General features: G+C 45.5%; 7 protein-coding genes across 12 annotated transcripts in view; 4 read left to right on the plus strand and 3 right to left on the minus strand.

Annotated features, from left to right (window-relative positions):
- LOC125540716 (transcription factor WRKY45-2-like) overlaps positions 1-754 on the minus strand; it is a 1,065-nt gene extending 311 nt beyond the window's left edge. Inside the window, exons 1-2 of the mRNA XM_048704297.1 lie at positions 458-754; positions 1-353 (exon numbers count right to left, since the gene is read on the minus strand). The exon at positions 1-353 is cut by the window's left edge and continues 311 nt beyond it. Coding sequence (XP_048560254.1) covers positions 1-353; positions 458-711 — 607 coding nt within the window. The 5' untranslated portion in view covers positions 712-754. The remainder of the gene's footprint in view (positions 354-457) is intronic.
- Positions 755-2,643: 1,889 nt separating this feature from the next.
- On the plus strand, positions 2,644-6,229 carry LOC125534776. Its single transcript, XM_048697884.1, has 3 exons — positions 2,644-2,771; positions 5,344-5,805; positions 5,975-6,229. The coding sequence occupies exons 1-3, from the start codon at positions 2,751-2,753 to the stop codon at positions 6,227-6,229; spliced, it is 738 nt and encodes a 245-aa protein (XP_048553841.1). The 5' UTR covers positions 2,644-2,750.
- Positions 6,230-19,082: 12,853 nt separating this feature from the next.
- LOC125534778 (ethylene-responsive transcription factor RAP2-3-like) lies at positions 19,083-19,673 on the minus strand. Its single transcript, XM_048697885.1, has one exon. It carries the CDS (start codon positions 19,671-19,673, stop codon positions 19,083-19,085), a length of 591 nt encoding a protein of 196 aa, XP_048553842.1.
- Positions 19,674-22,088: 2,415 nt separating this feature from the next.
- LOC125535222 lies at positions 22,089-27,829 on the minus strand. 3 transcript variants are annotated; one of them, XM_048698270.1, is made up of 7 exons: positions 27,321-27,829; positions 26,991-27,078; positions 26,628-26,710; positions 26,481-26,553; positions 26,232-26,345; positions 22,764-25,870; positions 22,089-22,602 (listed from the first exon to the last, which is right to left on the minus strand). In XM_048698270.1, the coding sequence occupies exons 5-7, from the start codon at positions 26,244-26,246 to the stop codon at positions 22,599-22,601; spliced, it is 3,126 nt and encodes a 1,041-aa protein (XP_048554227.1). In that variant the 5' UTR covers positions 26,247-26,345; positions 26,481-26,553; positions 26,628-26,710; positions 26,991-27,078; positions 27,321-27,829; the 3' UTR covers positions 22,089-22,598. The 3 variants fall into 3 exon arrangements, with proteins under 3 accessions (XP_048554227.1, XP_048554228.1, XP_048554226.1); XM_048698271.1 differs by lacking the exon at positions 26,991-27,078; XM_048698269.1 differs by having other exon boundaries at positions 26,991-27,829.
- A 10,758-nt stretch (positions 27,830-38,587) lies between these two features.
- On the plus strand, positions 38,588-39,588 carry LOC125540717 (protein GOS9-like). The gene is made up of 2 exons (XM_048704298.1): positions 38,588-38,884; positions 39,042-39,588. The coding sequence occupies exons 1-2, from the start codon at positions 38,654-38,656 to the stop codon at positions 39,282-39,284; spliced, it is 474 nt and encodes a 157-aa protein (XP_048560255.1). The 5' UTR covers positions 38,588-38,653; the 3' UTR covers positions 39,285-39,588.
- Positions 39,589-41,556: 1,968 nt separating this feature from the next.
- LOC125534779 (formin-like protein 18) lies at positions 41,557-47,621 on the plus strand. Its single transcript, XM_048697886.1, has 9 exons — positions 41,557-41,673; positions 42,039-42,346; positions 42,542-42,707; positions 43,865-44,423; positions 44,506-44,874; positions 45,211-45,517; positions 45,640-45,833; positions 46,111-46,346; positions 46,426-47,621. The coding sequence occupies exons 1-9, from the start codon at positions 41,557-41,559 to the stop codon at positions 47,314-47,316; spliced, it is 3,147 nt and encodes a 1,048-aa protein (XP_048553843.1). The 3' UTR covers positions 47,317-47,621.
- A 3,248-nt stretch (positions 47,622-50,869) lies between these two features.
- Positions 50,870-59,445, plus strand: LOC125535224 (protein MRG1). Of its 4 annotated transcripts, none has more exons than XM_048698274.1 (11): positions 50,870-51,119; positions 51,839-51,892; positions 52,079-52,092; positions 53,815-53,960; positions 54,395-54,433; positions 54,661-54,698; positions 55,424-55,528; positions 57,027-57,106; positions 58,107-58,276; positions 58,916-59,000; positions 59,089-59,445. In XM_048698274.1, exons 1-11 carry the CDS (start codon positions 50,970-50,972, stop codon positions 59,171-59,173), a joined length of 966 nt encoding a protein of 321 aa, XP_048554231.1. In that variant the 5' UTR covers positions 50,870-50,969; the 3' UTR covers positions 59,174-59,445. The 4 variants fall into 4 exon arrangements, with proteins under 4 accessions (XP_048554231.1, XP_048554229.1, XP_048554230.1 ...); XM_048698272.1 differs by having other exon boundaries at positions 50,871-51,119; positions 54,661-54,719; XM_048698273.1 differs by having other exon boundaries at positions 50,871-51,119; positions 54,398-54,433; positions 54,661-54,719.
- The last annotated feature ends 10,163 nt before the right edge of the window (positions 59,446-69,608 follow it).

Consider the following 69,608-nt stretch of genomic DNA (forward strand, 5'->3'; position numbering starts at 1 on the left):
GCTCCGGTAGAGGCGAGCGGCTGCCCGCCGAGCCAAAGTCGAGGATAAGCGGCGGCTGTATCGTCTTGACGTCCTCCAAGACGGCGGCCATATCACCGTGGTGACGGCAGGTGTGGTCGCCGAAGTAGGTGAGCACGTAGAGGGGAGGGTCGTCCCCCTCGGACCGCTGGACTTGCCTCCTGGCAGGGCAGCCGCCGGCGTCGAGCGCGTAGGCGCACCTGAAGTAGTGCCTCGGGTGGTCTCTGCCCCGGATGTCCTTCTGGCCGTACTTGGTCCACATGAAGCCGTCGTCCCAGTTCCTCTTCCTCTCCACCCTCGCCGCAGTCGTCGCCTCTCCGCTGCTCGCGCCCGTCCTGAAATAAAACTCAGTGGGTTGGCTTGGCTGGTTGCTCAACGCGTACATACAACGTCATGTGCTGGTGGTACTGGTAGTAGTATTCTCAGCTGGCCGGACTACCTTCTTTTGGACTTTGTCTGAGTGGCTGCGCCGCCGTGGGAGGGCGACTTGCGCTTATTCCGGCCTTGTTTGCCGTGGAGGGCGGCGAGAGCGCGATCGCAGCAGCGGAGGATCTCAGCGGTGAGATCCCGGATCCCAGCATGGTCCTGGACCTGGAGCAGGGCCTCGAGGGCGGCGGCGGACTTGCGGCCCTGAGCCATCATCTCGGACACCAGCGCAGCAGAAGCGGCTGCCGGGGTTACTAGTGCCGCCATGTCTTCTCTCGTCGGTCTCCAACTGAACTGCTTTATGTGTGGGTGTGTTTTGTCTGAAGCTAGCTGATAGTATCTGGGATGGAGAAGGTCCCCTTTTATACGGTACATGAGATCTAAGCATAGATTGGGTCCATAGTTAAGCTAGACAGGTAAGTTGCCACTTGCCAGGTAGCTATCGATCGAGGGTCGACGAGTGCACATCACACCACATGACAAGGGGATCAAGCTATTAACTATGATTAACAAATGTAAGCGGTTAGTTGACGCACGTGCCATTTTGTTTCATAGATTCACCCATGCAACTGCAACTTGGAGTTGGATCGATGATGCTGATGCTGATGCTGATGCTGATGCATGCATGTTGCCGCGTTCCACGGCGCGTCATTTAGCTAGCTGGTGAATTATTAGCCAAAGTCCTTGGGGGTCGATCACGCTCTGCATGCATGCACTATGACTATGGTGCAGGTTGTATGCAGGGGACTTTTGTCATTAATAGGCAAATAATGTACTATATGTTCGCACTGGCCGATTGAACACATACCGAGTGTAATGTGGTTAAGTAAAATGAACGAATTCTATCTTTTGTAAATGAGTGTGATGTGTCTTCTGAAATAAGCGAAATTTCTTTTTTAATGAGTGTAATGTGGTTTTTGAAATGAGTGTAATGTGTTTTCTGAAATAAGTAAAATAATCCAAAATTGACAAACGATTGAAACAGTAAAATTTCAAAAATGTCAAAATACATTCGAGTTCCTTATTGTTTTAAAGATCTTGTTGCTCTGAACTCAAATATATAAAAGGTTTTAGAAATGAAAATTTGGTTCAAAAGTTCTCAACGATTCCAAATATCACACGGACATAAAATGCAAGACTTTTTTTTGTAGAAGAGAGAATGCATGCAGCTGTACTTTTCTCGCTCTCTCTCATACTGTACTTAAAAGCAGATAAAAACCTGACATGCATGGCATGTATTCCCATCTTCACTCGCTGTATTGCACAAAAAGTGATTGAGTTTGTTTATTCATACGTGAACAGTGCTCATGAATCTCAATGCAAGGCACCAACGGTTGATTCCTTGGCCGCTAAGAAAAGCATTTTGGCTTACACTATGACTATGGTGCAAGTTGCATACAGGGGACTTTTGTTAATTTATAGTATCAGGTAATAATGTACTGTATGTAGTACGTACTGACCGATCCAACGTTAGTCCATCAGCAGTTGGCGCGTTCCATTCAGCCGCCATGCTTTTGGCCATTGCTTGCACATGCATGCAGCCCAAGATATTAGCTAGTGGTGGTGGTATTAAATGCTTAAGCTTGTCCATCCATCCATCATCCAGAGCAGGAGTTTACCAAAGCCCCACTAGGCGCTAATTAAACACGGCCAGTTAGCAGCTTGACATTAGAGAAACATCTGATGGTGCTAATACCATGGGCGGATCTACCAGTCCCAAGAGTGGTCTCGACTAAAATTAATAGTCTCAATTTGGTTTTTGGTTCGGTTGGTTTCGATCTGATTGGTTTAATTGGACGGGGGCTGACACGATAGAATACTAGTTTTGTTTCTTACGTCGACAATGGAGTACGAGTATATTTCTTTCAGGTTTGCTATTTCACATCTAGATGTGAAATAACTATTTTACATCTAACTTCCTAGCCATTAGATATACAGAATGACTAATTCATATCTAGATGTAAACTAAGGATGTCACATCTAAGTGTTTCCACCGTACGATCTGTTGATGCTTTATTATTCGCGCGCGAGGTGATGCGCTCGCATCGTCGCGTTGTCTTGTTTTGTCGGGCCGAGTGGGATACAGCGGAGCGGGCCTCCGATTTTTTGTTTGGGCCGGCTTTCAATTTTGTTTGTTTGTTGGGCTTTCTTTAGAAATCCGAACAGTCTAACCTGATCTGGAGTCCAGTCGTCACTCTCCTCGCCTCTGTTTCCCCTCCTCATCCCTTGTTCCGCCCCACTGTATTCCTTTTTGACTCGAATCCAAGGGAGAGACGACCTGATCTGGTGGGCTTGTGGCGACAGAGATGGCAGGAGAAGTCAGCGGAGTGAGTATGTTTGTCCCCTCTTTCTTTTCCTCGCATTTTTTTCCTGTTTTCCCATGGCATCTAGGGATGTTTTGTTTGTTTTTAGGGATGAACATCAAGAACCTGGAAGAACCTGGGGGTGGGGTGGGGGTGTTTATATGAGTGGCATACACGCCTATAATATGCAGCTGATGAATAGTAACTAGCAAGACAACCCGGTCATGTTCATGCCCATGGCTGTAGATTTTGTTTATTGTGTGTGAATCTGATTGTAGCAGCGAGCACTCCCAGTTTTTCTAACTTGAGTCTGTACATATATGGTTTTTCCAGTTTTTTTTTTTTTTGTGTGCGTGAATCTGAATGTAGCAGCTAGCACCCCATTTTCATAATCTTGAGTCTGTACATCTAGGGATTTTCTAGTTTGTAGCACATACTACATATAGATAGCAGACAGAGTTGCCAACCATTTTTTGTCTGAAATTTAATAGCATAATGCGAGAGAATAAACTTTTTCAGTGGCATACATTGCAATCCTTTCTTTTTTCAGACAGGAATGTCTGAATTTTTGTGTGTGTCTGTTTGTAGGGAGCATGTATAGTCTTTTTCTGAATACTTCAAACTTAAGCGAGGTATTTTTGATTTCTTAAAAGTTGTGGCATATGGTACAACTCCAGAAATTGAAAGTATAATAGTAGCAGGTCTGAATGTATAGCTTTTGTTTTTTAGATTTTTACAGATTTTCTGTTAAAATGTTTTTTTGTTTGAAGATATGTGATTTCAAAATCTAACCAGAGTATTTTTCTGATTTATGAGAACTAGAGAAAATTTATGTGATGTGGTAAGTGAAACAAATGGTAACTAGGTGGATAAACTCACTGGTCCTGAACCTTTTTTGAAATGAACTCTGTTTTAGTTATTTCATAGCAACCTGAACACACCTCCTAGTTTTAGTTGTTGGTTTAGTTGTCTATTAGATTCGTCTTTGAATGTGAGATGCACACATTTTTTCTAGAGAATGAAACGAAATGTTTTGATTGTGGAATGTCTGAACACACGCTCGTATACGGAGCTGATGAATAGCAACTAGGTACAGATGCTCCCCTGTTATGTTCATGCACATGCCCATAGTTGTGCATCTATATATAGCTGATGAATAGTAACAAGTTATAGATCCTCCCTTGTTATGGTGAATAGTATCTATATGTTCATCTTTTTGATCCCTGTTTGTTGAACTGTATGTAGCAGATAGCACCCAGTTTGCAATCTAGTCTGTTTTTTGTGTGTGTAAATCTGAATGTAGCAGCTAGCACTCAGTTTTGTAATTTAGAGTCTGTACATACATGTACTTCTAGCTCATATTTCCATATAGACAGGAGATAAAGATGCCTTCCATTTTTTACCTCTGAAATTTAAGAAGGCATAATGCGAGTGGATCAATATTTTTCAGTGGCATACATTTGCCATGCTTCTTTTTTCATACATAGGTGTCCGAATTTTTTGTGTGTGTTTGTAGGGGCATGTGTAGTTCTTTTTAAGGGAATAGGGGTTTTTTTCCGGTAGTGAGGAGACGCTGATGGTGTTTTCACATGTTTTTATTTATTTTATTTTATTTTTTGTTTGAAAACCTTTTTTTGCTAGGTGGGAATGTCTGCAACTTTTTTTTGTTCGATGAGGAGCCACATTTTTCTTTTTCTTTTTTGTTTTACGAGATACCTAGTGAATGAATACTTCAAACTTTTCACACTAAGCTAGGTTTTTCATTTCTTGAAGTTGTGGCATATGGTACAACTCTGGAAATTTATAGATAGATATGCATTTTTACAGATACATGTCTGAATTTTACAGATTTTTCTTTGTTTTGAGTATACATGGTTGAAAATCTGACAGAATATTCTGTTTTTTGATATATAAATACTAGAGAGAATTTAATACGATGTGGCAAGTGAAAATGGTATTGAGTTTGTTCAGTTAGTACCGGTAGGTAAACTCACTAGTGCTGAACTTTTTTCTTTGAAGTGAGCTCTGTTTCAGTTACATTATCCCAACCTCAACCTTCTTTTTTTAAAATATAGTCTGTTTTCAGTATACTAAACTCACTTGTTTTTTCTCATGAAAAATTCTTTGTATGTATAAGTGCAGATAGCATGTGAAATGATAGAGCTTTTGCATTTTTGTTTGACTAAAATAATCAGCAGTTAACTGTTGTTTTTTTCTTTTTTCTTCTCATCATCTTGTGAGCTTTGTGGGAACTTTTGCGATGACGGTGCTGACAACAACTTCAAGATTGACATTACGGATGAGTTCCTGTCTAAAGCGGTAATCCGGCGAAGTTTTTTTACATGTGCATTTTTTTTCTTTTTTTTGTTTGATGTGTGCTTTTGTTTAATAAATTATGTCATTTTTTCATGAAATTGATCCGGTTTAAAATAAAAATCTTTTTTATATGTCTTTTTATCCTGATTGTTCAAGTCACGGTCAAAATGCGCGTGGATTTTGCATTTTGGATGGTCGGGCTCTTGTACTCAGACATGTCTTCTTTATCATATGTCCATTTTTCCTAATTATTTTTTCTTTCCTTTTTTTACATTTATAGACTGTCCCATGCAATGCAAGAGTCTACGTCAATGGCGTTACCGGTTACTACATGCGGTTTCAAGCACATGGACGCAAGTACTCTGTTGACATTGTGAAGGGGGCACACGGGACCAGGATCAAGGGGAGTGGCTGGAAGAAATTCACTTCTGACTTTTCACTTCGGAAGGGTGCTGTCGTCATTTTTGACTTGGACATGCATCCGCGCCAGGCATATGTTGTTGTTCAGCCAGTTGAAGGAAGCATTTCAGACGTGGATGGTGATGTAGAGATGATAGATGGAGACAACTCAGATGTGGATGAAGACGGTGGCAGCATACCGATCGAGTATACAAGGGGCATAACTCTGAATGATGCACAACAGGACATTCTCAATGCATTGGTGCTCAGCTTCAAGACCGAGTTTTTAGGAGTATCTTTTGTACACTGTCTTACTACAACCGACACTCAAGCTGGACAAATGGTATGTTTTGTTTATTTCTTTTTCATTTTTTAAGTTTGCTTTTTTGTGTTTAGTTTATTTGTTTATATGCATCATTTTTTTTCTTAAATGCATGCAGTTTTTCTTGCTTTGCTTCAAGCTTTTTTATTTTTCATGTTTTTTGTTTTTCTGTTCTTTGTTGTGGATACAGAAAGTGCCAGAGAGGGTTGCTTCAAGCTTGAACATCCCTAAAGAAGGGTTGGCTGGGGTTTGTCTAAGCAGTGGGGAGGCAAAGACTCGTGTTGAATACAGCACGTCTACTGATGGTCGTATAGCTTTCAACAAAAAGCAATGGAGGTGTTTCCTCTCAAAGACTACCCTGGTGATCAATGACTACATCTTCATGTTATTCAAGGCTAGCAGCAAGTCTTACATGAATGTTACCGTCGTCGTCAGCAAGCTTTAAGTTTCACTTTCTTTTCGAGAAGCTATGTTCCCAGTTACGTAGTATGCTGATGCAAAACATCGCTGCCATCTTTTGTTTATGCGCTTGACAAGAACCAAGTAACCCCCCCTCGTATTGCGATGTTTCTTATCTATGTGTGCTTAAGAACTATGTGGAATATGCGTTTCTCGTAATGATAAGTGTTGTTATATTTTTCATCAATATCTTTTTTAGGAGTAAATGTCTTTTTACGTTCTTTTGTTATGTTTTGTAATGATAAACACCATTACCCATCTGCACTATACACACAATTTGTTTGCTCATTTCCTTTTTAGTAACAAAAATATAGTGTTTTTCATAGACGCCTTATTTTTTGTGTGTTTTGTATGAGATTGTTCTTGAAGCTTGTTCTTGAACATCCCGAGTTTGCAACTCAGCCATCAAGTAGTGGAGTGCGTGTTTTGTTGAAGGTCCCCTATTGTATGCAACCCATCAACTCACAACAAGGAGGGACTAGCGGAGTGTGTGTGTTTGTTGACAATTGAGGTGCAACTAGGGTGTGTGTGTGTGTGTGTGTGTGTGTTGCTCTTCCCAGTTGCATGTTGACCATCGACTCGCAACTAGGGGAGTGTGTGTGTTTGTTGAGGACCCCTAGTTGCAAGTTGACCATCGACTCGCAACCAGGGGGTGTGTGTATATGTGTGTGTGTGTGTGTGTGTGTGGTTTGTCGAGGGTCCCCAGTTGCAAGCCCACCATCGACTCGGAACTAGGGGGAGTGTGTGTTTATTGAGGGGTCCCCATTTTTGCTTTGTCGATAACCAGGATGCAACTAGGATGTGTGTGTGTGTGTTGAGGGCCCCCAATTGCATGTCGATAACCGACTTGCCAATAGAGGTGTGTGTGTGTGTGTGTGTTTATGAACGGGTCCCAATTGCATGTCAAGCATCGACTCGCAACTAGGGGGCATGTGTGTTTTGTTGAGGACCCCTAGTTGCAAGTTGACCCTAGTTGCAACCCGCTCATCGACTCGCAACTAAGGATGTGTGTGTGTCTATTCGTGGCCCCAGTTGCAAGTTGACCATCAACTCGCAACTAGGGAATGTGTGCGCCTATGTCGGGGGGTCCCCAATTGCATGTTGATAACCGACTTGCAAGTAGGGTTGTGTGTGTCTTTTTTGTCAAGGGGTCCCCAGTTGAATGTCAAGCATCGACTTGCAACTAGGGGGTGTGTGTTTATTGACGAGCCCCAGTTGCAAGTTGCCCATCGACTCGCAACTAGGGGTGATGTGTGTGTGTATGTGTGTGTTTATTCGTGGCTCCCAGTTGCAAGTTGACCATCAACTCGCAACTAGGGGATGTGTGTGCATGTGTCGAGGGTCCCCAATTGCATGTTGATAACCGACTTGCAAGTAGGGTGTGTGTGTGTCCTTTTGTCAAGGGGTCCCCAGTTGAATGTCAAGCATCGACTTGCAACTAGGGTGTCTGTGTGTGTGTTTGTTGACGAGCCCCAGTTGCAAGTTGCCCATCGACCTGCAACTAGGGAGATGTGTGTGTGTGTTTATTCGTGGCTCCCAGTTGCAAGTTGACCATCAACTCGCAACTAGGGGATGTGTGTGCCTGTGTCGAGGGTCCCCAATTGCATGTTTGATAACCGACTTGCAAGTAGGGTGGGTGTGTGTGCCCTTTTGTCAAGGGGTCCCCAATTGAATGTCAAGCGTCGACTTGCAACTAGGGTGTGTGTGTGTGTGTTTGCTGATGAGCCCCAGTTGCAAGTTGCCCATCGACCCGCAACTAGGGTGTGTGTGTGTTTGTTGACGAGCCCAGTTGCAAGTTGACCATCAACTCGTAACTAGGGGGGTGTGTGGGTGTGTGTGTCAAGGGTCCCCAATTGCATGTCGATAATCGACTTGCAACTAGAGATAGTGTGTGTGTGCGTGTGCGTGCGTGTGTGTTTTATTTGTAGCCCCCTGTTTTGCCAGATGACCACCAACTCGCACCTAGGGGGGTGTGGGTGTGTGTACCGAGGGTCCCAATTCCATGTCGATAAATGACTTGTAACTAGGGGTGTGTGTGTGTGTGTCTTTTTTTGTCAAGGGGTCCCTAGCTGAATGTCAAGGAACGCTTACAACTAGGGGGTGTGTGTTTGTTAATGAGCCCCAGTTGCAAGTTGCCCATCGACTCGCAACTAGGGGGGTGTGTGTGTTTATTCATGGCCGCAGTTGCAAGTTGACCATCAACTCGCAACTAGGGAATGTGTGTGCCTATGTCGGGGGTCCCCAATTGCATGTTGATAACCGACTTGCAAGTAGGGTTGTGTGTGTCTTTTTTGTCAAGGGGTCCCCAGTTGAATGTCAAGCATCGACTTGCAACTATGGGGTGTGTGTTTGTTGACGAGCCCCAGTTGCAAGTTCCCATCGACTCGCAACTAGGGGTGATGTGTGTGTGTGTGTTTATTCGTGGCTCCCAGTTGCAAGTTGACCATCAACTCGCAACTAGGGGATGTGTGTGCATGTGTCGAGGGTCCCCAATTGCATGTTGATAACCGACTTGCAAGTAGGGTGTGTGTGTGTCCTTTTGTCAAGGGGTCCCCAGTTGAATGTCAAGCATCGACCTGCAACTAGGGTGTGTGTGTGTGTTTGTTGACGAGCCCAAGTTGCAAGTTGCCCATCGACCCGCAACTAGGGAGATGTGTGTGTGTGTGTTTATTCGTGGCTCCCAGTTGCAAGTTGACCATCAACTCGCAACTAGGGGATGTGTGTGCCTGTGTCGGGGGTCCCCAATTGCATGTTTGATAACCGACTTGCAAGTAGGGTGTGTGTGTGTGTGCCCTTTTGTCAAGGGGTCCCCAGTTGAATGTCAAGCATCGACTTGCAACTAGGGTGTGTGTGTGTGTGTGTTTGCTGACGAGCCCTAGTTGCAAGTTGCCCATCGACCCGCAACTAGGGTGTGTGTGTGTGTGTTTGTTGACGAGCCCCAGTTGCAAGTTGACCATCAACTCGCAACTAGGGGGGGTGTCAAGGGTCCCCAATTGCATGTCGATAATCGACTTGCAACTAGAGATAGTGTGCGTGTGCGTGTGTGTGTGTGTTTTATTTGTAGCCCCCTGTTTTGCCAGATGACCACCAACTCACAACTAGGGGGGTGTGGGTGTGTGTATCGAGGGTCCCAATTCCATGTCGATAAACGACTTGTAACTAGGGGGTGTGTGCGTGTGTGTGTCTTTTTTTGTCAAGGGGTCCCTAGTTGAATGTCAAGGAACGACTTACAACTAGGGGGTGTGTGTTTGTTAATGAGCCCCAGTTGCAAGTTGCCCATCGACTCGCAACTAGGGGGGTGTGTGTGTGTTTATTCATGGCCGCAGTTGCAAGTTGACCATCAACTCGCAACTAGGGAATGTGTGTGCCTATGTCGGGGGGTCCCAATTGCATGTTGATAACCGACTTGCAAGTAGGGTTGTGTGTGTCTTTTTTGTCAAGGGGTCCCCAGTTGAATGTCCAGCATCGACTTGCAACTAGGGGGTGTGTGTTTGTTGACGAGCCCCAGTTGCAAGTTGCCCATCAACTCGCAACTAGGGGTGATGTGTGTGTGTTTATTCGTGGCTCCCAGTTGCAAGTTGACCATCAACTCGCAACTAGGGGATGTGTGTGCCTGTGTCGAGGGTCCCCAATTGCATGTTGATAACCAACTTGCAAGTAGGGGGTGTGTGTGTGTGTGTCCTTTTGTCAAGGGGCCCCCAGTTGAATGTCAAGCATCGAGTTGCAACTAGGATGTGTGTGTGTGTGTGTGTGTTTGTTGACTAGCCCAAGTTGCAAGTTTCCCATCGACCCGCAACTAGGGAGATGTGTGTGTGTGTGTGTGTGTGTGTGTGTTTATTCGTGGCTCCCAGTTGCAAGTTGAGCATCAACTCGCAACTAGGGGATGTGTGTGCCTGTGTCGGGGGTCCCCAATTGCATGTTGATAACCGACTTGCAAGTAGGGTGTGTGTGTGTGCCCTTTTGTCAAGGGGTCCCCAATTGAATGTCAACCATCGACTTGCAACTAGGGTGTGTGTGTGTGTGTTTGTTGACGAGCCCCAGTTGCAAGTTGCCCATTGGCCCGCAACTAGGGTGTGTGTTTTTGTTGACGAGCCCCAGTTGCAAGTTGACCATCAACTCGCAACTAGGGGGTGTGCGTGGGTGTGTGTGTCAAGGGTCCCCAATTGCATGTTGATAATTGACTTGCAGCTAGAGATAGTGTGTGTGTGTGTGTGTGCGTGCGTGTGTGTGTGTGTTTTATTTGTAGCCCCCTGTTTTGCCAGTTGACCACCAACTCGCAACTAGGGGGGTGTGGGTGTGTGTATCGAGGGTCCCAATTCCATGTCGATAAACGACTTGTAACTAGGGTGTGTGTGTGTGTGTTTTGTCAAGGGGTCCCTAGTTGAATGTCAAGCATCGACTTACAACTAAGGGGTGTGTGTTTGTTAACGAGCCCCAGTTGCAAGTTGCCCATCGACTCGCAACTAGGGGTGTGTGCGTGTTTATTCATGGCCACAGTTGCAAGTTGACCATCAACTCGCAAATAGGGAATGTGTGTGCCTATGTCGGGGGGTCCTTAATTGCATGTTGATAACCGACTTGCAAGTAGGGTTGTGTGTGTCTTTTTGTCAAGGAATACCCAGTTGAATGTCAAGCATCGACTTGTAACTAGGGGGTGTGTGTTTGTTGACGAGCCCCAGTTGCAAGTTTGCCATCGACTCGCAACTAGGGGTGTGTGTGTTCATTCGTGCCCCCAGTTGCAAGTTGACCATCAACTCGCAACTAGGGGATGTGTGTGCTTGTGTCGAGGGTTCCCAATTGCATGTTGATAACCGAGTTGCAAGTAGGGTGTGTGTGTGTGTGTGTGTTTTTTGTAAAACGTGTCCCCAGTTGAATGTCAAGCATCGACTTGCAACTAGGGCGGTGTGTGTTTGTTGACGAGCCCCAGTTGCAAGTTGACCATCGACTCGCAACTAGGGAGATGTGTGTGTGTGTGTGTGTGTGTGTCTATTCGTGGCCCCAGTTGCAAGTTGACCATCAACTCGCAACTAGGGGTGTGTGCATGTGTGTGTCAAGTGTCCCCAATTGCATGTCGATAATCGACTTTTGCAACTAGAGATAGTAGTGTGTATGTGTGTGTGTTTTATTCGTAGCCCCCTGTTGCAAATTGACCACCAACTCACAACTAGGTGTGTGTGTGTGTATCAAGGGTCCCAATTCCATGTCGATAAACGACTTGTAATTAGGGGTAGGCCTGGGCATTCGGTTAAAACCAAAAATTCGGTTAATGCCAATCGGTTTATTTGTAATTTCGGTTATAAAAAATGCTAACTGAAAATGGTAGTATAAAACAATAAACCGAATTTTCGGTTAACCGACAAATTCGGTTCGGTTCACGGTTTACACGTTGCATGTCCTATCCCAGTCCAACGCACAGCCCACCTTCTTTATAGCCAAACTATTTGTCCTCTTTCCATTAACCAAGCGAGGTGGGACTAAATCAACTAGACTTGTGCTACTCTCTGGCGCTGTACGGTCAATCAAGAAGACTATAAAAACAAGTACGTGTATATCTTGGGCTTTGGACTTTGCATGCAGCCGAGGAGGCCTACAAAAATCACGCGAAGTCTCCTTTTGCACCTGGGCTGCTAGCTTGGTCCTTGGCGACGCGAGGCCTACTTAGTAAAAAAATCGATGAGTCAGAGGCCTTTTTAGCATCGGGGACGTGGGGATTCCGGAATCGTGCGTGACGTGACGTGCGTGTGCGGCCGTCGTTCGGCTGTAATCCACGAGTATGGCGTATATTTCGATTTCATTCAGTTTAACCGAGGTAAACACCGAACTGACCGAGTTCTATTCGGTTATTAGAACTAAAAACCGAATTTGCATGTATCAATGGTAAAAACCGAAAATTCGGTTTTTTCAGTTTCGGCATCGGTTCGGTGTTCGGTTCATCGGTTTTTATGCCCACCCCTAATTAGGGGGTGTGTGTGTCTTTTTGTCAGAGGGGTCCCCAGTTGAATGTCAAGCATCGACTCACAACTAGGGTGTGTGTGTTTTGTTGATGAGCCCCAGTTGCAAGTTTCCCATCGACTCGCAACTAGGGGGGTATGTGTGTGTGTGTGTTTATTCGTGGCTCCCAATTGCAAGTTGACCATCAACTCGCAACTAGGGGATGTGTGTGCCTGTGTCGAGGGTCCCCAATTGCATGCTGATAACCGACTTGCAAGTAGGGTGTGTGTGTGTGTGTCTTTTTGTCAAGGGGTCCCCAGTTGAATGTCAAGCATCGACTTTTGCAACTAGGGTGTGTGTGTTCGTTGACGAGCCCCAGTTGCAAGTTGCCCATCGACCCGCAACTAGGGTGTGTGTGTTTGTTGACTAGCCCAGTTGCAATTGACCATCAACTCACAACTAGGGGGGGTGTGGGTGTGTGTGTCAAGGGTCCCCAATTGCATGTCGATAATCGACTTGCAACTAGAGATAGTGTGTGTGCGTGTGCGTGTGCGTGTGTTTTATTCGTAGCCCCCTGTTTTTTGCCAGTTGACCACCAACTCGCAACTAGGGGTGTGTGTGTGTGTGTGTATCGAGGGCCCCAATTCCATGTCGATAAACGACTTGTAACTAGGGGGGGGTGTGGCTTTTTGTCAAGGGGTCCCTAGTTCAATGTCAAGCATCGACTTACAACTAGGGTGTGTGTGTTTGTTGCGAGCCCCAGTTGCAAGTTGCCCATCGACTCGCAACTAGATGTGTGTGTGTGTGTGTGTGTGTGTGTTTGTCGTGCCCCTCTTGTTTTTGCAAGTCTACCATCGAGCCCTAACCGAGGAGGAGAGGGAGGAGTTTGTGTTTTTTGTACAAGCCCAAGTTGCTAGCCGGGCATCGACTTGCAGCTTGGGGGCAGGGGGAGGGGAAAATTTGTTTATGTAAGAACCCTTTTTTTGAAGTCAAACATTGAATCCACGATTGAGAGGTGCCGATGTCTGTGTGTGTTTGTTGAGGACCAATTCAACCAGTTGCAATTTGATGCTCAGCTCACATTTTCTTTGCAACTATTCCATTTTTTTAAAGATTTTTTTCCCTTTTTGATGTAATGAGTTTTTACAAGGTACTTTTTCATGAAATCTGTAACAAAAAAAGGATTTCTACTTTTGTTTTTTATATAATTGCATTTTTATATAAAAGAATTCTAACCCCTAGATTTTCTTGTGATCAATATTGTATAATAATTTTTTTATTAAAATCATTATTATACAATATTATGCGTGAACGGGTCATGCGATTAATATTGTATAATAATTATTTTTTATTAAAATAACAACAATTTTTTTACATGGTACGATCTCGTGTATGTTTTTACACAAAGAACCTTTTTGTAGGAGCATAATTGCATTTTTACACAAAGAACTCAACTGTACTTTTTCAGAGGGTTTTCCTGCAAGATGTCCAAAGCTTGCAACGGATAACACCAACTTGTGCGGTTGTGCTTGTGTCTCTTTTGGCTGGCACTGTTTGAATCGGTGGAAGAGAGTTGGGCAGCGACGGGGACGACTACATCAAAGACAATGGCCTGCGATGTCGTACAAGGCCTACAAACAAACAACTAAGTCCACAAACAAACAAACAACCAGGCCCAGAAAAGCGGAGGGGGTGGGGGAGGGGCTGCGGGAGGGTCACGGGTGCGGCCCAGCCTTTGGAAGCGAGAAACAAGATAACCAGGCCCAAAGCAAGGGAAGCGCACGGGACAAACAATTGTTGAGAGACAAACTGATCGATCAGGAGGGATACAAACAGGCTGACATCATCTTAGATGTGACATAATTATGTTACATCTAGATGCGTCCTAAATAGACCCTTAGATATATAGCATATTAAGATTCGTGATTTTTGCCTTCGCTTCTTTGTGTCTTGTTTTTTTAGGAGCTTCGTGTCTTTCTGTTTGTCAAGACGCGTGCGTAACAACTTTTTGTTGCCTGGGCCGCTTCGCGTTATAGCTGCCAGCTTTGCTTTGCCTAGGCCGCTCCTATTGTGGAATTTTTTTCCATCGATTGTTTGTGTGTGCCGGTCTCCTGTAGTCTTTAGAGCTGGTTGTCTTTTTTTTTGAGCCATTCGCGTGCTTGTGCTGTGGAAACAAGGCGTCATGTCTTTCCATTTATTTTTGCCTCGTCGTTTTACTTTTTTATTTTTATTTTTTTGTTTCATTATTTGTTTTAAATTATGAAGTGTTTTATACTCATGATCTTTTGTCTTTTATTTATATTTATTTTTTTTTCTTTTTTCTTTTTTTAATTTATGAATTTTCACTCAGCCATCTTTACGCTTTAACTGTCATGCAAATCTTGATCAAGAGTTGTTTTCTCACACGGGTATCGTGTCACGTCGTGGGTCTGGTGACTACTTGTCGGCCTTGCTCATCCAACTCGGTCGCCCTAGTTTCTAATCGCCCCAGTTGCAAGGCAACCATGTACTCGCAACTCGGGGGATGTAGTTTTGCAGTTGTCCCAGTTGCAAGTCCACCCTCGACTCGCAACTCGGGCGGTGTTGTTTTTTGTTCTTATTTCATAGTAGTTGCAATTAGACCCTCCACCCGCAACTAGGGGTTTATGTCGGCCCAGTTGCAAGTCTACCCTCGACTCGCAACTCGGGAGGGTGTTGTTTTGTTTCAGCCCATTTGCAAGTCCACCCCTCACTTGCAACTCGAGGGATGTAGTTTCTAATCGCCCCAGTTGCAAGACAACCATGTACTCACAACTCGGGAGGGTGTAGTTTTGTAGTTGCCCTAGTTGCAAGTCGACCCTCAACTGGCAACTTGGGGGTGTTGTTTATTGTTCTTGTTTCATAGTAGTTGCAATTAGACCCTCGACCAGCAACTAGGGGTTTCTGTCGGCCTAGTTGCAAGTCCACGCTCGTCTCGCAACTCGGGAGGGTGTTGTTTTGTTTTCACCACAGTTGCAAGTCCACCCCCGACTTGCAACTCGAGGGATGTAGTTTGCAATCGCCCCATTTGCAAGACAACCATGTACTCACAACTCGGGAGGGTGTAGTTTTGTAGTTGCCCTAGTTGCAAGTCGACCCTCAACTCGCAACTCGGGGGGTGTTGTTTTTTGTTCTTGTTTCATAGTAGTTGCAATTAGACCCTCGAGCAGCAACTAGGGGTTTCTGTCGGCCTAGTTGCAAGTTCACCCTCGTCTCGCAACTCGGGAGGGTGTTGTTTTATTTTCACCACAGTTGCAAGTCCACCCCCGACTTGCAACTCGAGGGATGTAGTTTGCAATCGCCCCAGTTGCAAGTCCACCCCCGACTTGCAACTCGAGGGATGTAGTTTGCAATCGCCCCAGTTGCAAGTCCACCGCCGTCTCGCAACTCGGGGAGGGTGTCTTTTGTTGTTTGTTTTCACCCCAATTGCAAGTCTACACCCGACTTGCAACTCGAGGGATGTAGTTTGTAATCACCCCAGTTGCAAGTCAATCGTGTACTCGCAACTTGGGAGGGTGTAGTTTTGTAGCCCTAGTTGCAAGTCCACCCTCCACTCGCGGGTGTTGTTTTTTGTTCTTGTTTCATAGTAGTTGCAATTAGACCTTCGACCTGCAACTAGGGGTTTCTGTTGGCCCAATTGCAAGTCCACCCTCGACTCGCAACTCAGGAGGGTGTTGTTTTGTTTTCACCCCAGTTGCAAGTCCACCCCCGACTTGCAACTGGATATGTATTTTGTTTTTCATCACAGTTGCAAATCCACGCTCGACACGCAACTGGGCTTGTAGTTTATTATTCTCCCAATTGCAAGCCCATCCTCGAATCGCAAATGATATTTTAGTTTTGTGTAGTTGTCCGAGTTGCAAGTCCTACCTCAACTTGCAAGTAGGCTTGTAGTTTGTTTCGTCCCGATTGCACTTCCATCCTCTATTGGTTTTCTGGTTATTCTTTTGGTTTTTTCTATTTCTTTTTTTCTTCTTCTTTTGCTTCGCATTTTGTTTTAATTTTTTTTGAACATTTTCAAATATATGAACAATTTTCAATTCATGAAATTTTTGGAGCTTTGTGATTTATTTATTTTGAATCGGCGAACATTTTCTGAATCCACGAACAATTTTTAACACTTTTGGATGCACGATCAATTGTTTAGTATGTGTATAAAAATTTATTTAGTTTATATTATAAAAATGTTTTACCGTATATTTAAAAGGGTTCTACGTATATTAAAAAGGTTAAGTTTGTATTTAAAAAATATTTAGTGTGTATTAAAAAAGCTTAGTGAATATAATTTAAAAGGCTCATTGTATATAAAAAAGTTCACTGTATATTAAAAATGCATATTACCACAAATTCGTGAACATATTTCTGATTTTTTAATCAAACTTTGTCTTTTACTGAAAATTAATGCATAAAATATAAAGAGTGGAACGGGAAAGCAAAAACCAAAGGGCAAAAAAAAATCATTTATAGCCTATTAGAAGCTAGCGATCAGAGACACGCCGCTAAAAAGTGGGCAATAAAACGCAAAAACTAACTAATCGATGGTAGAGCTAATTTATTTTCACTGATATACATCTGATCACTTGCTTTTCCTGGAAAAAAAATCTGATCCTTAGCTTCGAGTAGTGACACAACACAACTTATCAAGGTGCTTGCTGCTTCTCCCTACGTCGCCATCCGATCTAATACGATCTATTGATCTACCATGCACGCACAGGGAGAGACACATGTAGCAAGAAGGAATCTTCGGCTCGCTGATGCACAACGTAAAAAGCTAGCCTCACTACGAGCTGTCAGACGTATAGGCCGGCCCATCGAGGCGGACGTGAGCGCGAAACAAATCAAAATCGTAGACAAATCAAAATCGAACAAATAAGATAAACAATAAAAAGGTGGCGATGACATCATACTTAGATGTGAGATATTATCTCACATCTAGATGTAATATAGACGGACCCTATTTCTTTTAGTATACGTAAATTCAGCGTCTCGTGGTGTAGAGAGATAAGATGAAGTCGGCTAGCATTGTTTTCCTCTCGTCCTTGGCGGCTGCAACCCTAGTCGCGGCCAGGAAAGGACGATTTTCTAACGCCGTTCTCCGGCGTCTTCCCTCCGCCGGCGACCTCAGTCATCAGTGGTCAGTGATGAGGGAGGTCGCTGGATTCACGTGTGTGGATCGATTTTACTTTCTCGTAGTTTAGGTTTTTAGGTTGTTCATCATCTTTACTTCGGCAGCAACGATGACGGCGCTGAATAAAGATTTTTCGAATCCTTCCCTGACGAGGCCATCGGTCCTATGGTTGGGCATGGATTTGGAAACCAGTCTGTTCAAGCAAGGATGGCGTGGCGGCGGCGACATCCTCGTTGTGGAAATGTGTCCTTGGGCTTCGCCGTTGCGACGGCGTTTGCTCCAGTGTCGGCGTGGAGCTTGGGAGGTAGTCCATGAGCGGATGCAGATTGTGATCTGCATCGACGGCATCTGAAAGACGGAACATCTATTGGACTCGTGGTTCGTGGATGGTAAGTATATTTTCCTCCTTCAGTGTCTTAGTCATGGTGGGGTGCCAGATCTGGAGTTCGATGGCGTGTCTAGGGTGTTGCTCCGAACTGATTCGTTCAAAGGCAAGGGCTTCACTTCTGGTGAGCCACCTTGGAGGTCTGCAAAGTTGCATATCAGCAATGGATCCGCGTCGAGCTCGGGTGAGGTGGTGATTCGTCATTCTTTTCTTCGGTGGCTGCTATGGTGGTGCCGGAGGCAGATGCGGGCGATCGTGTCAAGCTCAGAGATGTTCTGCTATCTTTTCAGTTTTGTCATGTCAGTCTTTACGTGACTTATACTTTGTTCTTTATGATATGAATGAGATACGTATTAATCATGTAAAAAAATAAGATGAAGTCAGCTCAAATCCTATCCCGTTGTTAGAGTGTGGAGCAAAATGAAGGCCTCTCAGGGCATTTGCTCTCTGAGCCGTCGGATTAGCTATCCAGGCCAAGGTTGTCAGAATCGCGATTTTGAATCGGATCGGAGCTTTGATGGTAGGATCGCAAATCGTAGAATCTCCACTATCAGGATCGTAGAAACATAGATTCTAAGAACTAAAATCGTAGAATCATAGGGGTTAGTTTGGATCGTAAAGTCATATAATCGTATAATAGAATCGCGATTCTGACAACCTTGGTCCAGGCGAATCCCGACTGTTGGATCTTCGGATGAAACGATCCGGACCGCTGGATCGAAGCGAACGCTGCTACAATGAACAGTGTCCATATTTGCACTTCCGCGCTACCACGCCGGCTCTCCATGACACGCGGGTCCCAGGCATGGTGGGTCGTACCCGTCAGCGACTGCGGGGGTGGACCTTTCCAGTGTTGTCTACTTGTGGTGGAGAAATCGTGCCACCGTGTGTAAATCTGGCTACCCGCTGAGGGCATTTACAGGATTTCATATGTTGGCCCTTGTATGGCGTGCTCTGCGTTGCGGCTAAGAGCTATAAAGTAGTTTGCGGCGCGCCCATCGTCAGGTTTGGCGCGGCGCACAGCGCTGGTTCCAGCAGCCGCGCTAAAATACATCGCGCGCGTGTAGCTCCAGCAGCGCGCTAAAATGCAGCGCGCACGAGCAACCCATATTTGTTGGGCCGAGCGCATGTCCATATTTTTTGCATTTTGGACACACAAAGAATTTCACATAGATATAAAAAACCATACAAAAATATTTTACATAGTTCATAGCATAATAGATAAACAAGTCCGTAGCATAGATAGATAAAACCGGACTACGATGCAACTACATTAAATTATTAAACTATGGTGCAACTTGATAAAACTACGGTGTAGAACTACTCCGAATCCTCATCATCATCCTCATCCTCAGAGGTGTTGTCCGAGGTATCGATTCATATATCCTCCCAACGTTCGTCGTCTGACGTGAAGATCAACCTCCCACCTGCTTCAACGATATCACACTGTGATATCGCCAAAGCCTTCCGTTGACGCCGATCCGCCCGCTCCGCACGGCGCCTTGCCGTCCTCTCCGCCCAGTAGGCGCGCTCGTTGGCGACGTCCTCTGGGTGGCGCCGGCGCCACTCCGCCATGGCTTGCTCGTCCTCCTCGGCGACGAGGAGGCGGCGCTGCAGCCGAATGTGGTCCGCATAGTCCTGGTCCGTGATCAGACGAGGCGGAGGGGCGACGGCCTGTGCCTGTTCGCTCGTGTGGACATACCGAAAGTTCATCTGCGACGGAGGCCTCTCTAGGCGCCACGCCGCCGCGTCGTACGTGCGGGTCGCTGCGTGCGCGGTCCGGAACGTGCCGAGGCCGAGCCGGACGTCGCCGGACCGGATCTCGGCGGAGTACCAGCCGTTGGGGCGTGCGCGGACGCCGCGGTAGCCTGAAGATCCCCAGCGGCGCGGCGGCATGATGGCGCGGTGGTGGTGGGGCGCTGGAAGTGGCGAGGTGGCGAGGGGATGGGCGCGTGGCGAGCGCCGCATTTTATAGGCGCGCGTGAAGCGGCGCGTCAAATCTACCGCGCGAGCTGCCACTATTTCCCGCACGCGGTAGTTTCCCGCCCCCGCTGGAGCGCGTGAAAACTTGTCGTGCGCGCTAAAATGCCAGTTTATCGCGCGCGCGTCTTTTGGCGCGTTCGTTGGAGATGCTCTAAGGGCGAGGAGATTGCTCGATTAGGTGAGAGACGGGGGAACCCTAGCCGCCACTCGTCCTCGCTTCACCCTCTCCCTCTCTTTCATCGCCGTTGTTGCCCTCGCCCTTGCCGATCCTCTCCACCACGACCCGACCCTTCTCTTCTCCGCTTGTCGAGCGAATGCTGCACCTCGTGCCACTGCTCTATCGGAGGAGCGCGTCGATTGCGTCGCTCGGCTCTGCTCCCCGGCAGTCACCTGCCGCACAAGAGGTGAAGCGCGAGCTGGTGGCAAACCACAACAGGGGGTGTTGCCTGCGACACCGTTGACACTTACCGGCGCGAGCTTGTCTTGGTCTTGGTCCCCATCTCCTCCACGCATGGCACAAGCGTGGGTCGCCGTCGAACAGCACAAGGCGGGGCTGCAGCCCCCGCCCCCGCTATCTCCTTGGCCCAGACGACCAAGCCCTTTGCCACCGAGCTCCTCTACGCCGCCACCGCCGCCCGTCCTACTCCCTTCTTATTCTTCCCCTACCCAACCCAAGAAACGGACGAGGAGTCCGATCCATCGCCAGCCACCAGCCATCAGATCCTCCCACCTTACCACATTGAGGGAGGGTCGTCGGTCGTCGACCCTCCTGGTAGAACCGGCGAGGTCGCGAAACGCCCGGAATCCCTCGTCCCATCTTGCGACCCGGCACCAAATGACTACGAGGTTCTTTCTTGATTCTTTGGTTATCTTCTATTTCTACTAGATTTGTGATGTTTTTCTGCTCAGCTAAGTCTCGTGTTACTATTTTGGCCTTATCTAGAATTATCATCCTTTTGCTCATCTAGGTTTAATTCTTTGTGCTGTGCAGGATGTGGTTAGACCTGGTGGTTGTTCGCTAGTTTTGTCGTTGCTCGTTGCCCTCTGTTGAGCTCTTGTAGGATCTACTGTTCCAATTATTGGAAGAAGATTGGTTGGTTCTCCTTTAACTTTGGAACCAGAACAACAAACGGTTCTTCTTTTCTCTCACCAAGGAATATTGCTCCTCTCTCTATGACTCGTGACTCGTGAGATCGCACCAGTTTAGGCTGAAATTTTGCTGCCACAGATGCTGGTTCTATCATGGAAACAATTAAAGCGAAAACATCAGTTCCGCGCCAGGGCATCGCCAGTATGCACTGCGATACATATGTCTCATGAGACAAGGGGAATTTCATGTTATACCCTGGAGGCGATCCCAGCGGCGCAGCAGTCCCTGGCCCCACTGGTACATCCGCAACGGGTGCCGAGGAGACGGCGGCAAGGTGTACAGTGCTGTGAGGTGGACGAGGCAGCAGGTGTTGGCAGAGCCTTGGCCTGAGCAGGCACAGGCTGAACCGGGCGTCCAGTGGAAGTAGCAGGGGACGTGCCCAGTTTAGCAGCAGCGGAGGCAGCTACCACAGTTCAAACTTCACCAAAGAAAAAAGACGTATTGAAAGACCTCCTAGCCTAGCCTGAGATATCATCTTCTTCAAAGAATTACAGGGAGTAATTAAGGTGAATCAAGATTAAAGGATGCTCCCCGGTCCCTACTTACAAAGAGCAATTCCTCCAAACATGATCCCTAGTAATCACCAGAGGCGCACAGAGAGCAGACGGGACTATTATCGATCTCTGAAGAAATTTCATCTTTAATTATAGCTAGCTCTGCTCATCTGTGATGTTTAGCCTATCATGGCAGAAGAAGAGAAGCCAGGCAAATAAAGCCTTGAGTTTTGCTAGGCATTTGGTCTTGAACATGGTCGAAGCTGCCACTTTAGATTATAGAAGCACCCTGGCCCCATATGGAGAGCTGAAGCTGATCAGCGCCACTTATCTGAATCTGTTGCGGAAATCGTCTGAATTCGTCGAAATGTCACGAAGACACACGTCGGTGGTTGCCCATCGAGGTGCTGCGGGCAAGCTAGTTGAGCAACTTTGTCTGTCATTTCGGTGACTTGGATAAGAAGATGGATTTCATACTGCTACTACTTTCCTGCCATGTGTGTGCTGGTTCTAGTTGTCAACACCTCCAGTCTTGCTAAGTTCAGAGTTGGCTAAGCCACATCTGGTACAGCCAATAGGACCTAGGATTAATCAGTTAACCGCTTGTGGATTATTATCTACTCTAATCCAAGTCTAAATCTAGTTAGTAAAAACTAAGGGTTTCCAGCAATAGCCAGTCAAGAAAAAATTGATCCAAATTCTACAAGCTTATACGATCAGCGCAGAACAAAATAAAAAGGTACAGTTTATATATGATGACACGCACGAACCACCATTTGTATACAAGTTGGAGGAATTGCTTATAGCATTACAATAATTAGTCTGTACCTGACAGATCACACACCACAACAAACAAATGGAGAGCAGCAGCATAGCAACAGCATGAGCAGGCAGGTCGCTCATGCAGCACAGGCTGAATGCCCTCTCTTATTTATTCTCTCAAAGCTTGTACCATGTATGCATCATCTATCCAACAAGATGATGCATACTTACTTTGACGCTTATATGGCTTTCATCGAGCAAAGCTGAGCAAACAAAACAAGATCAAGACAAACCAAACCAAATCAAATCAAACTGAACTGGAAGATGCACCACCACACTATGGCAATGCAGATGCAGATTTCACACCACCACACAGACCAATAAGCAGCATGAAGTAAGGCAACAACACACACAAGTGCACTCCAGAGAAAGCTTCTGCTAATTAAGCACCGTAGCACCATAGGGTCTACGTGGCTGTAGCGCTCGAATCATGGAAGGAATTGTTTACCTACAATGAAGCATAACAAATCGTTGATGAGAAGATTGATTCCTTAAACATACATAGTATCAAGATCCAGAAAAAGACTAGTACAGATAGAATGGTAAAAGTAAGTTGGCTAGCACACTAAAGTTATTAATGAAAGGAGACATGGACCAAACATATCTTACCTGAGTACGGTGCTTCTTGGCAGGTGGGCTTTCTTGTAGTATCGTGAGTGGCGTGGTTCATAGAGCGAAGGGTCGTGTTTCGCCTCGGGACCGTCCCACTTCAGGTTGTCCCACCAGTCCTTCTCACAGTCCACCTTGGGCCGCTTGCTGGTGCTGCCACTGACGGCCGGCAGGCGGCTAAGGCCCCAGCAGCCCCTGACCTTGACGGTCTCAAGATTGGGCGCGAACATCCTGCTCCTACAGACGCCCTGTAGAGCGGAGAGCTGGTACAGGTGGATGTGCCTTAGCTTGGGAAATCTTATAATTTCCCGCTTCTGTTGGCGCTTAGGGTCCAAAGGAAAGACTTCCTTCAGATCACCGCAACACACGATCTCTAGTGTCTCCAGACTAGGCAAGGTGTCCATATGCTCAGACAAGGGAAGCACATGTATGAGCCTGGGGCAATAGTCCAGGTGCAATAATACTAGGTCTTCGAAGGATCTTCCACTTGGTTGGTATGTTGTACTCCAGTTCCAGATGCAGCGTGCCTTCAGGAGCTGGGATGCCCAGAATGTGCACAAGCGCCGAAAGACCGTCTGGCCACTACTTAGTTGGGGAGTGGCAAAGACAGAGAATAGCTTGGGGCACCTCTCTACTCTGCACCATTTGAGCCAGCGCCAATCTGCAGCTTGTGGGCATGGAATGCAAGTGGTGGACAAGCTATCATGCACATACAACAACTTTGCATTATCACACATCAAAACAGGGGCTAAAGCAACGCTAGTACTAATCCTCCGAGTGTTGTGTTGTTGCTGTAACGATCCACTCTCCATCTTCTCTTCATCTTGCATGTGGAAGTACCAGTCTTGAGGACTTGGAGTAGGAATAGGTGGGCAAGCCCACATCCAGCTGGTCACACCTTCGATAGCAGTGACAGCTTGCGGGTGCTCTTGAAAGACATCTCTTGCATATAAGTATTGAGCAAACTGCTGCTGGCTCCCGATGCCTTGAGCAACTTCACGGCGACCAACAACAGCTCCACATGCAGGAGATGAATCGATCTCCATGTATACAAAGTTTCCCTTAATTTCTTGCTGAAAGGGCAGAAGCGACCACATGAGCCTTGCATCCACAACAGATATGTACCAATTGAAGTCAAAAGATACAATTCGCCCGGTGCCTAATGGTGAAGCCCCAAATGTAAGGATAGATAATGATCCTGCAGTAGGACTAGCCTCCTTGGTCTTCTCTTCCCAATTATTCTGGCTAGGTGATGCAGATTGGACGGTGCTGATCTGCAACTTCTCCAAAACCCATGTCCTTTTATCTTCTGGTGGCCATAATATTGCACGGAGCTTCTCGCAGTCCAGCAGCATGAGACGCTTGAGGTATGGAGCTTCCACTTCTCTGAGGTCAAGGGTTTTCACTGCTGTGCCCGAGAGGTCCAGCTCCTCCAGGTTCCCCAGATTTCCCCTGAGAAGTACACTCTTCAACCGAGAACAACCCCGGAAGGAGATGCTAGATATCTTGGCAGCAGTTGCAGCTTTGTTGATGAAGCTAAATGACTCGAGCCATGGGGGTAACATGAAAGGGGCGACTTGTTCCAATTCAGCACAACTCTCAAGGCTGACTGTCTTCAGGAGACTTGCCTTGGACAAGTTGAGGAGTGATGCACCATTATTTTTTATGATGTCTTGTGAATGAATTGTGACTGTGTTGGCTGTTACTCGAAGTATGACAAGGCTAGGAATATCACCACACAAATCGCTTATGCTCCAATGCTTGACTCCCGCCACATTCAACTCCTTGAGGTCAGTCATTAAACTCATCATCTTTTCCGACAGAGGCCAGTACCAATCTGTATACCTCAGAACCAGCACCCATAGCTTCTGGAAACATGGCATGTCTTCATTCTGGCTTGGATGCTCATCATCATCTGTGGTATTTGTGCAATGGTCCAGATGGAGCAATCTCAGTTGGGCACAATGGACGAAGGGAGGAGATGTAAAACTGAAGGTGCAGCGAGAGAGATGTAATACACGCAGCTTGCTGTTTTCTAGATGTTGGAACATGTTAACTGGCAACATTGGTATTGTATTTGTTGGTGATTCATCTGCATACAAGAAGAAGGATGTCACCACAGGATCCAGCACAGTATCACTCCATCCAGGTTCTTTGTGTGTGACGTAAACCCAGCGATCATCATCAACATCATTGTTTCTCGTAAGCAAATCGTCCAAATAAATTGCATCGTCCGGGTTCCTCCCCACCCAACCTAAGTGCATGTTCCTCTGCAGAGAATTGCCAATTTCCCATGCTGATGTATTGCCTTGGCCGTGTATAATCCCATCACAGACCCAATAATTCGATCCAAGGGTGTAAAAGTCCAGACCTGTAGCAGAGGTGATTCTTCTTAGTAACCATGCATACGTGGCACACTGCTGGACTACCTTGTGGTTCAGGTAGCCAGGCTCCGCAATCCTCGTGCGGTTGACGACCTCCTCGGCCTCTTCACGCAATACTAGATCCCTCAATTCTTCCTCATGTCCAGGAGAGAAATAGACAAAAACATTAGTCTGCATCCTCATTTTTTCTTGTTCCCCGTGATCTAACACGAGACCAAGCCGAAACCTCCCGCGCCAGGCCCACAACACCTTGTTCCTCAAGAATGGGATAGCTGGGACACCACACTCGTAGAAATCAATGTATCTGCTACTCCCGTTGTGAAAAATCACCACAAATCTACTGCTAGCAAGCTTTTCAAATATCTCCCTTCTGATATCTGCTATCACCCCTCTAGAGCCTTTGTCTATCCCGTTGAAATCGTCATCCTCGTCGCACTGATCGAAGATGTCCATCACAGGCTGCGGAAGCTCCAGCTCCTCTGCTACTGCCTTTTGCAGGGCCCTCATGCTTTTCCACACCGAGCAATCCACATGGATAACCACATCAAACTTGTTCGATCTTGTTGATGATTTCAGGCGTTGGGCTACCAGATTGAGAACGGCAGATGCTCCCAATCCTTCCCAGCCCTTGAAGTAGATCATATTCCCTTTGCTTGTATCCTCCAAAACACCAATTATCTTTCCTGCTGCAGCATCGATGTTTTTTGCCTCGATCTGAATGTACTGAACGTTCAACAATAATAACACGATCTTAGGTTTGCCCCTTTCAGCTTAATTTCTTGAACTCTTACATTTCAAACCATAAGGTGCATCATAACTAAACGTTCTCCTTAGAATTACTAAGACATCACTGACTAAAACAAATAAATAGGGAAGCGTGCTAGCTACAGATTTTTAAAACTTCAAATGCTAGCAGACAATAGGTGAAAAATAAAAAAGGAAAATAGTTCAAATGAAGGAATGGCCTATTTAATTCTTGTCTGTACAATAACTGAAGGTGGGTTGAGCAACTAGCTAAAGAAATCAAGCAAGTCATAGATCTACAGCATTAACCACCTTTAGATTGAGGTGTGTGATGGATTACCTCCAGTCCAGACATAGTGAATCAAATCAATCCTTCAAGTGCCAGCAACTACGTTTGGAATATCTAGCCCATGGTCAATCTGCAGAAATCTCTGGATCTAATTCTCTTCCTTTCCTGACATGTACAAGACCGACACAAGAAGTTGGACAGGTTACAACCTGATGCCTTGTTAAAAGAAGACTTTCTATAAATTTGCAGAAGCAATTAATAGATCTGCATATATGTATATAGAAGCATCGGTATAGTTACCTTGATTAACTGCTGCACTGTAACAAGCCTAGGTACACCACACGAGCAGTAAACTAGAGCGTGGGCGAGGAAACTGAAAGTTGCATTCAGAGAGCAGAGTTATGCTTCAGATAGCAAGGTATGGGAAACGGCCATGCAGAAGCATACCCATTAGCAACATTCCTTGCGTTTGCTTTGCTTTTCTCTTTGCTTTTTCCCTCTCTAAATCAAAGCTGTGAATTCTTTGCTTCCTGCACACCACATCCATCATCAGATTCTTTGCTTGCTGGGTTTAAAGATGCAAAGGGATATAAAGGTAAATATAAATCTGGTTGTTGTCTGACACCCCATTAATCGACAAACTTTTGTATGCGGCTAATATTCTCTTGAGGAACTGACAGCGCCATTGTGGGCATTGACACTGCCGTTAACCAAAATTGTAAATAGTTTCTATTTTCACATACTTGTAAAGTTAATGAGGTAAGAAATAGAATTAAAGCAGTTCGAGCCGGTGTAGTGACGCGGACCCACATGTCAGCTGCCGTGTGGAGGTTGCCTCATTCCTTTGCCGCGTCAATGCAACCTCACGCACACAAGTCAGAGCCAAATGTTTGCTGACCTGAAGTTCTTTCAAGTGTCATACTGAATGTTGGTCAGTCAATATAACATTGATGAATTGCAAAGGGCAAAGCAATAACATGGTCTCTACTCTCTAGTTTTGGCAAATACATGTTCTTTAAATCACTCTGTGAAGGAAGCAAACAAATTACAGTAATTCTTAGCAAAAGAGTGAAGCATAGGAATCAACTTTGCAGTCTGCCCCTGCGACATTTCTGAAACTGAAGTGCGGAGCAACTTCACCTGCCCGACCAGAGACCAGGGTCAACAGCAACTCTCACGCGGCGCGACTCCGCGGCCGCCGGCCGCTGCGTTCGGCCCGACCACCGCAGCACCTCGCCAGGCCCGGAGCAGCTCTCGCACCGCGTCGCCAACGAGCTCGTCGGACAGGATCCGCGCCGCACCGGCCACGCCACCGCTTGCCCGCATCGCGCGCTGCCCACCAGCCGCCTCGAGCGCGTGTCGAGGAGGTCGCCCGCCATGTCCCTCCCTGTCGCTCAGCCGCCGCCAAAGGCCGGTGGATTTTGGAGCTCGTGGAGGAGCGCAGTGACGACGGGGTGGTGGGAGGCAGGCGTCAAGCTAGGCTTGATTTTGAGTCGGCGACGCGTGCTCGCGGGTCGCCCCGCCCTGAGTCGGCGACCCACCGATAACCCGCCGGAGTTGAGGTAGTCACCGGAGACGGCGCGGTGAATTCACGGCCGGGCATGTGTGCGAGAAAGATTGGGGAATTGTAAAATTGCCAAAGGGGTACCCAGTTTTTTTGTTTTTACTACACTAGCCAATTATGCACCCTTTTAAATCCCAAAACAAAATACTACTCCCTCTGCGGCGGAGGGAGTAGTACACAAATTCAGAATAATACTGATGGAATGACAAATTTTGATGCGTTTTACACATGCATATAAATTTTTGTGATAAAATGACATTCATGGAGGCCTAGGCAAAAAAATACAAATTAATGCTTCAAAAAGTGTTTTTGGAGCTTTTTTGTCTGACTCGTTCACGAAGGTCGTTTCAACGCAAAAATTTCTGTACATGTCAAACACACATTAATGTTTTTTACCGAAGTAATTTCAATTTCTTAAAAATCTTTAGTATTTTCTGAATTTTAATATAGCAAAGACTGACATATGAGCATGAGCTCACAAACTCCAATTCCGTGTAAGGCAACTACTTCTTTCGTCTCAAAATAAATGTCCTTGATTTAGTACAAAGTTAGCTAATTAATAAGTTTTCTCAAAGACGTACTCTCTCCATCCGGTGATATAAGAGCGTTTTTAACATTAGTGCACTGTAAAAGAACCTCTTATATTATGAGACGGAGGAATACCCTCCGTTCCGAAATATAAGTCTTTTTAAAGATTTTAATATAGACTACATACGGAGTCAAATTAGTGAATCTACACTCTAAAGCATGTCTATATACATCCATATGTAGTTTATATTGAAATCTCTAAAAAAAGCTTATATTAAGAATGAATGATAATGCTGTAATAAATTTGATAAAGTTGATGAATTTGAAAACGTTCATGTGGCATTTCTGATATAAGAGCTTAATAAATTTGATCAACTTTATCATTCATTCTTAATATAAGAGCTTAATAAATTTGATAAATTCATCAACTTTGCAGTCTGCTCCTGCGGCATTTCTGAAACTGAAGTGCAGAGCAACTTCACCTGTCCGACTAGAGACCAGGGTCCACCGCAGCTCTCCGGCGGCGCGACGCCGTGTCCGCCGGCCGTTGCGTTCGGCCCGACCACCGCAGCACTTCGCCAGGCCCGGAGCAGCTCCCGCACCGCGTCGCCGACGAGCTCGTCGGACAGGATCCGCGCCGCACCGGCCACGCCACCGCTTGTCCGCATCGCGCGCTGCCCACCAGCCGCCTCGAGCGCGCGTCGAGGAGGTCACCCGCCATGTGCCTCCCTGTCGCTCAGCAGCCGCCCAAGGCCATGGGGATGCCAGTTGATTTTGGAGTTCGCGGAGGAGGTCGCCCGCCATGTGCCTCCCTGTCGCTCAGCAGCCACCCAAGGCCATGGGGATGCTAGGCTTGAGTTTTGTCGGCACCAAGCTCACGGGACAGCCCGCCCTGAGTCGGCGACCCGCCGATCCCGCCGGAGTTGAGGTGCTCCCCTCCCCCTACCACAGGCGCTCCCGTCCGACGCCAGCTGCCCGCATTCATGCTGTTGTAGAGTGCGTCGCTCGACATTGAAGACGGTTTAGGGCATACACGACGTCTCACGCGTCTCTGTCATTGAAGCGGCGCGCCGACCGAGGGTGCCATCCGCCACGTGTCTCCGGTGTCCGCCCCTGTTTAATGCCAGAGACGCGTGACTGAACGGGACAGATATCTACCGCACCTGTTCAATGTCGTTGTTCGTCAATCAGTCGTCATTAAGCAGGCTCACCGAGTGAGAAACCCACTCCGGCGCCGCGCATTGGCGCACCCGGGCACCTGGCCTCACCGGAATCCGCTATATAAAGGCGGCCACACCCGGCTAACTCCACACCACAACACCAGCCCCTCCACATCTTCCTCCCTTGCACTGCATCCGGCATGACCGCCAGCAGAAAAGCACTATGGGATAGTCTGTGCCAGAGATAAAGCACGTGGTGGCCGCCCTTGCCGCCGCCTGGCATAGCCGCCATGCCAGGTGGGTCGAGGTCGGCTTGCCAGCAGCTCGCCCGAGGTCTCCGATGACGAGGACGGCACCACGATGGAGACGAGCTCCGACGACTCCGCCCTGGCTCCCGCAGCTCCTGTGCACGCCGACTTCACCATCGAGCAAGCGTAGGGCGCAATTCAACGCCGCCATGACGGAGGTGCAGCCTACGCTCGCGCCTTTGTCAGCGTTCCAGTAGGCACAGGAGGAATAGCAGTACAACTTGTTCCTCATGGAGCATCACTGGCTAGCTGAGGGCCAGATCTACGGGGAGCGCGCGAGCGAGGAGGCCGTGGCTGCCATGGCCGCGGCGAATCCAAATTTCATCGTGGAGCAGCGTGCCATCTATGATGTCGTCCATGCTCAAGCCGCCTCTCAACAGGAAGCGGCAGCCACGGAGGCGTAACTGCAGGCGATTGCGGAGGAGAAGCCTCCTACGCGTCACCGACGAACCATCAGCCGGCCGGTGGGACAACGATAGCCAAGGCGCCACCATTTCCCTCGTGGACATCACGTCCACCGGCGATGGAGAAGGCGTGGACTCCTCTGAGGATGAGTAGGCCATGGGAGGCGGCGGGGCCTGGTATCCCATGTGGGCCGGTCTGTTTCTCGTGTTCTACTTTTCCTCACCGAAGACCGCACCTTCACTTCATCGGTCTTATCATCGGTGCTCATGGAGATGGTGAAAGAAGGACGACACGGACTTGGACGCCAGCCACCGCCGTCGTAGGATAGGTTTAGGGGTGGGCATTTTTTTCTTTTCAAATGTTCTAAATGTAGTTAAATCCGCCGTGTTTGTATGAAATCCATTATGTTTGTACGATATCCGCCCGTATTTGTATGAATTTTATCCGATTTGTTAAAAATAGTTTGAAATGTATGCGGCTAGCATTGGATGGCCGCCTACCGCATCCATGTCTGCGGACTGATCTCATCCTGTCCGCGAACGGATGTGGAAGGTTTTTTATGGGTTGCCGTTGAAGATGCCTTAAATCCAAAGCAAAATACTAGTCCCTTCGTGATGAAGAAGGGACCGAGGAGGTAGTAAACAAATTCAAAATAATGCTGATTGGCTGACAAATTTTGATATGCGTTACACATGCATACAAATTTTCATGATAAAATAACATGAAGACGGTGACGAAGGCAGGATATTGCAACGCCCCGGGTCACCACAAGCAGCTTTTGTTCAGTACAGCACTTTAGCAACAGTGAACAAAGAGAATTGGGCTCACAACCCAGGCAGCTGCCCGGGCTGCCTGGGGCTTGACTCCGCCTCTGTTCATGGAGGTCTTGACAAAAAAGAAAACAAATTAATGCTTTAAAAAGTTTTTTTTGAGTATTTTTTACCTAAGGTCTTCAGGAATGTCATTTCATCGTCAAAATTAGGTGCATGTCAAATGCACTTTAATGTTTGTTGCTGAAATAGTTCCATTTCTTAAAAATTTCTTTAGTATTTTTGAATTTTACTATAGCAAAGACTGCATATGAGCTTGAGCTCGCAAACTCCATGTCCATGCAAGGCAACTACTCCCTCCGTCTCAAAATAAGTATCGCTGATTTAGTACAAAGTTTATCAACTATTAATAAGTTTTGTCAAAGACGTGCTCCCTCCATGGACATGGAATTTGTGAGCAATGAAAACGCTCTTATACTATGAGACGAGGGAATACTAAGAATGAATGATAATGTTGTAATAAATTCCGCGTAAGAAATTACTACTAATTGCGCATTGATTAACGGTGAAAAGTTGGTACACACAGACCCGCGTTGGTCTTGTCCGTTCACACCGTCTCAACAATCGTTTGTAGCGTGGCGCAATTGATTGATTATTAACTGCGGCAACTTGATCCTCATGCATGCACCATAGGTCACTGAGTGACGTCACTGATTGTGCCATCATCAAGTACTGTAACAAACTGCTACCGGTAGGGAGTAAATCGTGCATATGGGTCGGTCCATCACACTAGCCGTTGGGAAACCAAATCCCACCGATGGTTCACAAATTAAGCGGGCTGAAAGGTATACCGCTCGGTTCATAACTAGTAAAACCTTTGTGGAATGATGCAAGAATTTCTGCCTGATCAATTTATGAACCGACCTGGATATTTTTCTAGTCGGCTAGAATTTTTCGACTGAAACTTTCTCGGTCGATATTTTATATGGGCCATGCCCTTTTTGTAAGGCTCCAATGGAGCGTTTACAAGTCGGTTTTGCACTAACTGATTACGGTGGCTGGTGTGGAAAAGTCCTTTCTACCGTGGTAATTAATGTAGCCAAAAAGGGACAGTGAGATGCAGAACACAAGAGTTAGGCCTAGAAATTGCAGTAAAATAGGAGCATTTAGTGGATTAGTGAAAAAGAGGTCCCTAGCTAGTATCCTAAAAGGAACCTCTGAAAAGAATCAATGACATGCAGCTACCAATTGCATATGGGGAGTACGTAGGTGCTCCATGGACCATGGTATTGCATTGACTTGACTAACTCTTCCTACTAAATCATGTCTATAAATATCGTCCGACATCTTTGTTCATGGAGGAGAAAACAAGAAAGCAGGCATAGCCTTCCTTGCAGAGATCTACTACGCAGAGATATCTCCCAAGCCCTGGCTAGCTACGGGCCAAGCCCTTCGAAAACAAGCGATGTCGAGACGTGGGGTGAAGGTTGGTCTGTTTGGTCGGTCAAACGGTGAGTTCTACGACATCACCGGAGAGATGACGTTTGTGCTGTCAAAACTTAGGAGCCTGGAGGTTTGGAGCATGTCACGTCATGACGGGATCATCGATGCCATAGCCTTCATCTTCGTCAAATGTTTGATTTTCATCAATGCCATAGTTGTTTAATGTTATGGTGTGATGTTTGTTGTATTGGTCAAGCTTGTAATTTAAGTTTCGGAAACTAAGTAGTTTCCGGACAACATGAAATTCTACCATTGCATATGCAGCTTGCATCACACCGTCTAGCATGCATGGGGATCCGGCCACGCGCTTAGAAGTTGGGTCACCAATGTATACATTCTCCTTCTCCTCCACAACTTCATCTTCATGTATATGAGACTCCGAGGTGTGTAACCAAATGAGCTATGATCTCAGGCTCAACACAAAATACCTGCTTTCAACTATTCCTTAGTATGTATTAAATTCTACAAGTTGTGATCAATAGCTAACAAAATAGAAATTTGCATGTTTCTACCGATAAGGGGCCTTCGTTACGCAATGGATTTGCATATATGCTACATAAGGGACCTTAATTAAGCAACGGATTAACATTTCTCAGAAACACAAATCATCATCGATAGTTATATGAAATTTGGAGTAAAGTTAGTTTAATATTACTATTGTCCTATTGTCCAGAGCCGGGAAAGAATAGCCTTTTATTTCCGGGCAACTGTGTCAAGATTTGCCCGCCATTGCGGTCAAAAGCTGAATGACTTTCCCCCAGGTTCAGTCGGTGATACGTCCCCCAACGGATACCCCTTGATGAGGTTATAGAGTCCCTCGTAACTTCGTCAAGCTGTGTTTCCCGAGGTCGAGAGACTACTTCTAGGGACCCCTTGATTGTAATCATGTCTCATGGTCCCCATGTCCCCAGGCATAAGCAGTCATGAAAAAGTGTTGCTCTCAGAGAGAGCTGTGTCAGTCTTCTCACAATGAAAGTGAACGTAGCGCGAGCCTTGAAGACGACGAAGAGGATGGGAGCAATTAGATAGTTCCATTCCTCCCTACGCATATAGAAAGGAGATTTTTTTCCCGCGCACATGGTATGGTGTCCCGACGAATACCTCGTGCAATGGTTAGTCCATAGGGCGGAGTTCACTTCCTGTACATGGAGAGTCTCTAGGTTGCTAGCGAAAGAACATTGAAAGGAAGGTCATCCTGGAGAAGGCTTATAAGAGGATTGGATCAGTAGAGCCTTCTGAAATGACTTCTGAAGTGCCAACCACATAACGAATGGATAACTGGAGGGTTGAACAAAGTCTTATAGAAGGTCCCTGACCCATTGAGAGTGGCGGTTCCTAACCACCGAGAGGGCCCTCAGTGGAAAAGGGGGCGGCCTAATTTGGGGCACACGACACGAGTTCACGATTTGCTTGAACCAAATCTCACGACAATCCTAATGTGTGATGAAACGATTCCACGGCGATGATCTGATCAATGACACATTGTGGGTTGATCGGTGTGGTCCTTTAGTGAGGGGATCTGGCATGTAGCCTTATCCTCTGTCAGGGTCTCTAGCCCAGCGGTAACCAAATAGGTCGAACCGATGCGTGTACCCCAACACCAGAAGATCCCCCTCCCTGGTCAAGATGACCTCGGGTTGTGTGCCCGAAGCCCATATTTTGGACCATGGAATCATCCCACGTTGTCGAGGCGATCTGGGAGGATCCAAGCCGGCACTGAAAGACTTTCGCACCAAGGAGTAAGATTGATGTAGGCCCTCCTTGGGGTTATGGTGGGGGATAGACCCTTGCCCCCCCTTTCCCCAACATTTATGTGGTCCATTAGCAGGATTGTTGTTGAGGCTAGGACCCCAAGTTGGGCCCCAAATGTCAACGAATAACGGTATGCCAATCTTATGGTCTGAAGTTTTTTATCAAAGGATGTAGAGAGATGGGTGAGGCCCGAGTAGATCTCGTTGGCAATGGTGACACAGTGATTTTACCCAGGTTCAGGCCCCGGATGGTTAGTAATCATATCTCCCTCCTACCTATCTTTATTGATGAACTTACGATTACAATTGTGTTTCTATCCACTGAACGGGTACGGGAATGAGCTCCCGAGTATCTTTTGCCTTTGACAATAGGAGGTATTACCCTTATAGTCAGTCCGAGGTTGGTAGTTTGGTACCGATCTTCAAAGGATACAATACAATCAGGAGATCTTGCAGTTATGAAGAACCAATCTCTTGCTACCACGGAGCCCCTAAAGTAACACAGTGGAGCATAGGACTCAAGAGTTTTAAGGCACTTACTCCGGTGATGAGGTTTAGGTGTCTTGTACCGTATCTCTCTCGGAGTGGGTAGCCTTACTAAATGACATGTGTCACCACTCTCACCCTTCCCGTGTGTGGTGGTGGGTGTGGCCATGCACAACCCTCCTCCCCATGTTTGAAGGGGAAAGGTTTGATGCCACCGCCATTGCCTTCTCGTGCACGGTGGTGGTGATGATTTTTAGACGTGAATCGCCTCATTTAAGTATGCACTGGGCTCCTCTTAGGCAAGCGGCTGCAAACAAAACACTTATCCGAGCAAATTTCATAGTTACAACTTACAACCGACTCAATGACAGGTGTCGACCGAAATCATTTTTGGTGATGGACTCCATGAACCAATTTGAAAGCTAACATGTGCGCTAGTCTTTAGAGTAGGACCATGTATATCTTCCATGATTTTTAAAATTCTTTAGCTGTGAAAAGGAAAATGGTGCCTTGCGGACACAGGAGGTGGAGCTGGCTAGGGTGACGATGGATTAATGGTGGTCTTCGACCGACAAACGTTGTAGTACTCGTCTAATAAACTCCTACTTTGTCATGCATACTCATTGCACATTGATAACGGTGGAAAGTTGGTTCACTACCGATCAATAGAATCCACGTCCGTCTATGCCGTTCACACCGTCTTCGATATCATTTGCAGCCAGGCAGATTAATTGATTAACCGTGGCAACTTGATCTCATGAATGCATATTCAATTGCCGACTAAAACGCTGGTCATAGTGGGAGTAACTTAGACAAATAACATGTATATGCTACTAGTCTATATTATTGAAGACATAATTGGTAGTAGCAAATGTACGGTATCATGCAAGTTTCATTTATTTAGATGTACGTTCATTTTGGCTCGTGTGCGTTATGTTACAATAGACATCTTTTTCCTCATTAACTACTTGCCACATAAACAAATTTGTTGTGGGGTGCGTTATGTTGCTAGCCAAATTACTCTCACTATGGTCATAGGCATTTCCAACACGGATCACCAAAACACCCTCAAATGTTTGGATTGGACCATCCGAACAATTTTAGCCATTAAACACAGATCATCAAATCGAGCCCGACCGGTCCAGATGTTTGAAATCCCGCAGACCGCCAAAAATCTAGGGAGCTCTAGGGAGTCTGGCCGTCCGTCACGTCGCCCTCCGACACCCCAAACCCACCCAAAAATCCAGTCGCGGTACCTACGCATTTGGACATTCCCTTCACTATTCGGATGCAAAACCCTGCCTTCTTTGACCCGATCGCTCGCTTGTTTTGACTCCTTCCGCAGCCGCCGCAATTGATCCTTTGGAGCCCATGAAGACATTCAGATCGTCCTTCCAGAAGCCTCGCCGGAGAATCTGAACATTGTCAAGTGGCAAGCTCGACACGTGACGGAGAGTCCCACCAACAAAGCAGCGACAGCTGCGGGCATAGTAGCTCAGGCCTGAGCTCCCCCTCCACAGCTGCTCATCATGCCAGTGCCGCTCAGGCAATCGCCTGGCCCGCCCAGTACAAGGCACCATATTACTTTGTTGCCCAATGGTACGGTCAGTCCGGCTTGCAATCGCCGCAACACTCCACATCATCCTTCACCCACGCCTCCTGCCACTCTCCATCGTACATTGTCGACCTCAATAACGACTACGTGTTCACTGACTCACCGACGTTCATCCGGTCACGGTTTCTATATAAGGAGGCCTCAGCGGTTCCCGGACACTGTTCAACGGAATGCCTCCCCAAGCTCGAAGGCGGTGGCATGAAGATGGTCAAGTCGATGGCCACTATGAGATGCAGACGGAGCAAGAGATGGCCGTGATGGACACCCAGCGGAAGGTCGTGCCTGATGCGCATGCAAAAAGTAGAGGGGTTTGTCATACTCGAACAAAGATGATGAATTGTTGTGTTCGGCATGGTTGGCCTCAAGCCTTCACGCGTTCAGAGGCACAGAGCAAAAGTGATCGTCTGTTTGGCAAAGTGTTCATAATTTTTTTTCGATGAGAAAAACGACTATGAGCCCTACTTCAAGGAGGCGATCCATGATGGCAATCCAAAGTTTCTAAGTCATGGAAGATACATCATCCAAGAGGTCGTCAACAAACATTGCGGTGTGTATGCACAAATAGAAAACCGGTGGCCTAGTGGTGTGTCACTCCTCGAGCTCGTAAGTTGTTTTTCTCTATGTTGCTTCCTGTTACCCTATGTGTTGTCCATTTTTTTGATTTGCACTATGTTGCTTCATGTTGCTAGCACAGCCACGCCACCACCTTGTACAACAAGACCGAGGACAAGGCATTCATCATGATGCATTGTTGGTTCAAGTTGAATGCACAAAGCAAGTGGAGCACCATTGCCCATGCCCGTCAAAGACCGCCACGCCAAAGCAAGTGGTGAAGGGGGCGATCCGTCGATTGGAGCACTTGCACAGGCCACCCGTGTGGCTAGGTCAAGGAGGGGGGATGGGAAACAAAGAACTAGAAGCGAGAAGGAGTGGCGGCCAATATGACAGAGAAGTTCGAGGACATCGTGTCGAAGAAGGAGGAGGCATATGCCAAGCGCAATGGCATCATGGGAATGTAAAAGTGGAGAAGTTTGACGTCTTCATGGGAATGTAAAATAAGAAGACTAAGCTCGAGGAGAGGAAGCTGGCAATCAAGGAAACTTCTAAGCAACAAAAGATATTATATGTCAAGCCGGACGACTTGGATCCCGATGTGGTGAACTTTTTTATGACTTCCATGCTAGCATGTCGCTTTGTGCAAAAGGAGGGAGGGGTGAAAATGAGGTCAAAGACTGAAGCATCAGGCACGAACAGTTGTGCTTTCGCTTTTGCAGTCGATGGATGTAAAAAACTTGTAGAACATCTGTTGCTTTTGCCAGTAGTTGCATTTGTTTGCAACTATTTTAATGTAAAAATCAAATTCTACTGATCTAGATAAAATTGTCAAAGAGGAGGTTGAACAAGTAAGGAAATTTTGGGGGACACGGTTGAATGGCGCCCGCCCAACCGGCTGCTTGCGAACAAATTTGAATCGTGTCCACGGATATTTGATAGTTTCGGTTTGATTATCCATGTTGGAGATGCCCTAACTTACTGTAACAAGTTGCTACTGATAGTAAACTATGCATATTTATGCTTATCAGAAATATTAGTTCGTTACACTAAGGGAATGGGAGGCCAAATCCCAGGGGCGGTTCACAAATTAAACCAACCGACTCCTTCATAATTAAAAACTTAGTGGGACAATGTGACAGTTTTCAGCCGGCTCAATGTATGAACCGCTCGCGATATTTTCCTAGTTGGTTGAAATTTTTAACTGACTAAAATTTTCAGTCTATTTCTTTTGGTCACGCTCTTTTGTAACCTGCTCGGATGGAGTATCCGGGAGTCGGCTTCGCGATAACTGGTTACAACGGGTGGTCCAAATGTCATCTTCGGAGCATTGCTTAGATGGTTAGGTTTCTTGCTTGAAACCGACCCGGCTTCAAGTTTTAGATTTGACAAGAATGCTTGCATATGTTGAATTTGTTTCAGGTTCTCCGACGCTATTCTTTCAGCGATATAGCATACCATTAACTATGAGGTTTCTGTCAACTTCGTCAATTTTAAGATCTGCTGGTTCAGTGTCTCGGAAGAGTTAAGCCTAGAAATTGCAGTGAAAATGGGGGCATTAGCGGATTAATGCAAAAAGGGGCCCCTAGTAGCAAGTGGAGTAGGAAATTTCGTGTATGAATCAATGACATGCGGCTAGTGGTTGCATATGGGTACAGTACGTAGGTACGCCATGATAAGGCATTGACTTGACTTGACTTGAACAACCCGGCCTAATGAATTCTATCTATAAATAACGTCCGGCATCTTGGTTCCGGAGCAGAAAACAAGCAAGCAACCATAGCCTTTCTATCAAAGACTAGCGACCGTTCTCTCTCAAAACAAGCTGCCGATGTCGACATATGGGGTGAAGGTTGGGATGTTTGGTGGGTCAAATGGTGATGTCTACGACATCGCCGAATTGACGAGCTCTGCGCCGTCAAGCCTGAGGAGCTTGGAGATTTGGAGCACGTCGGGCCACGAAGGGATCATCAACGCCATATCCTTCACCTTCGTGGACAGCAAAAACCACATGAACAAAGCAGGTCCATGGGGCACCCCGCTTCCTGGCCAGAAGAGCAAGGTACTCCCTCCACGTCAAAACAAAATATATACTGTGCATATTAGCAGGTTGGATTATTACATACCTCTTCTCGGTGATAACTAACTCTTGGTAAATGGACAATCTCTTGATCCATGTTTAACCGTTAGTTATTTCTCGTGATTATGTGTACGTGCAGACTATCCACTTGACAAATGTGCGTATCACCGAGCTCTCCGGGTACACTTACAACGGATACATCACCTCGCTCACCTTCCGCACCACCGACGCCCAGAAGCACCATGGCCCGTTCGGAAAAGTGAGGCCGAAAGCTGGAGCCGACACCCATTTCCGCATCCCTCTCATGAACGGCTCTATCGTCGCCTTCTGCGCCCAGGCTGATGACTACCTCAGCGCCATTGGTGCTTATCTCAAGATTTGATTGCTCCATCATATGTATGATGATCTACATATGACTGCGTTCGCTAGCTAACCAGACTAGCTAGAAGGTTACTATGTCCGTGTGTGTGCATGTATGTCGTTGTTGTTCAATAAGGCGGGCGGCAGCACGCTAGCTACCCAGCCTAGCTGGTTGCTCCCCGTGCGTGCATGTGATTGGTCGCGTGATGTTTAAAATGTTGGTGATGTTTGTTGTTGTATTGGTTAAGCTTGCAATAGTAAGTTTAATTCCGAAAGTAAGTAATTTCCAGACAATATGAAATGCTACTTGCAAGAGGCAGATTTAATCTTGCACAAACGTATTTATTCTCCTTCTCCTCTGTGATTTTTAATATTTTAGAGAAAAGGAATTTCTATTCACAAAAATGAAGAGAAAATGCATTTCTGCCCCGCCTTTAATAGAAAGCCAACTATTCCCTTTGTCTCATAATGTAAGATGTTATTTGACACTAGTGGCGAAGGAAATAGTGACCAGTGGCAACACGAGCGTGCATCAAGACCAACGCACAGCCAGCTCTACGAACTCCGCCAACATAGTAACCAATTTATAATTACTGAAAGTTCTTCAGTTTTCATTAACTAAGATCGGACAACTTGTTAGAAAGTTATGTGATGTGAAGCCAACAAAGTTCTTTGAATCTTTCAATAAAGTCCGGATACAAATGATTGGAAATTCCGATGTAGTGCATCCCGGCATCAAATGTTGTAAAAATTCCTTGGGTCCAATTTTGTTGAGTTTACCAACTGATCCACCAAAAATCGGAGGACGTGCAAGAACAAGAATGGAGGACATGCTAGAACAAGAGAAGATATATGCAATGCAACACGACAAGTTGTTATATTCCATTTGAGAATATATAAGAACAGGGGACGGGGAGTATGTGATCCCGAGCTCCAGTGGTCCAGGATGAACAGTAAAATCCAAAAAAATAAAAAAAATAGAAACAAATTTGATGTTTCAAAATACAATCTTGCTAAGTCTCAGTCGACTGAGACTTCGTTAAGTCAGTCGACTGAGACTTCGTTAAGTTTTAGTTGGTACTATATCCGTGGATCTTACGTTGAGATATGTGCAAAAAAATCAGTTTTTCTTTTTCTCTCTAGCATGTTATGTCACTTAGCTGAGACTTGTTTAAATCTCAGTCGACTAAGACCTAGCCACATCCTTCAAAATATTTAGGTGAAACTGCTTGAGCTGGTTGAGTTGTGCAGAATCTCCAACTGATTAGCTTGCCGTGAGCGACAACACAAAATTACGTGACCTGCTTGCGGTAGGAAAGAGCAGATTGGCGAGACGAAACAGGCGGCCCGCCCGTCCCTAGTGCGCAAAACTCGCCGTCTACGTGCAGACGAGCGAGGCGCCCGGGCACATGGAGAACAGCCGCTCTCACGGAATTTCAGTTTTTGTTTTTTGTTTTTCGTGAATACACGAAATTACAGGTTAGCTTTTTTTTAACATTAGTACAGATACAAGCGTTCATATACACATGCATATACTCACTTCTATGAATGCACACACGCATATTCTACCCCTATGAGCACCTCTAAAAGACTGAGCCGACATATCATCTTAAGATTTACGAGTCACCGTAGGCGTCTCGTCATCGACGGAAATGTCTCCTCTCACTAAATGCGCATCGCCGGAAATCCTGAAATAAATTCAGGAATAAATGCGAGCACCAGGATTTGAATTTCTGATGAGTCGGGATACCACAGTCTCTCTAACCATCGTTGGTTCGCAAATTACAAGTTAGCTATTACAGGCAGCAACATGCACATCGTTGTCGTCGGTGAGCGACTCACGTTGTGGGAAAGTACCGAGTAACTTTAGCAGATCCTACAAAACTCTATATCATAAATTTCGTTTAACAGATCCTATAAAACGAATGCACGGTATTTGCGGACGGCACGACTGAATAGACCTGCTAAAAACCATATTGCGTATTTAAAACTTAGTTCGTGCCACGATAGTTCACCACCAGAATTCATACATTCAAACATACAAACATAAACACATAGTAAATCAAACTAAATCTAGAACTAGTTCATGGTTTGACGCTGAGGTAGTACTCGGCCGCCGACCGGTAGAGAATGTTGGCGAGCCGGTACTCCTCCTTCGTCGCCTCGAGGCGTTCAGCAACACCCTCTTCATCGGCCGCCGTCACATTCTTTGCGTCGCCGAGCTCGAGCTTCACGTTGCGGAGCCTCTTAGTAGTTGGCAAAGTTGGTCGCCGAGCTCGAGGAAGCGCCCCCACATGCCCCGGGCACCGCTGCTGGAGAGGGCGCCGCGCTCGCAGGCATGCTACGAGCGCCACGGCTCAACGGCGGGCCGACTGGAGCTGTCGGGCCTCCATGTCGTGCCAAGGGGGCTTGTGCGGCAGTGAGCCGGTGACCAGCCGCGACCCCACGCCCCCGACCTCCGCTGACCATTAATCTGCGAGAAATGGGTGCGTGCGCACATAATCATTCATCGGAGAAGTGGGATTGGACGCCGGAGTAGTGGAGATTGCGGCAGAGGCGGGTGGGGAAAATGAAGAATACAAACCGTAAATCGGCCGATGTCGAGTAAATATAGCAGCGGGGAGGAATATACGAGCCGCCTGTATAATTTTTACGAGTCGGACCTTTTTTACCGATTTATTTGGACAAAGAAAGAGCAGTAAAACATCTGAAATTATAAATTATAATGTCCGGCGAGGTTTTAGAGTTGCTCTTAGAGAAAATATACTAGTACTAGTACAATTTTCATGTAACCTTTGGGAAACATATTGCAGAGCAAACGCACGAGAATCAGAGTGTGGTTGGGAGCAATGGCTGCTCTCCTCCTAGCCTCAAGGGCAGCCTCTCTTCTTCCACCCCCATCTCACACCAAAGCATTCCCCCAAAAATAGATCGCTATGAGGCAACAAGGGACGGGAGATTGCTCCCCTTTCATCTTTTTTTCGTTTCCCGTCCGCCGTATCATGCGGTGCCCAGGCTGGTGGATTGGTGGCGGCTCATCGTTTTCCTCCGGCGAGATTCGGTCCGGGCCGCCGACAACCGGAGGTTTCTCTCTCTCTCTCTCTCTCCCCCTTTCTTTCCCCCGTCCATCCAAATTCCTTTCCCGCCGCATGGATCGACCGACGAACCGCAGATCCCTTCAGATTTTTTTGGATTTTTTATCATTATTATTGGGTTCGTCCTCTTCTTGCCAAAAGTTTCTAATTTTATCCCCTTTTCCGTGGCTTAATCCGAATGCAGAGGCACCCAGATCCAACATCAACAGGTGGCAACCCCTAGCGCGGGCATCAGCCTGTCAAATCTGGTTGGGCAAATCACCTCCACAAGTTTTGGTCCCAAGACCAGCGATTTGGGGAGGAGAATCAAGCGAGGAAGAATCGGTGCTCGGTCCTTCGGTGTTCTTGAGGTGCCGATCCCCACTGGGGAGCAATGGCCGGCTGGGCGAGGAATTAGGGGTCGATTAGGCAAGCAAGCAGATTACATAGGATGAGGTGGCCGAGGAGCAGATTGAAATGGCTCCTCAGCGCATGCCTCATTTCCCTCCTGCTGCTCACGCCAACAGACCGCGACGGGCTGCTGCTCGTCGCCGCCATCAGGAAGAACTTGTTTTGGCCGCCGCCACCTCCCCAGCCGTCTCCCCCGAGCCGAATAGGTGATGAATTGGTAAGAATTGGAGTTATTCTGTCTTGCATTGCATATAGTTAAGAAAAGGCGCGTCTAGGCTCATGACAGCAAAATGCCTAGCTTAATTGCGCTTAATGTGTGCATCATTGTGCTTAACCGTGCGCGCTGGTAAGAAAAGCGCAAGGTGGTGGCTTTTTAGCTTTGTTGGTGATAGATTATTTAGGTTCACTCGCAATTTTTTTTTAAAAAGACAGATTATTTAGGTTAAATTTGTTTAGGGTCAGGGAAAGTAAACCAAGAAATCAAGATTCTGTGGTCATCGGCGGAACAATGACACTACTCATGCTTGTATTCCGTCTACAGCCTTACGGCAGCAAGCCATAATACCGGGTTACCTGCAGTACTGATGCAGCAAGTGCTAAAGACACTACTGTCGATTTCCTTGTGTGATACACATGCCACTATCTTGTACTCCAAAATGGAGTGGGTTTTGTATCTCAAGAGAATTTCTTGTAGAATTTTACTTACAAGGTTTACTCATATTCATCATCTATCATGAAACCTGACTAGTTAACATAGTATAAATAACAATGTTTTATGTCTTTTGTCTATGCTCATGAAACCAAGTAAAAATGACGACAACAACTAATCAGTAGCACCATCATTTTCTCATCCTGTTACTATTTTTTTTCTCATCAATAGTGTTTTTACCATCACACCATTTCACCCAGGTAGTTTTTTTCCTATCTAATTATTAATTATTTTTATGTAAACCTTGCCAATTTCTAGGAATTTTAGCTATATATCCTTCTTATAAATGAGAAACACCCTCCTCAAGAACCATCAAGTGCTGACTATATGATTCTTGTTGTAAGTTAAAGTATAATATCCACATTTTTAGCTCTAACTGTTATTTCTCGTACATTGCATTACACTCAGGTGGAACAATTATGGCTCAACTGTAGTCTAGATAGGATAATCCTTCAAGATGTTAAAAACCAGTCCAATCACACCCTTGCATTCAGCACCAAGGAAGGAATGAGCACTTCTTTGTCTCCAGAAGTTGCCGATACTATTCTGGACTGCTTAAGCAAGCATAATTTTCCTTCGCCACATGGCTCTGGGCATACACAGGATGAAGATGCTGAGGAGGAGGCAGGAAGCTTATTGCCACATTCCAATAATTTCAAACTGTCTTTTGCATCAAAAATAAGATACCTTCTTGAAGGAGCTTCAACATCACATTATTCTTTGTCACCGCCAGCAAAAGAAGCAATCAGGGGTCTTTTCTCTTCCGAAGCAGAGGCTCGTCCGCTAGCCGTTAGCATAAAAATTTCTATGGGAAAGAAGCGCAAGGATGATGACTCGGGTTCATCCACTGCTGTCATTGGTGCAGTGGCTTGTGTAGCATTGGTGGCCCTTGTCGGTAGCTTGTGTGGGATGTGTGACGAAGAGCCAGCAGCACCGTATGATCTAGTGGGGGGTGGTGACCTAACAGGTGGTGTTAGCTCAGTTTTGTTTAGTTTCCATCCATTATGTTACATGTCATTTACTTGTATTTATTCCTTTACGTGCATCAGGTTCTTCCCGTAAGGATTCCGCCACCCAGATCGATGTCAGTAGGCTGGGAGGATTGTCAAACAGTGCATCTGAGAAACAGCAGCCTGAATTTACAGTACCAGTGATGAGGTTGAATGTTGAAAAACCAGCCACGAAACTGAAGTCAGTAGGAGCAGCATCAATGAAGGCAGAACTAATGGAGCGACACAGCAGGTTTGCTTCGTACGAAGTAACAACCATCGCTGGACAGCCGACGGCCAAACCCGAGAAGGCTGCAGTTTCTTCTGCAGGTCCACCTCCGCCACCTCCTCCTCCACTTCCAGGTGCACCAGCACCACCACCTCCTCCTCTAGTTCCAGGTGCACCAGCACCACCACCAGGTTCACCAGGTGCACCACCACCAGGGTCACCAGGTGCACCACCACCAGGTTCACCAGGTGCACCACCACCACCACCACCACCACCAGGTGCACCAGCACCGCCACCGCCACCAGGTGCACCAGCACCACCGCCTGCACCAGGTGCACCTGCACCACCACCGCCTGCACCAGGTGCACCTGCACCACCACCGCCTGCACCAGGTGCACCCGCCCCACCACCGCCTGCACCAGGTGCACCCGCACCACCACCGCCTGCACCAGGTGCACCCGCACCACCACCTGCGCCAGGTGCACCAGCACCACCACCGCCTGCACCAGGTGCACCCGCACCACCACCTGCACCAGGTGCACCCGCACCACCTCCAAAGCCGGGCGGGCCTCCTCCTCCAGGGCCACCAGCACCTCCTGGTGCAAGGGCTGGAGCAGGACCTGGACCTCCACCTCCACCTCTAAAAGGTGGTGGACCGGGGGGACCTCCGCCACCAGCAATGCCCGGTGGTCCAAGAAAAGGACCTCCGCCGCTTAAGAAGCCAGGAGCTGCAGCTCCTGTTGCAGACTCTTCGAAAACAAAGTTGAAGCCCTTCTTCTGGGATAAAGTTACTGCAACAGATCAAGCAATGGTGTGGGATCAAATTAAAGCAGGATCCTTCCAGTAAGCGAGCCGGTCCTCTCTTGTTATTATTTCTGCTTATGCTGCTGATGTTGTTTTATATCTCACTCAACTTCTTACTTGCTGTTGCAATTAACTCTTCAATCGTACTAATTCATTTGTAGGTTTAATGAGGAGATGATCGAATCTCTTTTTGGTTGCAAACCTATTGACAAAAGTAATGATAGCAAAAAAGAGCCAGCAAAGGAAGCTCCTCAAGTCGTTAGGATCCTGGATGCTAAAAAGGCACAAAATTTATCAATATCACTGAAGGCACTCAGTGTTACAGCTCAAGACGTGCATACTGCAGTTACAGAAGGTAAAGCGACACATTGTGTTTTTACTTTAAAAGTTGCCCTCCACAAGCACATTGCAGTGCCCAGTTTGTGTTTTGTTCTCCTGTCTAAAATCTACTACCTCTTGGATACATGAACTGTGCTCCATATGCATGGTGAGGAGGTGACAGATACATGGATGGATCTTTTGTTTGAGTCAAGCACTGCACTTTACAATATAAACTCTTGAATTTTGTTCTATGGTAAGCTGGGACCAATAAATAGTTGGGCATGTTTGTTCCCTTTGGTAATTGCATGCAGGGCATGATCTCCCAGCCGATTTGATAACAACCTTGCTACGGTGGACCCCAACCAGTGATGAGGAGCTACGGCTTCGGCTGTACACTGGAGAAATGAGTCAACTTGGTCAAGCGGAGCAATTCTTGAAGACCATCATTGACATCCCATACATTTTCCAGCGCTTGGAGACTTTGCTTTTGATGGCCAGTTTGACGGAAGAAGCTACAAGTGTGGAGCAGTCATTCAAAACCCTAGAGGTAAATTAAGCTAAGATTTAGCAGATGCCTCATTCTACTGACCAATATATGCACTGATTAAGATTTACTAGTCAATCAGGTTGCCTGCGACGAGCTTAGGCACAGCCGTCTTTTCAAGAAGCTACTGGAGGCTGTACTTAAAACTGGCAACCGAATGAATGATGGCACCTTTCGAGGGGGAGCACAGGCGTTCAAACTGGACACCCTCCTGAAGCTGGCTGATGTCAAGGGGCTCGATGGCAAGACGACGCTGCTGCATTTCGTCGTCCAGGAGATCATCCGCTCGGAGGGTGTCCGTGCCGCGCGGGCGGCCAAGGAGCAGAACAGCAGTGTCTCCAGCGTGAGCGGTGGCACCGATGATCTCTCCGAGGATGTCGGCGACGACACGGAGCACTACAAGCAGCTTGGCCTCGAAATGGTGTCCGGCCTGTCTGACGACCTCCAGAATGTCCGCAAGGCAGCGATCCTCGATGCGGACGCGCTTACCATCGCAGTAGCGAGCCTCGGGCACAGGCTGGTGAAGGCGAACGAGTTCTTGAACACGGGCATTAAGAGCTTGGAGGAGGAGAGTGGGTTCCAACGCAAGTTGGCCCAGTTCGTAGAGAACTCCCAGGCGCAGGTGACCCGCCTGCTGGAGGAGGAGAAGAAGCTCCGCTTGATGGTGCGCTCCACCGTGGACTACTTCCACGGCAGCAAGGGGAAGGACGAGGGCCTGCGCCTGTTCGTCGTCGTGCGCGACTTCCTGGTGATACTGGAGAAGGTGTGCAAGGAGGTGAAAGACGCGGCTGCTTTGGCCGCCAAAGCAGCCGCTGCCAACAAGAAACCGGCGGCAGCGGCAGCACCGGCGAAAGGGGGCAAGCAGCCGTCCCAGTCACAGCAATCCTTCCGCGACCCTCGGCAAGCTCTGAAGCCCGCGATCCAAGGCCGGAGGGCAAAGCCGGACAGCAGCTCCAGCTCTGATTCTGACTAACACCTAGCTTTCTAGGCTAGCTACATCAATCATCATCATGGCAAGGTACCTCATGGATGGCAATAGCATACACATGGAGGAAAGGAGGAGCAGCCTTGACCTCTGCTATGTATGTATATATGTCTGGCTGTATGTATGTATCATTCTGCATTTCACATCACACTTGTTAGAGCGATGGGATGAGATCCCAGCGTAGGTAGGGTAGTTAAGGGGATGTGGATGGTAGGTCAGGACAATTGACTGCTTGTAATGTTACCTTCTGTACTTTTACTTAGTCTTCGCAACTAATTATACATGCGGGTGTCTTTTCTCTAGGGTGCTTTGCACCCTTTTTCCAGTATATATAATTTATATCAGATACACACATGTCAAAAAATCACATTGCTTTTTTTTCTGATAAAGGGCATTTTTGTTGACTCATAATGTGGCATCAAGAGAATACAAAACACAATGAGTAACACCCGGCCTTTGCATAGCAAAAAATCACACTGCTGAAGATCTTTGATTCCATAGTCATTCTCTAGGAGACCAGATACAGCTATAAGCAACTCTCTCTTTCCAACCGGTCAACTGCCGCAAAAAACCCTAAATTTTGTTTATCCTATATACTCTTGTAAGATTGATTTGCACTATCTGGAGTTTTGTTTGATTGAGTTCAAGTTCAGCTTTTCACCAGTGCAAACTCTGCAGATTTATTACCTGCCATTGAGAAATGAACAATGCACAATTTGAGTATTCCAAAAATGTCGAGAAATTAGCTGTAATGTTCTAGAGAACCAAGGAGATATAGTTTTTTTGCGGGGGAGAACCAAGGAGATATTACAAGAATATCTAAGGGTTGGATATCTTTCCAGAGAATTATGGAGTAGAGATACTACGTATTTAGATATTAGACAGTTACTCCCTCCGTAAAGAAATATAAGAGTGTTTAGATCACTAAGAGATGGAGTACTTGGCAATAATCCAACGCTCTTGTAATGGACACAAGAGAATGCGCTACTGATCACTAGAGGTGGTCATAAGAGTGGCATAGTAGAGATAGGTGGCCACTAAACAACTGTGTGTCTTGTACCGAGCTTATTATTAGGCGGCCTTTACATTCAATCTAAACTTGTCACATTTTTCACCAGTACCAGCAACATTGTTCACTAGCAGCCGGACTCTCTTAGCGGAAGAGTGAGCTCGCTTAGAAAGAGTATTAGCTACTCCCTCTGTCCCATAATATAAGAGCGTTCTTTTACACTAATGTATTATTAAAAACGCTCTTCTATTATAGGACGGAGAGAGTACTACATTCATCAATGTTATGTATGCGTCGAAGATGGCCGCATATGGGCCCAAAGAGAACCGTCCATTCTACATAAACATTTATCATCTTCAAGCAATCAAAGTTCACGACAATACACTTACACCCTGACTAATTGGCTAACCTAGAAAAAAGAGTTGATTTGTGTTATTGTGAAGAGTGTGGTTTCACATACTATGCCGGTTCCAAGTAATGTGAGTACGTATAAGGGCACCACAAATTCTTTACATTACCCAAACAAATTCAAACATGTCTCGCAGAGACGCTCACATAACAACATCCTGTTGAGATTGGAACATGGCACGGGAAGGTGTTGAATTGTATGTTAGACGCCTTGCATTTTGTGATTTGAAATGTGAGATGGTTAGACAATGTTGTCGATCACTTGATCTTCAAAAATTCAACTTGAAGTCTATATCAGTTGGAGTACTTGAAAGTATACAAGAGAATTCTAGGAAAATTGTTCAAATTGTTCAGCTTAGTTTTATCCATTCCACCCAAATCAGTGCAAATATTTTACAGATAATATTCTAACTATCAATATGATGGCTAGTTCATCTAGTTAAGAAAAAAAAGAGTCTAAATATGTATACTTATCATCTAGAGCTTAAAAAATTAAATATTTTAAATATTGCTAGGGACAAAATTCAGATGAGACACCCCTCGTTGCTTATGCTAAGTGACCTTTTTTTATCTCTACTTCTTATTCTACATGTTTGAAACTATGCAAAGAAAAATCAAACTTAAATTTCGAAGCACACAGATTGCAAAAAATAGAATAAAAAATACTAACAATAAAATTGTTGTGTTCGAACTATAAAATTCGAAAACTTTACTTCCAGATGTTAAAAATGATGAAAATGGTATTTTTCAATCAAGAAATTCAGAAAACTTTAAGCGCAGTTTTGACACGTGAAAAGTTCATTTTTCACATTAAAAATTTTGAATTATAGTTTTTAAAAATATATAAACCGAAAAAGACAATAGTAGAGTATTGAGGATTGTGACGTGGTAAGGAAATTAGTCACCAAGAACATTGCATACATGTAAAGAAGTTGAACGCCATCCTACATGCGGCATAATTGGGACTTTGTCAAGGGTCACATGTCACTACCAGGACTCCGGAGGGGAGAATTGGTGGAGCAGCCGTGAGACAGAAGATCTTAGCACTCGCCTTGGTAGAGAAGGAACTGTCGCCCCCTCTCCCTGTTAGGCCTACCCTTTTACATATGTTATTGTTTTTTATCTATACATTATAAATTTATCTTTCCTAGTATTATTTTAGTATATTATTTATTTCTTTTCACTTATTTATTTTAACACATTTTAATAAAAGTGTTTGGCTAGTATTTGTGTTGTAATCGACATGACTTCCATCCTAGCATAGCAGTTTATTGAGGACCTATCTTGCCCACTCAGACTTCGTATGCAACCGGTGCACCAAACATTAAAAATGAGACACTACAAGTTAAAAGAAATTCTGAAAATAATGAGTTGATTGACATAGTGTGTATCTAACATGAAAAGATAAATCAATAACAACTTCGACTCGCAGCTTGAGAAATAAAAATAACACATTCATCATGGTTAGTGTTCAATTTTAATTACATACCATCTGTTTCATGATTGTTATTTTTGTTCCTCGAGCCGCGAGTATAAATTACAAAAAAAATCTGATATGATAAACGTTTGTTATTTCAATCTACTCAATTATTTTCAGAAATTTTAAGAATATTTTATCGGCACCGGTCGGACATGAAGTTCGGCTGGTTGACTATGTGTCTAATGTGTTGGGCTTGCTATGATTTTTGTCCCTTTTTTTCCTTTCCAATATGCTTACGTACAGTGGACATGCACGTGATTGGATCCCTGCTTGGGCCGGCCCTGTTTCCACTCCATTGACGTGTGATTCTTTTATCCGGCATACATTTTCACACACCACCGTTTTCCACTCCACTGTTTTAAGAGAAGGATTGTCAACTTTTTATAGTTTTTTGTAAAAGAAAAATGTCAAAGCCTAACATTTATTTGCTTGAATTTTTTAAAGGAAGTGTCAAAGCCCACCCCAAGGGAAGTGGGAAAGCCTAGTACTCTTTTTTGTTTGAGGGTAGAAAGCCTAGTGAGTGAGTGAGAAAAAGGAGAGGCCTCCTCCTGTTTGGGCCTTGGCCCAAGGCCCTTCCCCACTCCTCCTTCCCGGCCCCTCTAACCGCTGCCGGCCGGTTTCCTCTTCTCCCCTCACCTCGGCACCGGAAGCGGCTTCCCTCTCCCCATTTCCGAATTCCCCCGCTCCGCTCCACTCCCAACCCCCACCCCCCCTCCCATCGGCGTGCGTCCCGGCTCCAGCGCCATGGGCGGCAGCTCCAACACGACCACGACCACCAGCGGCGGCGCCGGCGGGAAGGACAAGGACAGGGACAGGGCCAAGGGCTCCTCGGTCTCCTTCACGGAGGGCGAGAAGGTGCTCGCCTACCACGGCCCGCTCCTCTACGAGGCCAAGGTTGCCCCCTTCTCCTCCCCTCCCCTTCCCCCTCTCTCCCCACCTCCGCGCGGCTCCCATTCCGGTCTAGGGTTCGCCCGCCGCCGCGTCGGCTCCCGGGAGGTCCCGCTTCTCCGTTCCGTTTTTTTTTCGGCCGCGGCTAGGGTTTGGGGCGGGGCCGTCGGTGCAGACGAGGGTTCAGCAAGTTGTAATCCGAGGCCGTGTACATCGCATCGGACGGCGCAGCACTCTTCTTCTCTTCAGATAAGAAAGGAACGCAGCGCCGCCCAGATTTTTACTTTTAGGGCATAATTTTTTTTTAAAATTTATTTAGAGAGCGCATGTAGACACAAGTTTGTGAGTATATCAGTACCAGACCCTGATTAGCACCAGGTGGATTCTCCCCTCAGTAGTACCGATTTAATAATGGGAGAAAGGAAGGCAACCCAACTAAACGAAAAGGAAAACGGCTACTCTTTATTTTCTTTCTTCACTTGTAGTAGACCGCTTTCGTTTCTGCTAAAATGTAGTAGTATCTCTTTCCCAACATTTCCCAGCTGTGAATGTCGGGTTGGGAAGTGCATGATATAAGTGTATGCAGCGTATATGTTTCTTTGGTACATACTTTTTGCCTGTGTTTTTTTATGTATGCTGAATATTTTTTGCCGGTGTTTTTTTTATCTATGCTGAATATATGTTGCTGATGACAAAGTTTCGTTATTTGTTTTCAATCTGTGAAGGTTCAAAAAACTGAAAATCGGGAGGACGAGTGGCGGTATTTCGTCCATTATCTTGTAAGTCCCGCAAATCGCCGTTGTAAAATCGGGAGGACGAGTGGCGGTGTTTCCTCATCGTTTTGAAATTATTGACCACTCTTAGCATTAAGATATCAGAAGATATAATCTCTATATATGTGTCCGCTCTTCCTTGTAGGTCCTTTTTTCCCACTGTTATTAACTTTGTCTCTTCCCTTTTTGCAGGGATGGAATAAAAAGTAAGTGCATACCGCAGTGGCTGTTCACTTGGAATTAGAAATGTATCATTATGCTGTTCCTGTTCTTTCTATTGATGCATACGTCAGTGATATTTGTAAGATATGTAGTACAGTTCTTTAGTTGCAATATACTTTATTTGATGTTCTTATTGGTCAAGCAATTGACACCATCATCACATGCAGTAGCCATTCTATCATTACAAGTTGAACTCTCTACAAAGGAAATGTTCTAAACTTAGTTAAACACAGATGCATTATTGCTGCTCTTATTTCAGCTCAAGAAATAAAATTTTGTGCTGCATCTTGGAAATTGTTGATCTTCAATTTTGTGTGTATGCCTATCTTTGGAATCACGGAATACTGTGCAACCACCTAGTTTTCATGAGGGTTACGAAGTTATGCATGGCTTTTCACTTCTTAGCATTGACTAAACCAAATGCCTTTTCGTTTAGCCAGATATATTCGTATCAAATAATGTGCTTCTTTTTATGTAACATCACATTATTTCAAAAGCCTTGACTTTGAGCTGCATGTTTTGCCTACATAAGTTATGTTAAACATGGCCAGTTTTGATCCCTTATAACATAATAATTTATGTTCTAGTTTAATGTAGTCGACTTATGTTGTATAATGCGCCAGTGCTAGTCTTATGCATGATTATATGTTTGGTCCTTTAGTGTCTATGTACTATTCTATTATACCTTTGATTTCGTTGTCTGTTGCCAACATACTCCTTGTAAACTTAACAGTAAGCAAAACCATTTCACAATATAAGGCCATTTGCTTGTGCACCATCATTTCGTGATGTACGTCGAAGAAGTCAAGACTGTAATTATTGCAATACTCGACTCTCTGTTCCCACCTTAATGCCGTAAAGGAGGTGGCTGTAGACTTGTAGTATGTCAATTGACAGCGTTATGTATGATCCAATGTCATTACTCATTACTAAGATTAGGCAGCTTTGATTTGTACACACAATGGACTTGTACTAACATTGCAAAACAAAGTAATAACATATTACAACAGTGATACTTTATTTGCTCATTATCACAGTCAAGGCCCTGGATTGTGTCCCATACGGATGTCTAATGATTCCATTCTTGCTTTTGTTTTGTTTTTTATTACTCGATTTGTTCTTAGCCGTGCATTTCATTTCCTGAAGTTCGAAGATTGTGGTAATGAAGGCATCTTAGACAGGGTATTGATATGTCTCAGCAGCCTAAGTGATTCCATGTTTTTGTGTATGGCTGATTGAGTGGGTGGTGGATGGAATTTGGCAATATGAATAAAGCAGAAGGATGGAGGGGTTGGTTCAGTAATTGTGCCAATCGAAATTCTGCTTTCATGCACTTGCCAGTTTTAAAGTGTATGGTTTGTCCTCTGTTTATATGGACTTCTGAATGAGCTAATACAGCTGTTTGAGTGGCTTGGTAAATTTCGCGGAAGAGGGTTCCTATGTTAGTTGCTACCTGCTGTTAATATGAACAACTAAAAAGGATTGACGTGCAGGCCATCTTTTGATGGTATTTCATCTTCAGATTTATGGTTGTGCACAGTTATATTCCATTAACTTCTTCATGAATCCCTGTTGATTGCTTGCTTCTGTCATTTTAATTATATCAGCATCATTGCAGTTAATTAATTGTCCATCCCTGCTGTTCTAATCCTCCATATACAGTTGTACACATTCTTTTCAACTTATTCAGTTTTCAATGGTTATAGTTGGGATGAATGGGTCGCAAGTGATCGTTTATTGAAGTTAACTGAAGAGAATGTTCGCAAACAACTAGAGCTGAAAAACCAGTCAGGGGACAAAACCGTCAGGACTGGTGGACGGTCAGCACAGCATAACCCAAAAGGCTCTAATGGTTAGTGACATTTTGCAGTAATTGCAGCATCTTGCAATTCATTTCTATCCATGGGATGGCTATAACTGAACATTTTGATCATCTCATACTGATGTAGCTCAAATTCCATCCTGCATATCTTCTTTTTGAAGTAAATTGTTAAGTTGCAACCCATTATTGGAATGATTTTTTGATAGGTGCTGAAACAACTTTTGGTGATAGATAAGCATGTCACTAGTTATACCTGTCTTCACTAATGAAGTAATGAATATAGATTACAATGTTCTAAAAGGTGATTTGTTCTAGTAAGGGTGTCTCTTAGAGCCTTGGTAGGTTAGGTGGCCGCCTTTCAGAACTTTGATAGGGCATTAGAAAGTCGGCATATCTCGACCATATTTATACTTATGGTCTTTTGGTTGAAATTTCTCCCGATTGGCTCTCATATTTGCTTTCAGCAGATGCAAAAGGCGATAAAGAGGACACTAAGGGTCTTGGTAAGTTTACTCTTCTTTTTAACAGAATTCCTTATGTCATCTGTTTCTTTTATTCTATTGGTGCATTTATCTGTTTTCAGATTTTCCCCAGCTACTTACTCCCTCCGTTCCAAATTACTCGTCGTGGTTTTAGTTTAAATTGAACTAAAACCACGACGAGTAATTTGGAACGGAGGGAGTAGTTGTATAATACATACTTTAATATACTTGTTATGTTGAAATTCCAGTCAAGGGGAAGAAGCGCAAGAATCAGCTTGGCGTTGAGGTGGCTATGATTCCCAAACATGTACATTCTTAAGTATCTGATTTGATTTTCTATAAAGTTCATACTCTATGCATATTATCCATATACAGAACAATACTAATATTAAACATATCTCCTTTTGCACTTCTGCGCTCTTCCAAAATGCTAATACTTATTTATTGTTTAGTACTGTACTTTACTTTATTTTGTAATTTGCATAAGTCCAGTGATATCTTCAAATTTCCTTGACTGAGGATGACAATTCACACAAAAATTATGACTTCCGTGCAATACATGACACCATTCTCTTGCGGTCTTGTAGCAGTTTGACCTCCAAATTCATATTTTAGACAGCATATGCATAATGGCCTGCAACAGCAGCCAGCAGTTTTTTTTCTTTTGGCGAATGAGCCAGCAGCTTAATGTGTGAAAAATGATTGTTGAGAGATTTTGCATACTTGTTCAAGTTATTGCATTTGTATGGTCTATATCATAAAAATTGAAATCGCCACTAGTTGAGGCGACCTGGCGAGCATCAGTTACCTAGTTTCGATAGCTTGACATAGAACCATCATTTTTATCCAGTATGAAGTTATGGTCCAGCTTAATGAAATAGACTAATAACTTTGATGCTCAGATATCTTTGCCAAATTGGTAGACTGTAATAAATCAGTTTGCATAGTCCTTTATCAAGTTTCTTGTGATGTTGCTGTAACGTATTAATGACTCCACCTTGGTTGATTTAGGAAAAGGAAAGAAGGTCATCAGAGAGTCTCCTAATGTCACAGTTTCCCGTAACACTAAAGAAGCAACTTGTTGATGATTGGGAGTTTGTCACGCAGCTGGGTAAGGTATTTAATTCTTGACTGCACTATCTTTCATTCATTTATTTATATCTGAATTGCACTCATCTTCTTTCTTACATCACTAGTTGGTAGTTGCATAGTGTTTCAGCTGGTTGGGAAATAGCATGAACCAAGAAAAAGAAATAACAAGCGGCGAATGGAAGGACATGTATTAAATAGGAACAAACCTTAGAATAAAATAATGAATTAGCAGTCTTTGCCATTCGATAAGATGTGGCTCGGATCAGACAGCTACCAACATTTTACTAGAAAAGAAACCATTATTTAACTTCCAAACATGATCCAGTACTTGAGATTTGAGTTTCTGTTCAAACATATATTTTTTTACTTCTTATGGGGCTGATATTCGTTGATGGGAAAGAGGAGATTGAAGGAGTTGTCTCAGGGAGATTGAAAAGGGTAGCACAAATAGCTCATGCTCCCCCTCTTGTGCCAAGAGCAAAATGGCTCTGAGCTGCGCTTTGTTTGGGGGATGCAATTTTTCTTGATTGATGAAAAGATCACATAGGATGTCCTTCTACTCAATCATCATATCATTTTCTAGTTTACTTAATCGTATCCGGAAAGGATACCTAATTCTACCCTAAGGCGGTGGCAGGTGGACTACATGGTCAGTATTGGGAAACTGACTGAGGGGAAGCGAGATGAGCCGGGAGGAGATTTGGCCTGTGAGGCTGGATGAATTAAATAGGCATTTTCAAATTAAGAATATCTGAGAGATAAAAATAAAGCAAGAAAAATACCAAATGAACTCCAGGAAATCCACAAAGAATCAGTGAGGCATATTATAATATGCTGAAACCAAATAAAGTACATACAACTTATGTTATAATTTAATAATACTGAACACAAATTACTATGAAATTCCCATTTGAGCTTTAATTAATTTGAGAAAATCTGCAGAAATTTTCTAGTCCTAGTTTTTGATAAAATATATTCAAAACCCCCAAACTCATCATGTTACGAGTTACTGGCTTTCTTTGATTCCCACGCTCAAAATGTGCATCCGTAAAGAAGTATCATTTCCACCCGCTTTACAAAACAGCTTGTCCTCAAGCTAGAAATTTGGATAATCCTGCACCGCCATCCATAAAAGTCTCCATTAAGTGCCTGTTTGGTTCCACTCCACTCCTTTGACTCCGCTCCTGGAGTGGAGCAGGCTGTAGCTCGTTTTCACAGAGCGGCTCAAGCCCAGCTCCGCTCCGCGGAGTGGAGCGGGGCGGAGTGATTCCAAACAGGGCTTAAGTCAATTGCCACCGCGCTAGACTTGGACTTTACAATGCTATTTGTTAGAAAATCATGCTGAGAATCCTGCATTTTCAGCATGGTATCATTTTCATCAGTTTTTTTGTCATCACAGAGAGAACCACATCTTTGTTCTTGCAGACTTGTGGGCTGAATCTCATTGCTTGGCTCGATTATTTCTGGGAAATTCTCTGCTATAATTTGATGACATCATCTGAGCATTTTCCTTGTCCTGCAGCTTGTAAAACTACCTCGATCGCCCACTGTTGATGATATTCTAACGAAGTATTTGGAGTATCGGGTAAAGAAGGATAACAAGTCAGTAATCTATGTTATGATATCTTGTTTATTAGCCTCTTTTTCTGGTCACATTTGTAGTTTACTAGAATTGTGAACTTCCCATTTTTTTTCCTATTATGCAACGGCTTGACTGCATAATGCTGAAGCATCGTAGTGCCATTTTAGTTACTGTCAGAGAAAACAGCTCCATGCAAAATTCAGATAAAAGTTAACAGCTAGCAGGTGTACAAGATACACAGACTGCTTTTTGTTTGTTTGTGTGGAAAAAAATCGATTTTTCTTAGGTCGAGATTGAATTCAAGCTTTCCCTGATTTCAGATGGCTTCTTCCAGCAATATAGCAAAAAACGTTTGGTCTGATTAGTTCTGAAGGAACTTAATAGCTTGCATATGTAAGGCACAAAGACCTGTTTTTATTTTTTTCTGTGAGAAAAATTACGTCTTATGTTGAGATTGAGCTCAAGCCTTCCATAACTTCAGGTGGCTTCTTCCAGCAATATTACCAAAAACAATTCTTTTTTTATTTGTAGCGGGGTCTGTAATTTTCTTAAATGAATTACTATTTCTTAACTACTGTACGCTTGTTGGGCTTGTCATGGGCTTGGGATGATTTGTTGCAGCCAGGATACTAACAATTTGTATCAGGCTTGCTGAAACTCATCCCATCTGCACAGATTTGGCTTATAGTTTAGCTGATGTGCCTTGCGCCCCCTGCTAGTGATCGTTATTACCATGCAGCAGATAATTTATGTGCCAATTCTTTTAGGCGTACTAATATGACAGAAAGAAAAAAAAACATCAATTGGCCTTCTAACCTTCCTGGATCAAATCTGCTAATTCGCCATCAGCGTGGTGAAGTTCCCAACAACTTAAGCTAATGAAGAACTGTTTATTTGGTTGGCTGTCTAAATGTTGCAAATTCTCTTGTGCAATAATGTTCTAATTGTGACCCAGAGCTACTTGTGTCATTTGTCAAGCATTGTTTTCTCCATTAAAGGTTACCACCTTTTGTTTTGAAGGATAAGTGACTCTTGTGCTGAGGTAACGAAAGGATTACGCTGTTACTTTGATAAAGCATTGCCTGCCATGCTTTTATACAAGAAAGAGCAAAAGCAGTATAAGGAGGAAATTAAAGGTGACGTTTCACCCTCGACTGTATATGGAGCTGAGCATCTACTACGCCTGTTTGGTATGTCCAAATTTTCCACTCCAGGAGCTGTCTTATGTCTTTGATTTATCCTTTCATATAGTTCCCCTGTGGCTCAGTTGGAAGTGCTCGTGAGAGCTTTGGAAAATGACGTTAGGTGTTATCTTATTACTTTATTTGACTTTCCTTGATCCACTGTCAGTCAGTTGTAGCAGTATCTACCATCCTTGTTATTGTTGTTTGAACTGATAAGATGCTTACTCATGGAGGCATTATAATTTTAGTCTTCCTATAAAGCTCGGTGCACAATTTCTTGTCTTCTAAAGGGACTCTACCCCAGTTTGGTTCTCTTTCTGCAAGTCACCCAAAACCCAATGAAATAAAAAAAAGCTGGCATGTTTACTTGGAAGCAAACCATGTTTCTTGCCTTGCAAAGGGGCTGAAAACAGCGGCCATGCACCACTAGCTTTCTACTATGGGGAGACTTGTTTGCCAAGTACATTATATGTTTGCTGAACTGATCTGGGATAGTTGTCGGTACCTCAGAAAGCACATTGCTTGTGCTTTGATTAGTTTAGTAGGATTGTTTACTTGATTATGTCAATATCATTTTTCTGACTGTCACCTTGCCATGACATTGTTACCATGGCGTCTGAACGGCTTTACTTTACCACTTTACAGTGAAACTACCAGAGCTACTTTCTTCTGTGAACATGGAAGAAGATGCACTCAACAAGCTGCAGCAGAAATTACTGGACATTCTCAAGTAAGCAACTCTCGATTAAATTGTCAGCGTGTGCTTGATTCTTGGTTGAGGCCAAACTGGTCCGCTAAACGTATCGACCAAATGTCAGGTTTCTGCAGAAGAACCAGGTTCATTTCTTCCTTTCTGCGTACGACGGTGATTCCAAAGGCGCTGATGGGGCAAAAGGCAAATAGAAGCAAACGTTGGTGTCTGTATGTCGGATGCGCCATCCACTGCTGGATTTGTACTGCGTAGCTCACACCTCATAGTCTGGTTGTTGCTTGGATGTGGATATTTTGTGGGATGTGTGACCCGTGACCGCCGATCGCCGCTCTGCTTGCTAACAAGTTCATGTAGCTGACCTGTCCAACGTCAGTGTTGGCCTGCGTACAAAATCCTTGCATTTGTGTGGTGCCCCTGAGACTGTCCTACATCACTTCACTAGTGTACATTTGCAGAATCTCTCTGTTTTCTTGCCAACTCTGAATAATTTCCTTCTTTGGACAACACCAAATTGCGAGTGCCCCCTCCATTCCCATGTGCGGATCGTATTAAGGGCAAGGTCTGGCCCAAGAACTACTTATGTGGTTTCTGTGGCATGATTGATATCGCTAGATCTGTTTTAAAGCGCTCACTGATGATTGTTTTAGTGAAACGTAATACATGATACAAACGAGAATGGAGGCATATGAATTTGAGTTCCTCTTTCAAACTGACTATAGTTATTTTTCTGGATTTTTTTGTTTCTGTGGTGCCTGCTTTTGGAATTGGTAAGTAGCTATATTTCAGAATTTGTTTTCTGAATGATTTAAGCTTATAAAACCGGGCAACTTCTGTGTGAAGAGCCCAAGTATAGGGAGCTAACGTGTTTCTTCTTTCACTTGCTGTTAGTACTTGCTTAACTCTGAGATGTGTGTTTTGGTGTGGGTGCCTGCACTTGCACTTGTTCCTGATAATACCCGAACCCCTCTGGGCGAACGATGTAACTAAATCGTAGGCGAAAAGACCGTCAGCTGGAAGAAAAAATAAATAAGGTGATGCAACCCGTTTTGCCAACAGCGGCAATCCGGCCCATCTGTATCAATCAAGTGTATTCAATGTTTATTCCATAGTACGTGAAGCTTGATCACAGCTTAGGTTGAATGAGTGGCGTGGAGTAGTGCAAAATAAGTGAGAGGAGAGCTTCCACGTCCAACTCCTAACATATTTGTATTGTCAACGGCTTCGCATGGTACTCTCATTTTGTACTATCCGCGTGTTAGGTTTGTCCTGGAAGTCTTCAAACCAAGTTTATTTTATAGAAAAAGATACCTACATCCACAACACTAAATCGGTACCATCGCATCCATCACGGAATATCTTTTCATATTGTATTTAATTGATATTGTAGACGTTGATAGTTTTAAATATATATTTGGCCAATCTTTATGAAGTTTGACTTAAGGCAAACCTAATACGTAAAGTAAAAAAGAAACGTAAGGAATATGTACTATACGGCTAGGCTTAGACGACCACACAGGGAAGGAACCAAGGAGCTGCGAGGGGTGGAGCAGCGGCTGTCGGCCTCCTCTTTGTCTATCCCCGTCGGCTTTGCGTCGTCGTCCGTTGGTATGGCCGAGTAGAAGCACTGCACGAGGCCCCCCACAACGATGGGGACGGACTGCAGCGCGAGCCCCATGCCGGTGATGCCTTGGTGGGTGCTCCTGGACGGCGGGTGCTCTCTCCGATCACATACGTGGGATGTTTACGGTCTGATCTGATTTGGCAATGTTTGATCAGATTAAAGTGGAGAGTGAGGATTTCGTAAGAGTTATTGGTAGGTCTAGCATTTTCGTATTTCTCGTTAAGACACCGCCTTGGCCAATAATTACTACCTTGTTAGTATGTGATTTCTTTGTGATGAAACCAGTACCCCTGAATTTAGTTCTAAAGGTTTTAAAAGTATGTTCTTCCTCCGTCCCAACATATAGCACATATTAGAATCTTTTTAAATCAAACTTTGTAAACTTTGATCAAGTTTATAAAAAAATCCATCAACATATAAAATACCAAATCATTGTAATTAGGTTCATTATCAAATATATTTTCATTTGGTATATATTAGGTATTTCCTGTATGAATTTGATCAAATTTTGTGAAGCTTGACTTTTGCAAAAATCCAATATGCACCATATTATGAGAAGACGCGGGAGCGGGGGGGGGGGGGGGGGGGGGGGGGGGGGGGGGTGTATCATTAGTATAAACCATGGGTTAATATAGAGTAATTTAGTGACATGAAGTGTATCAATGTACCCATACCCATTTGTGTTGTGCCTATGGTGAACATGCCATAGAGATTTGTGCTCTACTGTATGAAGTGAGCTTCCATGTGAATTCATAATATATTCGTATTGTCAACGGTTCCAAGCTATAAAAATACTCTCTCGTGCCTGCTAAGCGTGACAAAGGAAATATCTTACTGTCATCGCAAGACAGAGAAGCAGCATCTTACTGTCGACTGTAGAAAATATAGATAACCTGAATATTTATTTGGTGTCGTAATGATCTGACCCTCATGTGGTACAAGAAGATTTTTTTTATCTCTACAGTATTCTAATTCATCTCCAGTTTGTAATCTCCAATGTGTATCCATTCTAACATTTCTCCTCAATCATAGCGGGAGTGAAGGAGACGATTACGACTGAATTTGAAGTCTCGCGCTTCTATCGTCTTCTCCGCTACATCATCATCGAACTATGCCTCTAATGACTGATGGGTCAGTACCTAGGGTGTTGATTGCGCCCCTTATGGTGCCTTCTCTATCTTCTCCTCTATCCCCTCCCACAGTCACGGGACGCAGATGATGAGGCGGACACTGTTCACTGGAGTTGTTGCCGATGTGTAGCTATAAACATAGTACTAGATCAATGATGGCGCGCGTTGCTGTGCCCATCTATTGTGATAGAATTTTTAATAACTTTTTGCACTGTAATGCCAGAAATTTGACAAATACATTAAAACCTTAAGGCAGTATTGGAAAGTAGTGCAATTACTAATTCTCATCCCCTTAAAGTTCAGAAATGTAAATAGAGGTTACAACAGAGGAATAAATTTCTCCTACTGGCAATCTGCGTTCATACATTTCGGCAACATTTGCATTTGGGCATACACTAATACACATATAGTGCATTAAAACACCATGGACTAACCGAAGTCCATAAAAATACATCACTAAGATCTAGACGGTCAAAAGAATCATTTGTCAAAAAACATGTCAAACTTACTCATAGAATAGAGATGAACAATTTCAGTGTTTTCATAGAGACTGTTGAAATACAATATCATTTCTCAGTGACCATTCATTGCTTTCTTTGAGTATGTCTTTGTTGTCTCAAATTACTGTCAATGTAGTTATTTCAGTATGTCTTTGTTGTGTCAAGATAGATGGCTGATAATGTAGTTTAACTCATTGAGGAGATCTTCTCTGGTTGAAGAATTTCATATGATCTACAATAAGGAAAGTTTTGTTGAGGTAAAAAACTAAAAATCATCTCCAAAGCGCTCAATCAAATGGTAGTAGGTTGTTATGAAATTCTAACTCAAGTAGTGTGACATGCAAATAAATTAAAGTTGTTCACCATAAAGCAACATCATAATGTAAGCGATAATAGTGTATACTGATGCACCTAAACAGTAGCATCACTACTCAAATACTCCCTCCATAAAGAAATATAAGAGCGTTTAGATCACTACACTCTTATATTTCTTTATAGAGAGAGTAGCATTTATATTAATATTCGTAAGAGAGCATCACCTACCATACGTACCTAGTATCAAGATTTAGAAATCTTGTATGGCTATGAAACATCCTTGCTGAATTTTTCAAGCTGGGAAATAAAACAGAGGCCCACTATCATGCTATTGTTTATACATGCCCATAATAAATTATGGTACCTTTCCACATTTAGCCACTTGCCTGAAGACATGCAAGTTTTCTAAAATAAATGACCACCACATTAATCAAGAGAAACCTGCATAGTTTTTGTAAGTGAGCCATACCTAAAGTGATCATGAAAAAGATCATATGGCACTTTCATTTCACTCGTGTAAATTTAAGATCTTGACGTTTTGGCTAGCAGTTGCTCTGCATATTCTAGTTGCTCTGCCGACTCTTATTCCTGTTTCAGTAAGTCCTGTTGCAAGGTGTTACTACTTCCCTGCAAACATGAAGAAACTTTTGAGGTGAAGCCAATAAGTGCAGGACAAGGAAAACTGAACAAATTGGTGGCAGAAAAATTACACTTTTTGGTCAGCCTGCTAAGAACAATTATGTTCCTGCTCCTGCTAATAACAACTTGAACCTATGGAAATAGGACACAAATGCTACCCACAATATGATGAAAATCTTTGATTGCCCAATTCTGTAGAGATCCTCGCTATTCAAAGTAATGGCATTAACTCCTCCACAAAGCAAGAACCATGATATTTCAGTTGTAAATGAACAATACCTGACCACAAAGGAAGGCACGAAAATAGATCATCAAACTAAAAAAGGCCAATCTATATAAACCATATAGAGTTTCAAATAACAGAATCAATGCCACCATGAAGCCTCAAATCATGGAAGTGCATAATGAACACCTCTCAGCTACGGCTTGAAAGCTTAGCTTTCGTTCAATAATAAGAAATATCAAAAACTGTAATGTTGTTTGACCCGAGTTTCAGAGTTCAGGGTCCACCTTGACATCCTTTACTAAATCACAAAACTTCTCCCTTGCATGTGTATATAGCATGATAAAAAATCCAAACCCTTAGAAGTTTAAAGAAACAATAACCGAACATGTGTTTGCACAACTTGGACAGATGCAAAATTAATCAATTTCGCTGTATATTTTCCTAAAATTACCACGTTATATTCTGTCATAAAATTTACAATGCTTTTGTACGAAGCTATGGAAATATGCTAATTCCAGAAACTCACGAGGTGTGAGCTCCTACCTAGATGGGGAAGCCGCCAGAATAAAAGTATATAAATAGCACGGGAAGGAATAAAAAAAAATGTAAAATCAAGATTCTTTGCCTTAATGCATCATAAGGTCAAATCCTCAGCAATAGCTTGCATATTGTCGTTCACTTTTTTTAATAGAAAGGGTTAACGTCAATATGGATTAATGTTCAGTGATCAAACAACATGTGTGAGTTCATAGTTTATTTGACAAAAAATAGAAGGATTTCAGATAGAAAAGTAATTCACCGCAAAATGCTTAATAGATTAGCAGTGCAGACATCTTAGGTATCCTCGTATCATAGCTTGTGATATCATGTGTTTGCTACACTTGGTAGAGTACAATATACAAATGGTGTCCCTGCAGAATCGTGTCAAGTGACAGCATAAGAACGATATAAGAGGTAATTATGTATAACACTTGATTATGAAGAATGAGATTTACCTGGTGACCCAGCCTATAATCTCATTGTTGTCGCTTCCATTTCTTTCAATGCCTAGGGTTAAAAGGGGTAGATGAGCAGGCGCTGAAGCAAAAAAAAAAAGAGAACGGATCCAAACTGATTAGGTTGGAGAAACAAATTGTGGTGGCGAATCGAGAAAGGCTACCAAACCTTTGAGTCGTCCTGGTTGGAGGCAGAATTGGAAGATCGAGTCCACCGGTGACACAATAGGTAGCAAAAATCCTTGCATCGCGGCCCCACACAAACTTTCCACCCCATACCTGCGATGCGTGATGTTCTTCGCATCGTTGATCTAGCACGACACTGCCTTATTCACATCTTTCCCGTTGCCGCATTATTTTCCCTCGGCTTAGTCCCAACCCCGATCACTTCCAGATCCAACCGAAGAGACGCTGGATGATCGACGCGCAGCCTGGCGTGAAGATAGGTTAGGACACGAGAGGGGAGGGGACTCACGGGAGGAAGACCATTGGACGAAAACGTGAACTGCAAAGGGACAGGGCTAAACGGGCCTCATGCGCTCTACCGGGCCCAATTAACCAGGTTGCTCGAAAACTGTTACGGGAGCAGCGTCCCCTCGACACTGGCCCACGTAGCAGAGCATCGGACGGCTAGGCACATTCAAATCGGGAAAACGGACGGTAGTCGAGAGTGATGGCTGGGAGCGGTGAGGGGGCTGGGAGGGTACTCAGTTTTAATATATTTAAATATGGTTTCTATGTGATGAAACCGGTACCCCCGAATTTAGTTCTAAAGGTGTTAGAGCATCTACAGATGGGCGCTCCAAAACAATCTCAAATGCCCGGCCAGGCGGACCGGTCACAAAAAATCAACCCAATCTGGCGCCTCGAACCGGCCTCAAACGCCCAAACTGTCCGGCGCCCCTCATATCCAACCCAAATGTAGGGCGGATATGGGGCATCCGCGTCCGCCTGACAGGCCTAGCCCACCACTGACCCCACCGTTGTCCCACAAAAGCCCCCAATCCAGCTCCTCACTCGGAACCCTAGCACACTCGCTCTCCTCTCTCACTCCGTCCTCTTCTCCCCCCTCTCAAATTCTGATCCAATCTAGTGACCATGTCGAGCTCCAGCAGCCGCTCTGACTCCGACCTAGATGCCAACGAGGAGTTGGCCCTCTGCATTGCCTCGGAGCATTCCAAGGTGGACACTGTGGGTAGCTCCGGATCTGCAGCGTCGCCGCAGCTCCCTCGCTGGTGACGGCCCCTCCCGGCCCATGCGCAGCTCCGCGAGGGCTGCGCAGTCCACGCCTCCCCCATGTCGTCCCTTGCCCCGCCGGCTTCTGCCCCCCCCCCACGTGGGCAGTGGTGGGTGCTTGTACCCGCCCTGCCGGCCCGGACGCGCACGCCGGGATCAAAGACGCGTGTCGCCTGCTGCTAAAGACAGCGGCCAAGGGAGAGGGATGCGGCGGAGCAGTCCGTGCGCCACCATCGCAGGATGTAGGCGGAGCCCGACGAGGACGAGCAGCTCCTCGCTTGGGTCTACCGCCGGTCGCTTACGACCTTGGAGACGGACACTTAGCGGTTTCGCTAGAAGAACGCGAAGGCACTCCGGATTGCCATTGAGCTGTTGGAGCGCGAGGCGACGGAGGCGGCTCGGCTGGCGAAGCTCAAGCGGCAGCAGGACAGGGCCATCCGATGGCTCAAAGGGCTCATTATCCTCTCTAACTCCTCCTCCGACTATGACGGCGATGACCACGGCGCCTTGTCCGACGACTCAGACGATCCTCCACTAGCCGTCGACTCCTACAGCTGTGCCGTCGACAGGAAGGGGAAAGGGCCGGCGAGGAAGTGGTGAAGATCCGCCTTCCCCACTTTAATTTCAAGATTTTAGATGTAGTTTAAACTTGTCCGTTGTATGATGTGCATTATGTGAACTTTGGCGATCTTTTAAGGATTCGACTGTGATCTTTTGGTGAACGGATTGTGCATTTGTATGTTCGTTTCTATGTCCGCTAATGATGTATGTTGTTTTTAACGACGTTGCATGGTTTAGTATGGATATAGGTGATCGGATATGAGATACATGGATGTGGACGAGGCAATTTGAGGAGTAACCGGTCAGTGCCCGCGTACGTGCCCGGGCGCATCTGTGGGTGTTTGAGGGGCCGGATTTGCAATATCCGGCTGTAGATGCTCTTAATCATAGTTGAAAGTATGTTCTTCCTCTGTCCCAACATATAGCTCATATTAGAATTTTTTAAAGTCAAACTTCATAAACTTTGATCAAATTTATAGAAAAATTCATCGACATATAAAATACTCAATCAATATCATTAGGTTCATTATGAAATTCATTTTCATTTGGTATATATTAGGTATTTAGCTATAGATAATTTTCTGTATGAATTTGATCAAAATTTGTGAAGCTTGACTTTTGCAAAAACCCAATGTGCACTATATTATGTGACAGAGGGAGTATCATTATAGTATAAACCATCGATTAATTTAGAGTAATTATGTGAAATGAAGTGTTGTACTCCAGTACGGATAGTGTATCCATACGCATTGTGTTGTGCCTACGGTCAACATGGCATATAGATTTGTGTTCTACTGTATGAAGTCTATTCAATGTGGTAGAGCTTCCATGTGGAATTCCTAACGTATACGTATTGTCAATCGGTTCCAAGCTATGAAAATACTCTTTGGTGCCCACTAAGCGTGACAAAGGAAGCATCTTACTGTCATCGCAAGACAGAGTGCAGAGCACCTTTTGTAAAATAGGATCTAGCATATTATACATGTACACGTATTTGTAGATGTATATAATTATATTATAATCATCTATATAAAGTGACGTGAGGCTGGATGTTAGCCATCCATGCAAAACCTTAAACCTACCTCTTCAACTTGGTATCAGGCAGGTCGGGCCGCCGCCGCCCGATCCCATCGTCCGCGTCACCGCCGCCGCTTGCTAGCTAGCTACGCGCATACGCAAGATCCATCCAGCTGCTTGCTAGCTAGCCACAAGGCCGCCGCGTGAACACTACGCGCCGCTCGATCCATCCGCTGCCGCCGCCGTGCGCCGCCCTTCCGCGCCGCCGCCGCCGTGAGTTTCTTCTCCGCCGCCGCGCGCTGTCCTCCTCCGCGCCGCCGCGATGTCGTCCGCCGCCCTTTCGCTCTCCAACAACGTTGGCACCATCACCTCGCCCGTGGCTGCCACCGTTCCCGCCGCCCTCGCCGTTCCGGCGATCACCGTTCGCCTTGGCCGCCACAACTTCATGATGTGGGGAGGCATCGCCGGCACCGTCTTAGCCGGCGCCAACCTCCATGGCTACCTGGACGGCACCCGACAAGACCATCGCTGTCGGGATTGGTGACGCCGCGACGACCGCCGCTAATCCGGCGTACCATCATTGGTGGACTCAGGATCAGAAGGTCAAGGGCCTCCTCCTTACTTCCATGGAGGAGGACATCGCCTGTCAGCTCATTAGCTGCGAGACGGCGCAGGCGGTATAGACGGCCGTCAGTGCCACGTACGGCACGCAGAGTCGCGCCAACGTCCGTCACATCCGGCGTCAACTCCAGACGCTGCGGAAGGAGGAGATGTCCGCGGCTGAGTACATGCACAAGATGAAGGCCCTCGCCGACACCATGGCTGCCGCCGGCTCTCCTATTTGTGATGATGAGCTCATTGATCACATCCTCACCGGACTCGGCTCCGCCTACAACTCCATCGCCGCCTCCCTGCATGTGAGTAACGCACCTATGCCCTACTCCAGCTTCTACTCGCTCGTCTTGTCGTTCGAAGCGTTGTAGGCTCAGCAGAGTGCGTCGGAGGGGTGGACTCCCTCCGCCAACGCCGTGACTCGCTCGGGCTCCTACGGCCAGGGCGGACGTGCTCTCTAGTCGGAGCCCTACTCCTCACAAGGTGGGGATTGACGAAGCTATGTACCTAGGGTAGGGTCATGGACCTGTCCAAACTGCCCTACCCAAGGACATCTCTAGAAGAAATCACCTTTCAATCGACTTGGAGGTGTTCCACTCGACAGACTCGAAGACACTCGACCAAGAAGCGATCACTCGACCAAGACCAAACCACTCGACGGCCAGGAGACCTAAAGGCACTCCGCATGCTAACGGTCGGTTATTAAGTAGCCTTTATGATCATCATAGCACTTTATTAGAGGCGTTACCAGTAATGCCTGACCTTAATGTATTTAAAACCCTGCATAACTGAGGGTCGGAGGGGTCCGGCGAACTCTATATAAGCCACCCCCTCCTCAGTGTAAAGGGTTCGCACCCCTGTAAATCATACACGCATAATCCAGTCGACCGCCTCCGGGCTCCGAGACGTAGGGCTATTACTTCCTTCGAGAAGGGCCTGAACTCGTAAACCTCGTGTGCTTACAACTTCTCCATAGCTAAGATCTTGCCTCTCCATACTTACCCCCCTACATTACTGTCAGACTTAGAACCACGACAGTTGGCACCCACCGTGGGGCCCGTGTTTTAGCGATTTGTTGGAGGAGTTGCGATCTTTTCCGATCTGAATCATTATGGTTTTCGGCGGAGTTTTAGTGGAGGGCCGCGAGATCCGTCTCGGCGCGCTCACGTTCATCGCCGATGACTCCGCTTGGCTTCAGGAGGCTCCGCTCGACATGGACGCACTCCCTGTCCGCGGGGCAACGCACTTTAGCGCGTGCGTCCGCGGCATTCTCTTGCGGCAACCGTCGACCCCCTACCCGTCGGCCCCTGTGCTGTCCTCCCTCCCTGTTTCCCGCCGGCGCAAGCGCTTCGGTCGGTCGAGGCTTCAGCGGTGGGTGAGACACGATGTGGCACGCCAGTCGGCCACCCCTCAAGTCGCGGCAATCGAGCCCGATGAATCCCTCTAGGGCCTGTTCGATCTGTCGACTGGCTCCGCAGAGACCGCATCCGAGTGCGACAACAGCGATCCGGCGGCGGAGGTTCTGATGGTCGATGGACCACCCAATCCTCCCGGTTTTCCCCGCACCGATGGAGGCGCAGGTGGAGGCGACCCATCGCGTCCCCATGAGGAATATCTCCCCGAGCCTCTCACGTCGCTGCAGAGAGAAGAACTTCGTCGCCGGAACATGGATGCGCTGAACACTCCTATCGTCGGAGAAACCCCCGAGGCTCGTGCCTTGGAGGACGCGCGCCTGGCAAACTTGGCCGAGCGCACTCGACTGGAGAACCTCCAG

This window comes from Triticum urartu, chromosome 2 (genome assembly GCF_003073215.2).
Source record: "Triticum urartu cultivar G1812 chromosome 2, Tu2.1, whole genome shotgun sequence".
In the NCBI taxonomy this organism is placed as follows: Eukaryota; Viridiplantae; Streptophyta; class Magnoliopsida; order Poales; family Poaceae; genus Triticum; species Triticum urartu.

Bases quoted from the DNA above. Each gene is read 5' to 3' on its own strand.
- LOC125534776 (XM_048697884.1), top strand. From the start codon at position 2,751: ATGGCAGGAGAAGTCAGCGGA. The intron at 2,772-5,343 runs GTGAGTATGTTT...TTACATTTATAG, and splicing joins TGGCAGGAGAAGTCAGCGGA to ACTGTCCCATGCAATGCAAG. The intron at 5,806-5,974 runs GTATGTTTTGTT...TTGTGGATACAG, and splicing joins ACACTCAAGCTGGACAAATG to AAAGTGCCAGAGAGGGTTGC.
- LOC125534778 (XM_048697885.1), bottom strand. From the start codon at position 19,673: ATGCGGCGCTCGCCACGCGCCCATCCCCTCGCCACCTCGCCACTTCCA.
- LOC125540717 (XM_048704298.1), top strand. From the start codon at position 38,654: ATGTCGACATATGGGGTGAAGGTTGGGATGTTTGGTGGGTCAAATGGT. The intron at 38,885-39,041 runs GTACTCCCTCCA...GTGTACGTGCAG, and splicing joins TTCCTGGCCAGAAGAGCAAG to ACTATCCACTTGACAAATGT.
- LOC125534779 (XM_048697886.1), top strand. From the start codon at position 41,557: ATGCCCCGGGCACCGCTGCTGGAGAGGGCGCCGCGCTCGCAGGCATGC. The intron at 42,347-42,541 runs GTTTCTCTCTCT...ATCCGAATGCAG, and splicing joins CGGGCCGCCGACAACCGGAG to AGGCACCCAGATCCAACATC. The intron at 46,347-46,425 runs GTAAATTAAGCT...CTAGTCAATCAG, and splicing joins AGTCATTCAAAACCCTAGAG to GTTGCCTGCGACGAGCTTAG.
- LOC125535224 (XM_048698272.1), top strand. From the start codon at position 50,970: ATGGGCGGCAGCTCCAACACGACCACGACCACCAGCGGCGGCGCCGGC. The intron at 54,434-54,660 runs GTAAGTTTACTC...TTGAAATTCCAG, and splicing joins AGAGGACACTAAGGGTCTTG to TCAAGGGGAAGAAGCGCAAG. The intron at 59,001-59,088 runs GTAAGCAACTCT...ACCAAATGTCAG, and splicing joins AAATTACTGGACATTCTCAA to GTTTCTGCAGAAGAACCAGG.